This window comes from Oncorhynchus keta, chromosome 8 (assembly GCF_023373465.1).
Source record: "Oncorhynchus keta strain PuntledgeMale-10-30-2019 chromosome 8, Oket_V2, whole genome shotgun sequence".
NCBI classification, from domain to species: domain Eukaryota; kingdom Metazoa; phylum Chordata; class Actinopteri; order Salmoniformes; family Salmonidae; genus Oncorhynchus; species Oncorhynchus keta.
Window position 1 is genome coordinate 199064 of NC_068428.1, and position 72089 is coordinate 271152.

General features: G+C 43.0%; 2 protein-coding genes and 1 pseudogene across 9 annotated transcripts; 1 reads left to right on the forward strand and 2 right to left on the reverse strand.

Annotated features, from left to right (window-relative positions):
* Positions 1-5663: 5663 nt before the first annotated feature.
* On the reverse strand, positions 5664-29725 carry LOC118386636 (mitotic deacetylase-associated SANT domain protein-like). 4 transcript variants are annotated; one of them, XM_035774339.2, is made up of 13 exons: positions 29247-29725; positions 26730-28229; positions 17411-17635; positions 16751-17099; positions 15633-15702; positions 14998-15143; positions 12177-12280; positions 11865-11940; positions 11592-11680; positions 11217-11360; positions 11006-11098; positions 10619-10797; positions 5664-7884 (listed from the first exon to the last, which is right to left on the reverse strand). In XM_035774339.2, the coding sequence occupies exons 2-13, from the start codon at positions 28179-28181 to the stop codon at positions 7623-7625; spliced, it is 3189 nt and encodes a 1062-aa protein (XP_035630232.1). In that variant the 5' UTR covers positions 28182-28229; positions 29247-29725; the 3' UTR covers positions 5664-7622. The 4 variants fall into 4 exon arrangements, with proteins under 4 accessions (XP_035630232.1, XP_035630231.1, XP_035630230.1 ...); XM_035774338.2 differs by having other exon boundaries at positions 26730-28232; XM_035774337.2 differs by having other exon boundaries at positions 17411-17632; positions 26730-28533.
* A 77-nt stretch (positions 29726-29802) lies between these two features.
* On the forward strand, positions 29803-52788 carry LOC118386638 (tau-tubulin kinase 2-like). 5 transcript variants are annotated; one of them, XM_035774342.2, is made up of 16 exons: positions 29803-29907; positions 30263-30540; positions 31512-31649; positions 31961-32108; positions 32321-32394; positions 32533-32673; positions 33168-33272; positions 33588-33653; positions 33735-33827; positions 33901-34026; positions 38958-39115; positions 44028-44244; positions 47306-47505; positions 48116-48536; positions 49100-49809; positions 50191-52788. In XM_035774342.2, the coding sequence occupies exons 3-16, from the start codon at positions 31578-31580 to the stop codon at positions 50555-50557; spliced, it is 2898 nt and encodes a 965-aa protein (XP_035630235.1). In that variant the 5' UTR covers positions 29803-29907; positions 30263-30540; positions 31512-31577; the 3' UTR covers positions 50558-52788. The 5 variants fall into 5 exon arrangements, with proteins under 5 accessions (XP_035630235.1, XP_035630238.1, XP_035630237.1 ...); XM_035774344.2 differs by having other exon boundaries at positions 29858-29951; XM_035774345.2 differs by lacking the exon at positions 30263-30540.
* Positions 52789-54796: 2008 nt separating this feature from the next.
* On the reverse strand, positions 54797-59936 carry LOC127931577 (protein Churchill-like; annotated as a pseudogene).
* Positions 59937-72089: the final 12153 nt, after the last annotated feature.

The following is a 72089-nucleotide window of genomic DNA, read 5'->3' on the forward strand; positions in this document are numbered from 1 at the left end:
CTAACAAAACCAAGAAATGTGAAAAACCAAAACAGCCCTATCTGGTGCAAACACAGAGACAGGAACAATCCTAAATATGGTTCCCGATCAGAGACAATGACTAACACCTGTCTCTGATTGAGAACCATATCAGGCCAAACACAGAAACAGACAAACTAGACACACAACATAGAATGCCCACTCAGATCACACCCTGACCAAACAAAACATAGAAGCATACAAAGCAAACTATGGTCAGGGTGTGACAGGGGCAGCTCGGGACGGAAGCTCTGGCAGCTCGGGACAGAGGGGCGGAAGCTCTGGCAGCCCTGGGCTGAGGGGCTCTGGCAGCCCTGGGCTGAGGGGCTCTGGCAGCCCTGGGCTGAGGGGCTCTGGCAGCCCTGGGCTGAGGGGCTCTGGCAGCCCTGGGCTGAGGGGCTCTGGCAGCCCTGGGCTGAGGGGCTCTGGCAGCCCTGGGCTGAGGGGCTCTGGCGCCTCTGTGCTGAGGGGCTCTGGCAGCCCTGGGCTGAGGGGCTCTGGCGCCTCTGGGCTGAGGGGCTCTGGCGCCTCTGGGCTGAGGGGCTCTGGCGCCTCTGGGCTGAGGGGCTCTGGCGCCTCTGGGCTGAGGGGCTCTGGCGCCTCTGGGCTGAGGGGCTCTGGCGCCTCTGGGCTGAGGGGCTCTGGCGCCTCTGGGCTGAGGGGCTCTGGCGCCTCTGGGCTGAGGGGCTCTGGCGCCTCTGGGCTGAGGGGCTCTGGCGCCTCAGACTCCAGCAGCACCGGATAGGCGGGAGACTCCGGCAGCAACGGACAGGCGGGAGGCTCCGGCAGTGCCGGACAGGAGACTCCGGCAGCGCCGGACAGGCGGGAGAGGAGGAAGGCTCTGGCAGCGCCGGACAGGCGGGAGACTCCAGCAGCGCTGGAGAGGAGGAAGGCTCTGGCAGCACTGGACAGGTGGGAGCAGCTGTAGGGATGAAACGGAGAGACAGCCTGGTGCGGGGGGCTGCCACCGGAGGGCTGGTGCGTGGAGGTGGTACCGGATAGACCGGACCGTGCAGGCGCACTGGAGCTCTTGAACACCGAGCCTGCCCAACCTTACCTGATTGAATGCTCCTGGTCGCCCTGCCAGTGCGGCGAGGTGGAATAGCCTGCAATGGGCTGTGCAGGCGAACCGGGGACACCATGCGTAAGGCTGGTGCCATGTACGCCGGCCCAAGGAGACGCACTGGAGACCAGATGTGTAGAGCCGGCTTCATGGCACCTGGCTCGATGCCCACTCTAGCCCGGCCGATACGAGGAGCTGGTATGTACCGCACCGGGCTATGCACCCGCACTGGGGGCACCGTGCGCTCCACAGCATAACACGGTGCCTGCCCGGTCTCTCTAGCCCCCCTGGTAAGCACAGGAAGTTGGCACAGGTCTCCTACCTGGCTTCGCCATTCTCCCTGTGTGACCCCGCCAAAACATTTTTGGGGCTGACTCTCGGGCTTCCTTGCCAACCGTGTTCCCTCGTATCACCGGCTGCCTCTGCTCTCCTAGCTGCCTCCACCTGTTCCCATGGGAGGCGATCCTTTCCCGCCAGGATCTCCTCCCATGTGTAGCAACCCTTGCCGTCCAAAATGTCCTCCCATGTCCATTCCTCCTTGCACTGCTCCTGCTGCCGCTGCCTGTCACCACGCCGCTTGGTCCTGTTGTGGTGGGTGATTCTGTTATGGTTTTCTTCTGGTGAAAGAGAGGAGGACCAAAATGCAGCGTGGTTATCTTTATAAATCTTTAATGAAAGATGAAAATACGAACAATATACAAAAACAAGGAACAGCCCTATCTGTTGCAACAAACACAGAGACAGGAACAATCACCCACAAAATACTCAAAGAATATGGCTGCCTAAATATGGTTCCCAATCACAGACAACGATAAACACCTGCCTCTGATTGAGAACCACTCTAGGCAACCATAGACTTACCTAGAATACTATACTAAACACAATCCCATTAACTACAAAACCCCTAGACAAAACAAACCACATAAATCACCCATGTCACACCCTAGCCTGACCAAAATAATAAAGAAAACACAAAATACTACGGCCAGGGCGTGACAATAATTGTGCACTCTCCTCAAACAATAGCATGGTATTATTTCACTGTTATATCTACTGTAAATTGGACAGTGCAGTTACATTAACAAGAATATAAGTTTTCTGTCCATATCAGATATGTCTATGTCCTGGGAAATGTTCATGTTACTTCCAACCCCATGTTAATCGTGTTTTATTTTTTGTTCATTTATAAGTAATTTCCAAGTCTATATAATGTTCAAAAGTGGGGACTGATTGATGGGTTCTGACTTCTAAACTTGAACATTTGAAATTTCCTTACTCATGTCACTGAGGGAGAGAGGGGAACGTAGAACGTTTACAATCTGTCAGAATATGTTATTGTTAGACATCAGGGATCCTATTGGAAGGAGAAGGGCCACAGTCTGGTAAAAGACAACAGGACAGCCGTGAGTTGGGGAGGAGTGAGGAATTTGGGCCGAGTTCAGGTCAGATGAAGTGAGGAAGAACAGATATCACTAAAGTCCTGTCACGCAACAGAGGTGTACCGGCTGTTCAGATGTGTAAGGAGGATACTCCGCATCGGAGAAAGGGTTAAATACCAGTACTTGTGTGATTGTGTGCGTGCGTTGCAGACTTAACATGACCACAACATAGCTGATCACACCTTTTTGTCTCTGGGAAATGGGACATCATTGGCAAAAATAGGCATGTAAGTAATCCATACCCAACCCAACCATACCAGTCTTGACCCACCCACTTCCAAATCTCATTTTGGACAAGTCTAACTTTATGACCCAAATTATCATATTTAAACTTTGTAGTACATTTGGACAATTCTGACTCATATTGATGCCACATTTGCTGTTTATAATCAGAGAAGTTGGTTCTAGGATGCAGATCCCCTTTAACTTGTCTGGATCTTGGGGCCAATGTCCTGATATAAATCTTGGTCTTGGCTTCTGGATAATACCTTAGTCTTTGGATAACAAACCATAGTCAACCCAATTTGAAGAATACAATGCTCTCTGATCATTTGCTGATCACTCCCAGCGCATAGGAATCCCCATCTAGTTGAGTACTTTCAAATGATGGAAGCCCTCAATGGCAATGTCTATACTAAAACAAGTTACAGTTCAAGTTGGAAGTTTACATACACTTAGAGTAATTAAAACCTGTTTTTCAACCACTCCACAAATTTTTTGAGGAAGATACACAAACTAGTTTTGGCAAGTCGGTTAGGACATCCACTTTGTGCATGACACAAGTAAATTTTCCAACAATTGTTTACAGACAGATTATTTCACTTATAATTAATTGTATCACATATCCAGTGGGTCAGAAGTTTACATACACTAAGTTGACTGTGCCTTTAAACAGCTTGGAAAATTCCAGAAAATGATGTCATGGTTTTAGAAGCTTCTGATAGGCTAAGGTGTAGGTGTAGCTGTGGATGTATTTCAAGGCCTACCTTAAAATGCAGTGCCTCTTTGCTTGACATCATGGGAATATCAAAATAAAATCAGCCAAGACCTCAGAAAAAAAATTGTAGACCTCCACAAGTCTGGTTCATCCTTGGGAGAAATGTCCAAACACCTGAAGGTACCACGTTAATCTGTACAAACAATAGTACGCAAGTATAAACACCATATGACCACACATCCGTCATACTGCTCAGGAAGGAGACGCGTTCTGTCTCATAGAGATGAACATACTTTGGTGCGAAAAGTGCAAATCAATCCCAGAACAACAGCAAAGGACCTTGTGAAGATGCTGGAGGAAACATGTACAAAAGTATCTATATCCACAGTAAAATGAGTTCTGTATCAACATATCATGAAAGGCTGCTCAGCAAGGAAGAAGCTACTGCTCCAAAACCGCCATAAAAAGCCAGACTACGGTTTGCAACTGCACATGGGGACAAAGACCGTACCTTTTGGAGAAATGTCCTCTGGTCTGATGAAACAAAAATATAACTGTTTGGGCATGATGATCATCATTATGTTTGGAGGAAAAAGGGGGTGCTTGTAGGCCGAAGAACACCATCCCAACCGTGAAGCACGGGAGTGGCAGGATTATGTTGTGATGGTGCTTTGCTGCAGGAGGGCCTGGTGCACTTCACAAAATAGATGGCATCATGAGGATGGAAAATTGTGGATATATTGAAGCAACATCTCAAGACATCAGCCAGGAAGTTGGTCCCAAAACTTGGTCACAAATGGGTCTTCCAAATGGACAATGACCCCAAGCATAATTCCAAAGTTGTGGCAAAATGGCTAAAGGACAACAAAGTCAAGGTATTGGAATGGCCATCACAAAGCCCTGACCTCAATCCTATAGAAAATTTGTAGGCAGAACTGAAAAAGCATGTGCAAGCAAGGAGACCTTACAAACCTGACTCTGTTACACCTGCTCTGTCAGGAGAAATGGGCCAAAATTCACCACAAACTTATTGTGGGAAGCTTGTGGAAGGCTACCCAAAATGTTTGACCCAAGTTAAACAAATACTACCGAATACTAATTGAGTGCATGTAAACTTCTGACCCACTGGGAATGTAATGAAAGAAATGAAAGCTGAAATAAATCATTCTCTCTACTATAATTCTGACATTTCACATTCTTAAAATAAAGTGGTGATCCTAAATGACCTAAGACAGGGAATTTTTACTCTGACTAAATGTCAGGAATTGTGGAAAACGGAGTTTAAATGTATTTGGCTAAGGTGTATGTAAACTTTCAACTTCAACTGTATATCCATCTAGAGTTCTCATTTCTCTCTATGATTGACACTGACACAGAAAAACATGTTATTTTGCCAAAATAAAGACAGGTAAAGTTATATATATATATTTTTACATCTAACAACATAATTAATGAGATGCATAAGTGATTCAATCAATCAACATTTTACAGAGCACAATATAATATATTTCTCTGAATTCAATTTAAAGGTTTTGAAAATCAGGTTAAAAATCATGTTTTACTATTTTGTTAATTTGCTATGCAAATAACATTTCTAAAATGTGTCTGTAATAGAAGGTTAATCAATGTTTTTCTCCCTTCTTACAGTCATTGACAGATGTGTGTATTGGACTTATGTATACCAATAAATAGTTTCTGGGTACGGTTGAAGTAACAGGCTAAACCACATTTCTGTAAATCAAAAAAGATATGGAACTTTGTTGTATAAACATTTCTGTTATGTGTCAGGTCAAGTCACTTGACATTTACTACGATTATGCTATTTATTGATTTGTCTCATTATTTGTATAATTTTGTTTAGTATATTGTGGTATTCATAATATAATATATGTATTGAAACCCAAGGGAAAGGTCTTGAATTGTAAATTGTAGGGATTATTGCCCATTGTTGATATTGAATCACTGCTTCCCTCTACTGGTTCTGGCATTAACAGCATACAGGAGGAGTGTATTAACCAGGAACCAAATGGAAGTACACAGGCTGAAACAGGGAGTTACCTACCTGAATTTTCCAATAAGAAACTAGTTCATTGCAAACATTTTCTGTTGCAAAACATTTAACATTTTACAGTGTACTAATACTAAGTTGTATGTGAGAAAATTATATAACGCTTAGATAAGACCTCTTCAGGGAATGACAGAAACATAGTTTCTGAATAGATTTTTAATCAACTTTTTCAATTCAACGGCAGTTGACATTATTGATTAGTTAAAAGTTGGCAACATTATTTGCAATGCAGTAATTTTCAATATATAACTTTTTATAAAACATTTTTTTTTACACAAGACACATTACTACGATAGTCCAGAGACCGCATTATGAATTAATGTTCTTTCCCCTCATTATGTCGAGATTACAACTGATTTATCTCATGATCACATAACAAAAGTTGTTTTGTCGAGATCAAGAGATATTCAAAAGTACCATGGGTCATACATTGATTTGTTCAGATGCATGATAACCACTTCATCAAGGAGCCCTTTGGCTGCGTTGATCGCAATACTGGGCAATTAAGCCCTGAACTATACCTGACAGGCAGCAATGTCTCCCAGGCTACGTGCCGCCCCCAAGACCACAACCAATCACATGCAAGGAACAACGCAGCTAACTTGGCTAGTCTTGTGAGCTAGTTAGCTCGGTTGTCTGGGACTGAAATGGAATCTGATCAGTCTGTCTGGAATGGAGCTTACCCACTCTGTAAATTTAAATATCATCCAAAAAACATTAAGTGTCCCTTACAATTATACTAATATCAGTTATGAAAGAAAACATAGCTTGCTAGCTAGCTTGTTATCTAACACGACTACCTAGCTAGGTAGCACACTCACACGACTAGCCAAGTTTACTGCGTTGTTGCTTGCATGCATTGGTTGTGGTCTTGGGGGTGGCACACAGCCTGTCAGGCATTGTTCTGGGCTTAAATGCCACATGAGGGCTTAGATGCCCCGAGAGCTCTTAGCTCAATGTAAGGGACATTTAAACTTGATAATGTTCTAACTTATAAAACTGATAATAAGCTCCAAACACAAATGAAAGCATGATGTTAGCATGAAATGTGCCATCCCTTACCATAGCAATTAATAAAAACGTACTGAATCCACTGCGGGCTCTGCAGCCTTAGCCATACTGTCAAGCCACTCCTCTTTATGGAGTTTATCTCAACCGAACAACTTTCGTTATGTCATGATCATGGGAAAATGATCTTGTGATCTCGAACAAATCAACTTGTTACGTTGTGATCATGAGATAGATACATAAGTTGTGATGGACATAATGAGGGAGTGATCTTTTCATTAAAATGTCCTCTGGACTTTCGTACATTACATTTGAAAGGTCTCTTACTTTGTAGTATAAATGTGCAATTCAACCTTAGAGTTTGATGACAATTCTTAAACATTTCTCCACAATATTTACCTTAATTAAAAGCAAAGCATAATTCATAAAAGGTCATATCTACATTATCCCCAATTTTAGAAAACAGACCGATAATTATAAAAGTGAAAAGTCTCTTTGATCATGATTTAGTAAGGCAAAACAGGTATCCACTGAGTATAGCTAGTTTGCTATAAACATCCACTGCAGTATAAACGACTAAGAACAACCAAAAGTCTAAATAGTACACACAATGAAAATAGCCATATTGATATTCCAATACAGATATTCAATTACATAAGGGATATAAAAGAAGAAACATTGGCAAAAGCAATAGAATACAATGTATAAGTGCATTTACAAAAATATATTCCCTTGTGAAAATTTAAGATGAGGAGTGCGGAAAGCGATTCAAAGGAAGACTGAAGTTGTGGCACTGGGATGTGAGACAAAGTGGATGTTCCAGGTATTCTTTTTTTGCAGTCACGTTGAGCATGTCAGAATATTGTTATATCATATGATTATGTGCTTCCTAGACGTTTAACAGTTCCCCCGGGTGTTACAATATCTGATAATCTACTGATACATGAACAACCTGGAACGCCACCATACTCAATCTCATGGTCTTAGGTAAAGATTCTTTAAACTGTGTTTTTATAGGAGTGGGATCTCTTTCCTTCCCTCTTTCTCTGCCTCACGCCCAAGTCTCCCCCCCACTATTTTCGCCCTCTTTCAGTGCCAATCCTCATCCTCTTCATCTTCTGCCTCTGAAGGCACATCCTCATCACTGACCTCATCCTGTTCTCCCGCTTCATTCCCACAACCATTCCCATTCTGCATAGCCTCTGCTGCCTCCTTGGCCCGTGCCTCGGCTGCTGCCGCCGCCAGGGTCGCCCGCTCCACCTCCTCTTTGAGTTTGAGTGCGGCGTCCTTCTTCTCCCGCTCAGCGTGGCTCTTCATGTGGGCGCTGCGGCTCTTAACCTTGTAGAACACCCTGGAGGTCAAAGGTCAGATACATGAACAATATAACATATAACCCAGATCGCTTTATACACTATATACACAGAAGTATGTGGACACCTTCAAATGAGTGGATTCGGCTATTTCAGCCACACCCGTTGCTGACAGGTGTGTAAAATCGAGCACACAGCCATAGACAAACATTGTCAGTAGAATGGCCTTACTGAAGAGCTCAGTGACTTTCAACGTGACACCGTTCCAACAAGTCTGGTTGTCAAATTTCTGCACTGCTAGAGCTGCCCCGGTCAAATGTAAATGCTGTAAATGTGAAGTGGAAATCTCTAGGAGCAACAAAGGCTTAGCCGCAAAGTGGTAGGCCACACAAACTCACAGAACAGGACCCCCGAGTGCTTAAGTGCGTAAAAATCTATCGAGTTCCAAACTGTCTCTGGAAGCAAGGTTAGCACAAGAACTGTTCATTGGGAGCTTCATTAAATGGGTTTCCATGGCCGAGCAGCCGCACACAAGCCTAAGATCACCATGCGCAATGCCAAGCGTCGGCTGGAGTGGTGAAAAGCCTGCCGCCATTGGACTCTGGAGCAGTGGAAATGTGTTTTCTGGAGTGATGAATCACACTTCACCATCTGGCAGTCCAATGGACAAATCTGGGTTTGGCAGATGCCAGGAGACTACTACTAGCCCCAATGCATAGTGCCAATTGTAAAGTTTGGTGGAGGAGGAATAATAGTCTGGGGCTGTTTTTCATGGTTTCGGCTAGGCCCTTTAGTTCCAGTAAAGGGAAATGTTAATGCTACAGCAAACAATGACATTCTAGACGATTCTGTGCTTCCAACTTTGTGGCAAAAGTTTGGGAAGGCCCTTTCCTGTTTCAGCATGACAATCCCCCGGGGCACAGAGTGAGGTCCATACAGAAATGTTTTGTTAAGATCGGTGTGGAAGAACTTGAAAGGCCTGAACAGAGCCCTGACCTCAACCCCATTGAACATCTTTGGGTTTAATTGGAACGCCGACTGCGAGCCAAGCCTAATTGCCAAACATCAGTGCACGACCTCACTAATGCTCGTGGCTGAATGGAAACACGTCCCCGCAGCAATGTTCTAACATCTAGTGGAAAGCCTTCCCAGATGAGTGGATGCTGTTACAGCAGCAAAGGGGGGACCAACTTCATATTAATACCCATGATTTTGGAATGAGATGTTCGACGAGCAGGTTAGAACCTACCGTCACACAGGTGGTGTACCAGGTCATCGTGCTGTGCATCTCAGAAGACTGCTATACCATATCAATATGGTTACTGAGACTTAAAATTATTCTCCAGCTGTTGTAATAGGGATGGGCATTTGAAATTATTTCACTATTCGAATAATATCATGACATTTTGGATATCCAGAAAGTCGAAATACATGTTTAATATAAAATGTTTTACTTCAATGGAGACTTGCTAACACGACTCAACAGAAAGACAGTGAGCGGTGCCGAGAGTGCTGCAGCACCCCCTTAAAAATAAAAAATAACATTAATAATTCGGAATATAAAACATAAATAATTGAAAAAAATGTATTAGTCCTGTATTAGCGGCTATTGACAAAAGTAGTGCACTGTGCCTTTACTAGTCCTGTATTAGCGCAGTGGTTCCTAAACTCGGTCCTGGGTCCCTCCCCTGGGTGCACGTTTTGTTTTTTTGCCCTAGCACGACACAGCTGATTCAAATAATCAAAGCTTGATGATGAGTTGGTTATTTGAATCAGCTGTGTAGTTCTAAGGCAAAAAAATAAATGTGCACCAACAGGTAGACTGTTGTTTCATATGAATGGAGTTGTTGTAGACAAGTAAGGGGAGTGGCAGATATTTTTTTGATAGCGCTTCAAACGGCTATATTGGTCCACTAATACAGCATTTGTATTAGAGACAGTGCCCTGTACACCTGTACATAGCTGTTTGAAGTGCTATCAAAAAAATATCTGCCACTCCCCTTACTTGTCTACAACAACTCCATTCATATGAAACAACAGCCTACCTGTTGGTTGATCATTGTAGCCTACTCCTTCTCATTTAACCAACTTATTTCTGTAATTTGAATTACATTTTGCATTGATTTGAAATCACCCACTTCACATGGACTGTAGCTCGCCGCTTTGATTGACCGACGACAACAAGCTACACATGTGAAACGTGTGCAGGCTCCCAGAGTGTCTTTTATGGGGTGCACTCATAAAAACTGTCATAAAACAATTGTTTTATTACAATTTCGAATGTGATGGTCTGTCCTTGTAGGCTATGTAGCAATGTCACATAGATCATTGTATTTAATTTTAGACAAATCCTTTTCATTGTTAAAATGTGCCTATATTTTCTGGTATCAAAAATGTATCCTCTCCCAAGTAATCAAATACTAACGTCTCTTTGGATAGTCAAATATTCCAATAACCGTGCATATCCCTTTGTTGTAAAATCTGATTATCCGTGCAGCGCAACTGCAACAAAGACCACCAATGGATTTTGTCTCCATTGTCACCCCACCAGTCTGGGATGTTTCCAGTGAACACTGGTCTCTAAGAGAGATGCCTGGTTTATAATACTCTTGGTCAATCCCTTTCTTTCACCCTGTTTTCTTTTACTGTAAAAACTGTTAGGTGGAAACTGTTAATGGTGGTAGGATTGCATGGTGGAGTATGTGTCTATCGGTTTGCAGATACAATACACATAAAAATACTCTTACATAGACAGAAACACACAAAAACACTGACCTGCTACACTTCTTGCAGGGGAACACGCCCTCTGGGTCGCCCGGGGGCTTTGGGGGCGCTCTGCTCTTCTTCCCTGCAGACTCGGGACGAGGATTTCGGAGTGCAGAGGAAGGGGTTGGATGGTGAAGTCCCACCTTTTGTACAGTATTCTGGTCCTTGTGTCCTAGCACTGCTCCTGTCTTGTGGGCAAAACATTACATTTCATTGTGTTAGTCTGTCATACCAGTGTTGTATTGCACTGTTGGTGGATCATTGGTCAAAGAACATATGATAGCAAGTATAGACATAGGATATACCGGTATGGGATGGACATAAACATGATACAAAGTGGTTGAATAGTTTAACATACACTTTTAAATGTAATTTCAAGTGAAAATGAGCACTTACATTGTCGTGAGCCTGTAGTGTCTGGTTAACCCTCAACTGGCTGCCATCTTTACCCCATTGCCAAGACCCTTCCCACTTCCTGTTGTCTTCTCCCTGAGGTGGCATATAACACAATAAATGTTCATCTTAATGAAAGTAATGTAAAAAAAAAAAAAAACGTAATAATTAACTACTTGTTGTATTATATTTGTTTTCATTAACTAAGCCCTACTTTGACATCCAATACTGCCTCTGTGTGTTTTGCCGCTGGTGACTCTGGAGGTCCGTAGGTAAGGGTTCCATTGCGACCGATCTTCACCCGTTTCTTATACGTGTAGTAGAACTCCACACACTGTGCCACTGTCTTAGTCCGCACCTGTATACGGAGCGACAACACACACGCACGCAGACACACACACAGACAAAGGTATTCATTATACTCATCCTCTCCCCTCATTCCCGTACACACATAGAAATACAGAAACAAACACAGTTATTAAAAAGTTATTCACTTCTAATGGTACTCCCACTGTTTGCCCAGGTAGTGATAACATGCCATGTGGTGAAATTGTTATGGCCGACATGGCCTGATTGGAATTGGGCGTACCAATTTCTGCACCATGAAGAAGTCCTTCCTGTAGGCAGAGATGCCTTTGTTGAAGTAGCGCTTCTCTGAGGGAGTCCAACTGTCTGATCCTGGGAGGGAAATTATTCACCATACTGTCAATGAGGTCACACAGTGTGTGTGTGTATGTGTGTGTGTGTGTGGGGGGGGGGGGGTTGAGAGTGAATGAATTCCATCACTCCCCTGCCCCTTCTCCCCTTTAAGAAGCACACGCTTTGGAAAGAAGCACATGAGGAAACAAGACAACTTCCCCACCTGAGTAGTGATAGTCTGCCAGGTGATGGCCTTTAGAGAAAATGGGCTCCTTGAGCAGCAGGACTGCCAGGGCCTCCTGGGGAGCACAACACAATTCATCACCAGGGTGTTTCCCAAATGGCACCCTATTCCCTATATAGCACACTACATTTGACCAGGGGTCACAGAAATGTACTATCAAGTGAATATTTGGGTGCCATTTGGGACACAGCCTGGGATAAACTTGCCACAATGGATCATTCTGAAAGCGTAGGGGAGGCAGCGTCGTTGTAAACTACTCGGTTATATCAATGGATGAGTCACTGTACTCACAAGGACATTGCCCCCGCACTCATGCAGACAGTGAAGGGCCAACTCTTGATTGGTGCCTCCGCCATACAGAGCGCATGAGCAGGCCAGGCTCATCAGGTCATCCACTAGGGGTGAGAGTGAGGCAGTTTTGAGAGAGGAAGGCAGGGAGGAAGAGGTGCAGGGAGAGAGAAAGTGAGGAGGGGTGGAGAAGATAGACAGAGCCACATTTTTTTTGACAGAAAGCAAAAAGTTGTTGTTGTTCAAATGTGCATACTTTAAGTTTCATACAAAAAGCAAGCTCTATTACCGCTCACACTACAGAGCCCTAAGCAGTGCTGAGCTGGCCTGATTATGCATTCAACATAGTTTCTAGAACCATGCTGAAAAAAATGGAAATTAAAAAGCTGTAGTGCTAGCACAGTACAGTTCGGGTTGCCCCTATAGTGTGAAAACACATTTAGATGACTATAACCTTTGAAGAAGGGACAGCAAAATTTAGGCTTGGGCAGTATACCGTATTCCGGAGTATTTGGAAATAGCGTCGGCATGGTTTTTCAATACCGTTGAAACTATTTATTCGGAAAGTATTCCCCTTGAATTTTTCCACATTGTTACGTTACAGCCTTATTCTACAATGTATGAAACAAAAAAATCCTCATCGATCTACACACAATACCCCATAAAGCAAAGCGAAAAACAGTTAAAAAAAACCTGATATACCTTATTTACATAAGTATTCAGACACTTGCTATGAGACTCGAAATTGAGCTCAGGTGCATCCAGTTTCTATTGATCATCCTTGAAATGTTTCTACAACTTGAAGTCCACTTGTGGTAAATTTAAATTGATTGGACATGATTTGGAAAGGCACACACCTGTCTATATAAGATCCCACAGTTGACAGAAGGTGCCAGAGCGCAAACCAAGCCATGAGGTCAAAGGAATAGTCCGTAGAGCTCAGAAACAGGATTGTGTCAACGCACAGATCTGCAAAAAATGTCTGCAGCCCAAGAACACAGTGGCCTCCATCATTCTTAAATGGAAACAGTTTTTAACCACCAAGAATCTTCCTAGAGCTGGCCGCCTGGCCAAACTGAGCAATCGGGGGAGAAGGGCCTTGGTCAGGGAGGTGACCAAGAACCCGATGGTCACTCTGACAGAGCTCAAGAGTTCCTCTGTGGAAATGGGAAAACCTTCCAGAAGGACAACCATCTCTGCAGCACTCCACCAATCAGGCCATTATGGTAGAGTGGCTAGATGGAAACATCTCCTCAGTAAAAGGCACATGACACTCCGATTGGAGTTAGCCAAAAGGCACCTGAAGGACTCAGACCATGAGAAACAAGATTCTGTGGTCCGATGAAAACAATATTGAAAACTTTGGCCTGAATGCCAAGCGTCACATCTGGAGGAAAACTGGCACCATCCCTATAGTGAAGCATGCCGGTAGCAGCATCATGCTGTGATGTTTTTCAGTGGCAGGGACTGGGAGCCTAGTCAGGATCGAAGCAAAGGTGAACGGAGCAATGTACAGAGACATGTTTGATGAAAACCTGCTCCAGAGTGCTCAGTACCTCAGACTGGTGTGAAGGTTCACCTTCCAACAGGACAACAACCCTAAGCATACAGCCAAGACAAAGCAGGAGTGGCTTCGGCACAAGTCTCTGAATGTCCTTGAGTGGTCCAGCCAGAGCCCAGACTTGAACCCGATCGAACATCTCTGGAGAGACCTGAAAATAGCTGTGCAGCAACGCTCCCCATCCAACTTGACAGAGCTTGATAGGATCTGCAGAGAAGAATGGGGAACACTCCCCAAATACAGGTGTACCAAGCTTGGAGTGTCATACCCAAGACTCAAGGCTTTAATCGCTGCCAAAGGTGCTTCAACAAAGTACTGAGCAAAGGGTCTGAATAATTACGTAAATGTAATATTTCAGTTTAATTTATTTTATACATTTGCAGAAAAATCTAAAAACCTGTTTTTTGCTATGTCATTATGGGCTATTGTGTGTGGATTGATGAGGGAAAAAACAATTTGATCCATTTTAGAATAAGGCTGTAACGTAACAAAATGTGGAAAAAGTCAAGGGATCTGAATACACTATCTGTATGTTTGTAGAAACTTTAAGTAAATAGCTGCAGTCAACTACATTAGGAGATCAAGTAGATCACGTTCTTCATTTCACCTGTCACATTATTTTTCATTATGAAGCTTACTGGTAGTCCCCAGTAACATGGTGTTTGTTTACAATGACAAAACATTGAGAGACCCATGCCTTGTAAGTCGCTCACTGTTGTGCAGCACGTGCCAGGTGATCGAGTTACAGTATGGAATTCACAATTAAATGTTTGCCAGATATCTTTTAACTATTATGTTAACTGTCTAAAATGTGTTAAATGCTCTGCAGTTGTACATGTGGTATGCTAATTTAGTAGCTACTTATCTAAGTGGTTAGCTTCTTGCAAAATCAAGCTTATTTTGGTAACAGCAGAGAATCCCCTCCTGGATCAAGAGCCTTGCTGTCTAATATGTATTTTGTGTGCGCAGCAAACTGTGAGTAGCATTTTTAAGTTACTTGTATAACTTTATGACCTGGGATGTCTGCCCGACAAATAGTTTGTCAGAGACTGTATAAAATGTTTGCAATGCACTCGTTAGCATTTAGCATTCACTATGGGTATTTACATGTACTTGTTAGCATTGCTAACCTTCGGATTACAGAGACTCATTAGGGTTTGAAAAAAGCGCCCCTTGTGTTGGTATTACCAAATGTCCTGTGATGGCACAAGGTCGGTATGAAGGTATGTCAATCAGGATACCGCCCTAGCCTAGTATAGTTACCAGTCTCCTGCACTACGTGGCGTAGCTGGGATTCCTTCATGGGGAGCCAGACCAGGTCAGCCTTGTGCTGGTCCCAATGGGTCAGCGAGCAGTCCCGCTGCAGCTCTGGCACCTCTGCCTGGTACTGCAGACCAATGTTAATACGCCTGGAGGGAGGGGGGAGAGGGAGGAAAAAGGGAGAGGTTGGGAGAGGGTGGAGGGAGGGGGGAGAGGGAGAAAAAGGGAGAGGTTGGGAGAGGGTGGAGGGAGGGGGGGCGGAAAGAGAGAGAGAGAGAGAGAAGGGAGGGAGAGAGTGGAGGGGGGAGCGAGAGAGAAATGTTAGGAAATCAGCAGCCATTGTGGCCATACCAGTCTGAAATTCTGCTATAGGCTCTCTCCATGGGGACCATGCTGTGTGAATAGGTATTGTAGATACACAGGTAGATTTGCAGATAAAAGTGTCCCCTGAAGGCACAAATCAAGGGCTGGTGCCACCAACTGAAAAAGTTAACATTTTATAGTCTCGAGCCATGGATGGGCCATAAAACATGATATATTATACATGCTTGGGACAAGTCTTTCAATGCATTATAAGTGCATCATAATGCATAATACCTGCAGGCTTTGAGTAAAGTGTCACAGAGGTTTGTACTCACGGGTCAAAGCTGACAGGTGTGGCGTCGGTGATTAAAGGGAGGACCGGGGGTGTGATGTCTGTAGAGCTGGCTGTAGAACACACAAGGAAGGCAGGGCCTTTAGGGCACTACTATCTGGACCAAAACAGAGAGGCAGACATGGGTCTATTTCACCCCTGGAAGACTGTGGGTCTGCATCCCAAATGTCACTTTTGGCCAGGGTCCATAGGACTGGTCATAAGTAGTGCACTATACTGGGAATAGGGTATTATTTGTGACAGCCTAAACTTTATTAAGGGAGATTTCTCTATTGAAAGTGCTTTGTTAGTCTAGGACTTGGGTTAACTACTCTGTGTCCAGGAAACCAGCCCTAAGAGTAGTGGACTATTGACAAAAAAATACATTGTGTCAAGGACGCATGCAGTGCACAGGAAAAGAAAGCGACAAATACAAAAATGCAAGAACGACAGAAGTAGGGGTCATGGTCATCTAGTGAAGAAACACTAACAAAAATGACAGGGCTGGCTGCAAAGTCTAGACAGACTTTAATGTGGAGAGTAAAAAGGAAGAGAGAGCAGTGGTGGAAAAAGTACCAAACTGCCATACTTAGTAAAAGTAAAAGAAAATGACTAAAGTAAAAGTGAAAGTCACTCAGTAAAATACTACTTGAGCAAAAGGCTAAAAGTATTTGGTTTTAATAAATACTTAAGTGTCAAAAGTAAAACATTTGTCAAATTCCTTATATTAAGTAAACCAGCCTGCACGATAGCCAGGGGCACACTAGTGAGTCTGCCAGATCAGAGGCAGTAGGGATAACCAGGGATGTTCTCTTGATAAGTGCATGAATTGGACCATTTTTCTGTCCTGCTAAGCATTCAAAATGGAACGAGTACTTTTGGGTGTCAGGGAAAATGTATGGAGTAAAAAGTGCAATATTTTCTTTAGAAATGTAATGAAGTCAAAGTACAAATACCACAATAAACTACTTAAGTAGAACTTTAAAGTATTTCTACTTAAGTACTTTACATCACAGAGAGACAGGACTGCAAGACTAGGCAGACAAGTGATTGAGTGAAAAGCAGAGAGAGAGAGAGACAGGGATACAGAGACACTCCTCGAGGCTCCATGATAACACTTACTGGAATGCAGCAGGCTGCGCGAGTTTGACTTGGGTGTAATGGGCGGTGGTTGCAGGGTTTGGTTGCTGGTGGTGATGGAGGACAGGAAGGTGGAGAAGTAGAGCCCTGAGCCCCCGCGCACCGGTGACAGGATGGGAGGCGGGGTGTAGGGCGGCATTGTGAAGGGGTGGTCAGGCAAGCGGATGGGTGAGCGTAGGTGGCTCTGGTAGGGAGTGATGGCGGAGTAGACCGAGGGAACGATGAACGTGGTCGGTTTGGGCGGAGGGATGAAGAGCGGCTCGGGACGAGGACGCCGTTTGTGCTTGGCCAATTTCCCGTCATTGTCCTGCCCCGCGTTGCTCTCCTCGTCCTGTTTTGGTGAGACGATTATGAGGATGGCATTTGTTTTCTTCCAAATAATTTAGCTACAATTCATTGAGCTTGTCTGGCTGGTGGAATGTAGACAAGGGAATAGCCCCAAAAGTGCAAACCCCAGCCATCTTGTACTTCAGGCAGGTAAAATCAAACAAATACTATGTGATCGTGTTCATTAGGCACCAAAAGGAAGAATATGGACTGAAACAATGAGAACTTGTCCTACCATAAACACTCAAACGGTGCAAAGGTTTTTACTACGATGTGCCCTAATGAACACAACCCAGGTCGGCAAACAGGACCTACCTGGCTGAAGCTTTCCGACAAGGAGTTCCTCAGGGAACGGCGCCGGGCCACGATGACAGAGGGCTTGTGTTTGGGCTGGGGCAGGAGCAGGGGGTGCTGGCTCGGGGTGCGCCCATAAAGCCAGTTGCCCGGAGGGGCTGGCTGACCCTGACGCACTGGCACTGACACAGGCATAACCAAGGGCACCATGCCAGCCTGTCTGCCTGTAGGACCCTCCTGCAGCTGCTGGGGAAAGAGAGAGGGGGAGAAACAGAAGGGAATAACATGAGGTGAGAGAAAAAAAAATGGGAGTGCATTAGTAAACTTAACATTCTACATGGAGCAATTGTTTATGTCAGACCGTAAGTATGCATGTCTCATACACACACAACATTTAAGAACATTGCTTAGAGGCAAGTCTTCAGTGTTGCAAGATCCGGTACCACAGACTTGAGAATACACTGCACATGTGGTATGAACAAACAGTTACTTATAGGTAGCACATGGTTACTGTCAGCTTACAAAACTTACTGAAAATTCATTAGAAAACCCATTCAGGCCAGGACAGAAAATAAAATGTGAAGTCAAATTCAAATGCCTCCAGTAAATGTGTCAACCTCAATTCTGCACTTTTCTCCATTCAACTCCACTCCAGCCAATATATGGTCAACTCAGCAGTCTTCTGGCTGGGCTTGTGATTTAGAAATAGAAAAAAAGGATTGTGAATATTAGTAGTAGGACTGTTTTATTAAGGCAACTGGTCGGGCAGAGAGTGTGGAGGAGTGCGAGTTTGCAGGTCTGGCTGTGGCGCCAGGCTGCATCCGCGGCCCCTCCCTGGCTCAGCTGAATGGCTAGGGAGGAAGAGCCCTGAGGAATGTGGAGGTGTGTAGACATGCAGCTGCTTCAGCAGTCTGCACCCAGTACACTGCCTCTCTTTCGCCATCTCTGCAGGCTGTACACACACACACACACACACACACACACACACACACACACACACAGCTCCCTGTGGGCTGAGGTGCAGGTAGGTTTGAAACAGAATGACAACAACCAAAGCAATGTGTTTTATCACTTGGTGAGTGGATGTATCAGCATGTTTTGCCTTTAAAAAACAAGAGTTGAAAAAAAATGCAGCTGCTTCAGTGGGTGTGCCCTAGGGAAACATAAACATCAAATTCCGGACAGCAAGGCTAGGGATCACTCTCTTTTCTCACAGCAGTATAATCAGTGTCGAATTGTGACTAGGCCTTTTGAGGGACCAAAAATCTTCCAATATGACAGAAAACATAGCATCACTTAATGCGCCCGACATATCTTCTGTGAAGGAAGAGCAATGCTTTTTGATGACATTATGAATGAATGAAACAGGCCTGGCTGCGCTTCGGGCTGCCGCATACACACACACACACACACACACAGAGTCAGAACCGGCATGGACACATGTGACACACAGCATAAAATAATGCAATCAGTGAAACATAAAACACACTGTTTACACAACCTATGGCAGCCTAACACCACTATCACCAATAGTGACAACAACAGTGTCACATCAAAGGTGACAGACTCATGGTGCTGAAAGGACAGCGCTGTAAGACTTGTGCTCTCCATGGCACTGAAGGAGAGACTGTTTTGGGCACACACAGCATCAAATAACATTAAAGAAAAAGCAGACAATTCACTCCAGTAGGCCCCATGAAATCACAAGAATATAAAAGAATGGTTTAATTTTCAAAATTGAATTAACAAACCAGCTATTACTTCCCATTGTAAATATATTTTATCACGCTCATAACAATAACCGTTGATAGTTTAAATGCAACAATGTTTCACAGTCATTATTTTCAAAGAGATAGTTAACAGCAAGCGAGCTGCAACAAAAAAAGAGGGCATAAACCCACGCACTTGGAGCCAGGACCACACATTCCTGCAGTCAACATGCCAATTACACACCCATTGTGTGGCATAGTGTTGTGTGACAAAACTGCACATTTCCCGAGTGCTCCTGAGTGGCACAGCGAGGCACTGCATCTCAATGCTAGAGTCGTCACAACAGACCCTGGTCAATTCCAGGCTGTATCACAACTGGCCGGCGGGATTGGGAGTCACAGAAGGCGGCGCACAATTTGCCCAGCGTCGTCCGGGTTAGGGTTTGGCCGGGGTAGGCCGTCATTGTACATAAGAAATTGTTCTTAACGCACTTGCCTATTTAAATAAAATGTAAAACATGTATTGTCCCTAGCACCTGTGTAATGATCGTGCTGTTTAAACAGCTTCTTGATATGCCACACCTGTCAGATGGGATGGATGATCTTGGCAAAGGAGAAATGCTCACTAACATGGGATGTAAAACAAATGTATACACCAAATTTGAGAGAAATAAGCTGTTTGTGCGTACATTTCTGGGATCTTTTATTTCAGCTCATGAAACATGGGACCAACACTTTACATGTTGTGTTCATTTTTGTTCAGTATAAAAAACAAAAACACAATCATGGTACCAATAATTGCTTCTATTTCACCAGAATTTATAAACATTATTTCTTTTAGAATAACATTTAGTTTTCAACAGAGGAGATTTGTATAAACCTTGCTGTCTGTGTCTCTAACATTTGCAACATTTTGAAAATGTAAAACATTCGATCGCCAGCTGTCCCATAGCAATGAACGTGTCGGGATGAGACAGACAGACAGGCAGCTTTTCTCAGCCGAAATCATGAATCAACATAGTTCTTTGTATATATCCATAAAAATGATCAATCGTAAACAGGTAAAACGAAATGAAGTGCAGCTAGTTTGCCATCTTTCCAGCTTCAGTTTGAAGTGATTGTGTTAGCGGTGTTGTTGGCTAGCTCCTCTGAACAACAATGTCCTGACGAGAGAGCACATTTTCTATGCCAGGCGAAATCGCGCAAAATTAGCTCATTGTTATGGATGTATCCAAATAACTGTCACTAGAAAACAGCTTAAACAGATGTGCAGCTACTTTACTGTTATTCTGGCTGCACTGGTTGACATGACTGTAAATTAGTTTCATAGTTAGCAAGCAAGGGATAAGAACGTTGCCAGCCAGTACGGAAATGGGACATTTAGAAGGAACGGCTGTGTCGCGTCCATAGTTACAGAACAAAAAGTCTGAACGATTGTGTCGCATTTCTGGCAACCGAACCGGTAGAACGAACAACCGGCCGGCTTGGTTAGCAACCCTAGATTTGTGTTGGAACTATATATCTTGTGGAAAGATGAAATAGTATGAATAAATTCATCAAAATAAAGTTTAACAAAAATATGTTAAATCATATTTGAATATGTCGGTAACCCGTTGTGTAAAATTGATACTGCCCTAGAAGCCGGTGTTTGGAGGATATTGGTACAGTTTGTCTCGGGCCTAACAGCACCCGTTCCATTATATCCTACAAACACGGCTTCTGTGGCATTATCACTTAAATATACTGTTCCAGTCAAAAGTTTGGACACACCTACTCATTCAAGAGTTTCTGTATTTTTACTATATTCTAGAAAAATAGTGAAGACATCAAAACTATGAAATAACACATATGAAATCATGTTGTAAACAAAAAAAGTGTTTAACAAATCAAAATATTGCCTTGATGACAGCTTTGCACACTCTTGGCATTCTCTCAACCAGCTTCATGAGGAATGCTTTTCCAACAGTCTTGAAGGAGTTCCCACATATGCGGAGCACTTGTTGGCTGCTTTTTCTTCCAACTCATCCCAAACCATCTCAATTGGGTTGAGGTCCGGTGATTGTGGAGGCCAGGTCATCTGATGCAGCAATCCATCACTCTCCTCGGTCATAAACCCTTATGCAGCCTGGAGGTGTGTTTTGGGCCATTGTCCTGTTGAAAAACAAATGATAGTCCCACTAAGCGCAAACCAGATGGAATGGCATATGGATGCAGAATGCTGTGGTAGCAATGCTGGTTAAGTGTGACTTGAATTCTAAATAAGTCACCGACAGTGTCACCAGCAAAGCACCCCCACGCCATCACACCTCCTCCTCAATGCTTCATGGTGGGAACCACATGCGGAGATCATCCGTTCACCTACTCTTGCGTCTCACAAAGACACGGCAGTTGGAACCAAACATCTCAAATTTGGACTCATCAGACCAAAGGACAGATTTCCACCAGTCTAATGTCCATTGCTCGTGTTTCTTGGCCCAAGCAAGTCTCTTCTTCTTATTGGTGTTCTTTCGTAGTCGTTTCTTGCAGCAATTCGAACATGAAGGCCTGATTCACGCAGACTCCTCTGAACAGTTGAGGTTGAGATGCGTCTGTTACTTGAACTCTGTGAAGCATTTATTTGGGCTGCAATCTAAGGTGCAGATAACTCTAATGAACTTATCCTCTGCAGCAGAGGTAACTCTGGGTCTTCCTTTCCTGTGGCGGTCCTCATGAGACGCAGTTTCATCATAGCGCTTGATGGTTTTTGCGACTGCACTTGAAGAAACTTTCAAAGTTATTGAAATTATGCAGATTAACTGACCTTCATGTCTTAAAGTAATAATGGACTGTAATTTTTTCTTTGCTTATTTGAGCTGTTCTTGCCATATGGACTTGGTATTTTACCAAATAGGGCTATCTTCTGTATACCACCCCTAACAGATTGGCTCAAACGCATTAAGAAGGAAAGAAATCCCCCAAATTAACAAGGCACACCTGTTAATTGGAATGCATTCCAGGTGACTACCGCATGAAGCTGGTTGAGCGAATGCCAAGAGTGTGCAAAGCTGTCAAGGCAAAGGGTGGCTGTTTGAATCTCAATTATATTTTGATTTGTTTTACACTTTTCTGGTTACTTCATGATTCCGTATGTGTTATTTCATAGTGTAGATGTCTTCCCTATTATTCTACAATGTAGAAAATAGTAAATACACTGCTCAAAAAAATAAAGGGAACACTAAAATAACACATCTGAATGAATGAAATATTCTTATTAAATACTTTTTTCTTTACATAGTTGAATGTGCTGACAACAAAATCACACAACAATTATCAATGGAAATCAAATGTATCAACCCATGGAGGTCTGGATTTGAAGTCACACTCAAAAGTAAAGTGGAAAACCACACTACAGGATGATCCAACTTTGAAGTAATGTTCTTAAAACAAGTCAAAATGAGGCTCAGTAGTGTGTGTGGCCTCCACGTGCCTGTATGACCTCCCTACAACGCCTAGGCATACTCCTGATGATGTGGCGGATGGTCTCCTGAGGGATCTCCTCCCAGACCTGGACTAAAGCATCCGCCAACTCCTGGACAGTCTGTGGTGCAACTGTTGGTGGATTGAGCGAGACATGATGTCCCAGATGTGCTAAATTGGATTCAGGTCTGGGGAACGGGCCGGTCAGTCCATAGCATCAATACCTTCCTCTTGCAGGAACTGCTGACACACTCCAGGCACATGAGGTCTAGCATTGTCTTGCATTAGGAGGAACCCAGGGCCAACCGCACCAGCATATGGTCTCACAAGGGGTCTGAGGATCTCATCTCGGTACCTAATGGCAGTCAGGCTACCTCTGGCGAGCACATGGAAATGCCCCCCAAAGAAATGCCACCCCACACCATGACTGACCCACCGCCAAACCGGTCATGCTGGAGGATGTTGCAGGCAGCAGAATGTTCTCCACGGCGTCTCCAGACTCTGTCACGTCTGTCATGTGCTCAGTGTGAACCTGTTTTAATCTGTGAAGAGCACAGGGCGCCAAAGGCGAATTTGCCAATCTTGGTGTTTTCTGGCAAATGCCAAACGTCCTGCACGGTGTTGGGCTGTAAGCACAACCCCCACCTGTGGACAGCGGGCCCTCATACCACCCTCATGTAGTCTGTTTCTGACCGTTTGAGGAGACACATGCACATTTGTGGCCTGCTGGAGGTCATTTTGGGGGGGCTCTGGCAGTGCTCCTGGGTGGGTTGTTGCCCTCCTACGGCCTCCTCCACGTCTCCTGATGTACTGGCCTGTCTTCTGGTAGCGCCTCCATGCTCTGGACACTACGCTGACAGACACAGCAAACCTTCTTGCCACATTGATGTGCCATCCTGGATGAGCTGCACTACCTGAGCCACTTGTGTGGGTTGTAGACTCCGTCTCATGCTACCACTAGAGTGAAAGCACCGCCAGCAATCAAAAGTGACCAAAACATCAGCCAGGAAACATAGGAACTGAGAAGTGGTCTGTGGTCCCCACCTGCAGAACCACTCCTTTATTGGGAGTGTCTTGCTAATTGCCTATAATTTCCACCTGTTGTCTATTCCATTTGCACAACAGCATGTGAAATGTATTGTCAATCAGTGTTGCTTCCCAAGTGGACAGTTTGATTTCACAGAAGTGTGATTGACTTAGAGTTACATTGTGTTGTTTAAGTGTTGCCTTTATTTTTTTGAGCAGTGTATAAAGAAAAACCCTTGAATGACTAGGTGTTCTAACACTTTTAAATCGGTATTGTGAGTATAATATATATATATATATATATATATATATATATATATATATATATATATATATATATATACACACACACACACATTTTTGGGGTGCAATTTTTATTGTGGGTCATAAGGGCAGCAGGGGGCTACCCTGCCTAGTGGTTAGACCATTGGGCCAGTAACCAAAAGTTTGCTGGATCAAATCCCCGAGCTGACAATGTAAAAACCTGTCGTTCTGCCCCTGAACAAGGCAGTTAAACCCACTGTTCCTAGGCCTTCATTGTAAATAAGAATTTGTTCATAACTGACTTGCCTAGCTAAATAAAAGTCATACAATTATCATATTTTTTAATGACAAAAAACCCCACCAGTAAATCAGCTCCAAGTTATTTTAATTTAGAAAGAAATCCCACACAGAGAGACCCAATGTGATTGTATATGTAACGGATGTGAAATGGCTAGCTAGTTAGCAGTGGTGCGTGCTAATAGCGTTTCAATCGGTGACTTCACTTGCTCTGAGACCTTGAAGTAGTGGTTCCCTTTGCTCTGCAAGGGCCGTGGCTTTTGTGGAGCGACGGGTAACGATGCTTCGTGGGTGTCAGTTGTTGATGTGTGCAGAGGGTCCCTGGTTCGAGCCCGGGTATGGGCGAGGGGACGGACTAAAGTTATACTGTTACATATACAAATGTAAGTAACAGTATAACTTTAGTCCGTCCCCTCGCCCATACCCGGGCTTGAACCAGGGACCCTCTGGACACACAGACAACTGACACCCACGAAGGCCCTCGCACAGCAAGGGGAACCACTACTTCAGGGTCTCAGAGCAAGTGACGTCACTGATCAAAACATTATTAGCGTGCACCACCGCTAACTAGCTAGCCGTTTCACACCAGTTACATAAGCAAGGTTTGAAATAATTTAGTCAAGCATATCAGTTCGGGCTTCTTGCAGTCTACAAATTGTTTGTAATTATGTTCCTGCCCCCAGACCATACACTGCTTTAAAAATCACAGACGTAGTTAAAATGAGAATTTAGTTGCTAATTGCAGTACCTCGGTCGGCCATCCGATTGAGACACCCAATGAGGGAGAAGCACTCTGCTAGACTACAATGCCACTTCCTAGAGCAGGGATTCCCAAACTTTTTCACTCCGGCCCCCCCCATCCAGCATTCGGGAACATACTTCACCCCCCCTATTTCTATGGGCACAAACACTGTTATTGACACAAACTGTTCACATTTCTTTTGTTGGTGGAGAGAAAATGTTGCAGGTTTAAAGCTTATTTCCTGAAATTCTACACATTTTGCCATGGGGTGCAAAGAAAATGCTGCAGAAAATGTTCTTGCAATTCTATACATTTTGCCATGTCTATTATTCATGTGATGTTTGAGTGACTCGAACTTAAGTACAAAATACTGTATATGGGAAGAAAAAAACTAACTAGAAAAAAAAACATTCGCTAACATGGGCTAGTTTTTCAAAAACAGCCCTTTAAGGTATGCAATGACTGACATGACAAGAGAAAAACTGATGATGCAACTAACCAATTTCAAATTTGCACCTTGTGCATTCTACTATTACAACTTTAAGAGTAAGTTGAAAGCCGGACTTTAAAAGTTCCTTTAAAAATGTTTTATAATAATCATAATAGTAATAAATAGGGGCCCCACAGTTTGGGAACCACTGTCCGAGAGTAACTCAAACTGCCCATGCGACGTTTCCAAAAACTCCTCAATGTAGCAAGATGGTGACATGCTCATATGACACTTCTGAATTTTCAAATATGCCACTGAGCATTCTCAGAGGAAACAAGGGGTCTATGTCGACGGCTTTGTTCATATTTTTTACAGTCTATGGAATGGCAGAGGCCTTCAGCTTCTGAAGGCTTAGCCAATTGGCTGGCTGAGCTAGAATGTATCTACCCAGAGACCACCAAAGAAACTCTTGATTGGATATTTTTTTCTCTTCAGTTTTAACCCTTTTCTTTCCAACACAAACGGAAGAGATTAAATCAGAAGATCGTTAAAATTATTGAAAAGATTAAATAGAAACCAAATCCTTAGGCCTTTCAAGGCCCTCTGTTCCCCACTGAGTATAATGTGGATAGTACAGAGATGTCACAGGAGGTTGGTGGCACCTTAATTGAGGAGGATGGGCTCGTGGTAACGGCTGGAGCAGAATCATATCAAATACCGTTCCATTTGCTCCGTTCCAGCCATTATTATGTGCCATCCTCCCCTCAGAAGACTCCTGTGTGGGATGTAGGATTTCCTACGAAAGCAGAGGACTCACCAGAAATTCTCAGGAAAATACACTTTTCAGGCTGGACAAGTATCCTGTGTATGAGGAGGATGTACAGTAGATGGAGAGAGAGAGTGTGTGTGTGCGCGCTAGGCCATATAGCTGGATTGCCAGTTCTAAACAAACCAAACAGCTTGCCAACTATCAAAGTCACGATGACATACCTCCTACCATACTCTTCCTATTGAAAGAGGAACAGTGCATTGTCGTGGTCACAGTGGCAGCCAAGTACAGGAATAACACAATCAGTTCTCCCGTCACCCGGGAATTAATCTAACTTCAAATCGTCACGTCCCCTTATTTTTCCCTTCAGGAAACACATCAGGAAAATAGTAACTAAATCAATATCGATTTCCCTGACCCATTGTGCAGGCCTTTATGTACACAGCAAGAATTTTTGACAATGTCATTGTATTTTGGGGTTTATTGGATAGGAGAGCGAGAGAAGTAGATAGGAGTGTGCTACACAGTACATGCGATCCATAAGCAGTGGCTTAGACCGCTGGACAACCCCATCTCACTATGTGAATGAATTTAACTTGGAACAGGTTTTAGGCCTGGTTGAACTAAATACAACAGTGCAAACAAACCTTGGATATCTTGGCAACCTTGGCAGCGGGCATCGACTCCATCTCGGAAGCCTTCTGGGCCAGAGTCTCCAGATTGATCTCTTTCGACACCCTCCGACGGGTACTCTGTATGACCCCCCCAGAGGGACCCTGGCCTTCCCCCACCCTCCCTTCCTCTCCTCCGGCCACCACGCCGTTCTGGGGTACCTCCCTGGAGGTCTGGTTCCAGGAGGATAGTGAGGGAGGGCCACCCAGGGGGGACAGCCCGTCTCTGGAGAGGCGGCGCGAACGGTGGGGGGCAGCCGAAGGTGTGTCGGAGGAGGGTGACATAGGGTTAGGTGAGACCATTGGAGGGCAGGGGTTGCATGGTGGGCTTGACAGATCAGTGGATGGGGTCTCTACTTCCGGTGTCTGTCCCTGTCCATGAGTTTCCACAGACGGAGGCTTGTACTTCTGAGAGGGTGGGGGGCTAGCGCTAGACGGACAGTTGTCAGGGGGCTGGTGGTAGCTAAGGAAGTGTTGGTTTGGCTGCTGCTTTTGCTGAGACTGTGGCTGCAGTATTTCTTGCGGCGGTAAACTGTGTGGTTGCTGCTGTTGCTGCAACTGGTGAATTTGTTGCCGTTGCTCCTGTTGTAGTTGCTGCTTGTGAAACTGCTGTTGCATTTGCTGCTGCAGTTGGAGCTGATGCTGTTGCATTTGGTGCTGGTGCTGTTGCTGCAACTGGTGCTGCTGCAACTGGTGCTGTTGTTGATGCATTTGGTGCTGCTGTTGCATCTGAAGCTGCATCAGTTGGTGTTGTTGCTGGGCTTTGGACTGCTCGTTGTAGTTCAGGTTGGGCATGGCTTTGGTTCCCCCTTGGAACACCTGGTAGTACCCAGATGGAAGGTGTTGCTTGGTGGGTCCAAACGCCAGCTGGAAGGGCTGCAACAAGGACCCTTGTGGCATGGAGGGGTGAGAGGGGGGAGCATGGGGGTTCTGAGCCTGGAGGGCTACACCCTTATGGCCCTGCTGGAGGGCCTGGAGCTGGGCTTGGCGTGTGGCAGCCGCCGCACCATGCTGCTCCCACTCTAAGCCCCTATCCTGGGCTATGGATCCTGGAGCCGGCTTCTCTGCTGGCCCCATCTGCAAAGCAGCTCCTCCATCGTGGTTCCCCTTGGGGAAAGCCACCTGGCCCCTAAAGTTGTTCAAGCCGTCCATATACTGGCCAAAGTTCTGCCCCCATTGATTGGTTGGCATGGGCCCGGGAGCTTCCTGAGACCAGCCAGGGGCCTGGATGGGGTCCTGGTGCATCCATTTGACAGTGGCAGTCTGCTGGTAGTGAGCCCGACTTTGGGGCCCCTTCTCTGGGTTGAAAACCCCAGAGCCGTGGCCTCCAGGCTCAACGACCCCATGAGCAGACTCCAGAGCCGGGGGGCCCATACCACCATAGAAGACATCAGAAGCCACGACGTGCTGCACTGAGGGCTCCTTCATGGCAGCTCCAGCCCGATGTTTGCCCCCACTCTTATCAGGGGCCACTTTCTGCTGGGGAGGAAGACTCATACTAATAATCTAGTAAACAACAGGGGAAAAAAGGTCTGGGTTCTTTGTATATCCCCAGTCAATTAAGTCTAAAACAGGGACAAGACCAAGTGTGCCTGTCTACACTGCCTCCGTCTGGGACTATTGTGGCCTGCTTTGTTTGATAGAGAGAACAGAAGGATTCGGGAGGAAACATAAGTCCTACAGGAAAGGGTAGAGACCACACAACCCTCCTCCCCCAAATCAGATCTGAAGAAGTTTGCGGTCACGGTGGCCCTTGTGGCCCTCATTCATGTGCAGGACCCTGAAAGACAGAGGATGGGGAAAAATTACTGTTAATAAAGTATGTTTTCAACAAGCTTTTGTGCAGGCCAGGCCTGTTTGCTTGGCTCAGAGGAAGGAACTAGGCTACAGGCTATTCATAATGAAAGCAAAATAAGTTTCTGATAGCATGCACTACAAGTATCGTGCAAGCAAATCATTATCACTTCAGTACATCCAAATCACATGTCGGACAAAGGTATCCGAGTCGGCCCATTGTTTACATAATTTATAAGTTCATTTCGACAGTGATAAAAGCAGATAGCAGCAACAGAGCGAGGCGTGGACTGTACACATAATTGCCATTTAACACAGCGCGAAATACAGGAAACAAGCAGAGCCGCTTTCTATCCTCCTCGTGGAGTCCCCAGTCCTCAGCCAATTGCATCGAAATTTCAGGCAACCTTTTGTCTTACATTTAAGTATTATGTTGCAACAATGTTACCGTCGCAGATTAGATACCGTAACAATCTGTGCGGGGGGTGTGTGTGTGTGTGTACAATACATGTTGACAGGCTGGCTCTCTAAATCACATCGTGGCTCCTTGAGTAAAAAATAAAAAAAACGAAACCTACAAAAACACACATTGCACACTGCCACTGCCATGGCGCATTACAATTTAAAGTGCTCCATGTTTTGCGCTCATATTGATCCACAACAGAAACGTGATATGCCACGAATTCAATAGACACTTACCGTTTCAATATCGTTTTATGTATTTGACAGCAAGTTCTCTGGAGCCAATTTGCTCTGGTCCAAAGTCGACTGCATGGCGGGATCGTGCGCAGCAGATGACATACTTCGACTACTTCTCTTCAGACCAACGAGTAAACAACTTGCATCGAAACCATGCAAACACTGGACTTGGTATCGCAATGTTTAATCCGAAATCAGGCTATAGTGTCTAGGATGTTACGCACCGTAACAGTGAATTAATAATACACTTTCATGAAAACATGTCCAAAAACATACTCCCCGCATCGAGTGTGTAAACGTACATAAACTGATAACGTTGGGTATGCTCAAAAATGTGAAGTACACTGTATTTCGTTGCGTTTTTTCACAAATCTGTCTGTCATATACATTGGTTCCTATTTTATTCCTAGAGACAATCAGCCTGAACAGTGTTTATAAATCTGTGAACCTGCGCAAAATCGTTGAAATTCTGACGCTCGTGAATGCCCCACTTCACCCTTCAACTGACGTCCTGTTATCCAATTCCACTGTCTGACCACGCCTCTTATCCACTGTATACGGTTGTCCCAATGGTTGTCCCACTGCTTGCGTTTGGCGTAATCCAGGAAATCGCAGTGTTTCTGCCGGGAAACTCCGTCTGCAAGGGGGCGCCCAGCCTCCCGTAAGGATCGCATGTTGAAGGGTGCCTGCATGGCTAAAACCAAAGTGATTGATTTTGGACAGCACAGGGGTGTGGCAATGTAACACTATGTGGATAATATCATTAGCACAATTTGCATTTCTAAAGTATTCTATGTAGCATTTGATAGCACAATTTAGCTTTAAAATGTCAGTGGATCTGTCACTGTCGATCAGTCTCTGGTGTCAATGCACTGTCTGCATTGCTGTTCTGAGGTGCCACACTTTTGCGCATAATACTGTAACCTCACAATCTCATCACAGTTTTAGTATGTGCCAGGAAACGCTGTTGATTCTAATAATGCAATGACAGGGACATCTATATTTCGTATCCCTAGCCCGGCAGCGGAGATGGAGCATCCTCTTATCGAAGAGAGAACTCTGCAAAGATGCAGAGGGATGCAGATCGATCAATCAATCAATAGAAGGGGCGCTTGCCCGTGACGTAACCGCTTCTGGTTGTGTGAATGAGCGGAGGAGAAGCCTTCTCCCCATTCCATTATGTACACAATGAAACGTTTTAAGAGTTGAAAGCACAGCACTGGATATGGAGAAATGTCACTTAACTGCCTGGATTGAAAATAGTATATTCTTGGAAATGGTGCAATCAAATAAGGTAGGTTAGATGAAAGCCGCATGTAAATCTGCCTTACTAGCCAACATTAGCTAGCTAGGCTTGCTACATCGCATGATAGCTATTTTGCTTGCTAAATAATCGACATGTTACAGAGACAAGAAATCGTTTGCTTGTACCAGTTAGCTAGCTAGCGTTACCCATATTTAGTGTTATCCCAGCTACTAAATACCATATAGATAGATAACGTTAGATAGATAGCTGTCTAAAAAGATAGCTAGCTGCTAGCATTGGTTTGTTGTTAGCTAACTGGTCCAGTGCGTGATGGATGCAAAGGATGCTTTGTTGTCAAGCAAGGTAACGTTACGCTATCTAATTTTAACAAAGCGATCCTTTCTCCCTCTCTTTTGTAAGACCTTAACGTTACTAGACCATAACTAACGTTAGCCAGCTAGCCTACCAACTTGCCAGATATTTTATCAAATGAAATGCCTCGATTAACAGTTTTCAGAATGACAGCTGATGATGTTGGAATAGGATGGCTATGTTGGGTTGGTACATTGCTATGTCCGTTGGCTCCGTAAACAACGCACAGGGTAAGTTCAGAACAAGCAGCTCTTATGTCAATCGCCGTGTTCATGCATTATTCTTAGCTATATTAGCTATTACAACAGTAAGAAAAATGACTTGGCTAAATGGGCTTTAAAAGTAGCCTGCAATAGAGGTTGAAGATTCTGCTGATGTCCAGTGATGCGATTTTTAAAATGTCCAGTGATGCGATTATCCAAAGAAACATTATTTGCTGTGAGTAAAAACAAATGGATGTAAATGTTCCAATACGTCCTTTACATTAGTATATAGGTGAAGAAAGTAAAATGACAGTGACAACACACACATTTTGACATCTCTCTGGGGACACATGAAGATGGAGGTCATCAAGGACTCGACTTTGGCACGATTTGTCAGTTGTCCAAATTGAAATGTTTCTCTCCTTTCTCCATTTCTTTCTGCAGTAAAAAGCCAGCGACACTGATGCCAGGTGCAGGCCGTCGTTGGGAGCACTCCGAGCAGCACTTGGGATGAGTGGTGCAGTAGAGCAGGCGGCAGACATCCTGTCAGTCACAGACTTGGTCCGGGAGAGATGGAGAGTGGTGAGTTACTATAAATACTACCAGCTACAGAAAGGGCACAGCCAGCTTCGGTCAAATCTGTCTTGTTGCTGCTCCCATTCTCCTAGCGAGGTCAAAGCAGCATTCTGTAATGTGTTATGTAATGTGTCTCACATCTAAATGAGATGTGGTGTGTGTGTACCTTCTGTAGGTACGGTATGGCACTTTTCTTACAGAACACTCACAACTTCCCTCTCGTTCTCTCTCTCTCTCTCTCCACCTCCATCCCCCACCCACCCGCTCTCTCTTCTTTCTTTACTACCTGCATTCCACCTTCTCCATTCTATTTTCAGGTGAAGAAAATTGGCGGGGGTGGCTTCGGGGAGATCTACGAGGTGCTGGATCAGCTGAGCCAGGTCAACGTGGCCCTGAAGGTGGAGTCTGCCCAGCAGCCCAAACAGGTGCTGAAGATGGAGGTGGCCGTGCTGAAGAAGCTCCAGGGTGAGAGACAGGGGCCCTGTTGGAATACAGTACGACCTCAGATATAAGTCTAGAATGGAGGTCGTTCGGAAATACACTGAAATGTCCATAACTTTGAAATTCACAACCGTATGAAACCTTTGTGGAAAATATTGATTGGATGTTTACGTGTTTCTAATAATTTGGCCAGATACTGTAAATATCTAAGCAACATTTATGTTTCTCTGTTTCAGGTAAAGATCATGTGTGTCGCTTTGTAGGCTGTGGCCGCAATGACCGCTTCAACTATGTGGTGATGGAACTTCAGGTCAGGTTTTTGGCTGCGTGTGCGTGCACACTTGTGTGCGACCTTTGAAATATTTGAATCCCTTTAATTGTAATGTGATTTGTGGATTCAAATAAAGTGTGTGTGTGTGTGTGTTGCTTTACTGTCTGTGTCCTATAGGGGAGGAATCTGGCAGACCTGCGCAGAACTATGTCTCGCGGCACCTTCACCGTCTCCACCACTCTGAGGCTGGGCCGACAGATGCTGGAGGCCATCGAGAGCATCCACTCTGTTGGCTTCCTGCACCGCGACATCAAACCGGTAAGGGGTCATGGGGTCAGAAGATGAGGGAATAATAAGGGGTCATGAATCAGGGGAAAGGGAACAAGATAAGAGCATAAATAATGCACTGGTAACACTCAAGCCTTAAAGGGATAGTCTGACATTTTGGCAATTAGGCGTCAGATGAACTAATGTATACACTTTTTATGTCTCTGCGTCCAGTGTATGAATGCAGGTATAGCGCTTTAAGTGGTTATAATACATTGCACAACTTGTCATAAGCATGTATGACAACATTATAATGTCTCATAGTGATCCTGACTACTTCCCAGCCATTTTGTTATTATCAGGAAAAAAATTATGCATGGTGAGAAATGCCTTATTATAAGACCGCTTCAAGTTTCAAAGCATTGTACCAGGCATTGCTGGAAAGAGTAACAGGATTTACTTAGATTATTGCCTGCTTCATCAGATCAATGTCAAGGACAAGACTAAATATCACTGACTGATTTGCTGTGTTTGTACCACCCCAGTCAAACTTTGCCATGGGGCGCCTGGCCAGCACGTGTCGATGCTGCTACATGCTCGACTTTGGTCTGGCCCGACAGTTCACCAACTCTTGTCAGGAAGTGCGTCCTGTAAGTATTCCTGCCCGTGCATGTGTGTATGCGCATGTGGCTCAGTTGCTAAAGCATGATGCTTGTAATGCCAGGGTTGTGGATTCGATTCCCATAGGGGACCAGTACGAAAAAAGTATGAACATGTATGCACTCACTACTGTAAATCACTCTGGATAAGAGTGTCTGCTAAATGACTAAAATGTCAATGTGATGGCTACATTTCAATCGCCACTTAAAATGAAGCAATGCATTGGGCATGTATTCTAAGTAGTATGCTAGTGTGAATATTGAAGATTCAGGTTAATTTCTTATCCATCTCTCTCTCTCTGTCAGCCTCGTCCCGTTGCAGGGTTCAGAGGAACGGTGCGCTATGCCTCAGTCAACGCACACAAGAATAAGGTGAGGTCAACCTCATACTAGGCTATATGAGTACATGTTCTCACCTTGCTCACTCATGTTGTGTGTGTCTGTGGTATTCAGGAGATGGGTCGCCATGATGACCTCTGGTCTCTCTTCTACATGCTGGTGGAGTTCACGGTGGGCCAGCTACCCTGGAGGAAGGTCAAAGACAAAGTAAGTGCATGTGCATGTGTGTGTACTGTACATGTATGAGCATATGTTCATGCTCTTTTCCCTCTGCTCACAGGAACAGGTGGGGAACCTAAAAGAGACCTACGACAATCGCCTCATGCTCAAACACCTCCCCTCAGAGTTCAGCGCCTTCCTGGATCATATCCTGACCCTGGACTACTTCACTAAGCCTGACTATCAGGTAAGATTGGTCTATATGTTTCCATATGTGTGCATTAACTCAAATATCCAGAAAATACTGAGTGGACTGATCCATTGTGGAGGCTGTGGATGGCACTGTCCATCAGTCTAATACATGTTCTACTTAAATTGTGCATGGTTATATTACATAATAATATATAATAATATATTACGTAATATATTACATAATATTACATGATACATACATACATACATACATACATACATACATACATACATAATGGTGCAACACTAATATTATTTTATAACAAATGCACTTTCTCCCTCTTCAGTCCATTGTTCTGAAACATATCAGTGTGCTGTTGAATTGGCGCCTTTTCGTAGACCATGTTGCTATGTGCATAATAGCAAAGTTAACCAGCATTTTTGTGTTGAGAACAATGCTGCGTAGGCAGCAGCAGAATGACGAAACGCAAACTCAATTAGTTCTGTAATCAATAGCCTAACTGCTTTATACTTTACATTTGTATTTATTTATTTAACTAGGCAAGTCCGTTAAGAACAAATTCTTATTTACAATGACGGCCTACCCCGGCCAAACCCGAACCCGGACGACGCTGGGCCAATTGTGCGCAAGCCTATGGGATTCCCAATCACGGCTGGTTGTGATACAGCCTGGAATCGAACCAGTGTCTGTAGTGACGCCTCTAGCACTGAGATGCAGTGCCTTAGACCGCTGCGCCACTCGGGAGCCCATGAATTTATCTACAGAAATACGACAAATCCTGCTTCTGTTGCCTCTGAGTGTTTGTTTAATAGCCTACTGATTCATTGAGCACCAAGCCTCATGCAATAATGACATGTTAAGTAAACAATTTCACAAATTCGGCTGTTTTTAATCTTTGCTTTGCTATAGTTAGAACTGCCTCTCTGGAATGATTTAAAATGTGTTTATTGTTTACACTGTTCCAAATTGTCTGAATTAATTATATTTATAATAGCAATTAACGCTCCTTTTTCTTGATCTCCTTCTTATTGTTATTGTTCTTCTTATTCTTATCCTTCTCATTAGGCTTAGTATCGCAGTCTGGTATAACCACCATTGTTTTGCAGGCGTAAAAGTGCATCCTTTTTGGTCTTAATAGCGTAACTTATTTGGCCTATATTTCAATACTTATACAGGCTACTGTACCAATCAATCAATCAATCATTCCTTCGTTAATGTCATCACACAGCGTATGAGTCATTCATGATTTGAAATGCAATCAAGCATTTTAGTTTTAAAATAAAATAAAGCGAGCCTTGAATAATTACTTTAAACAATAAATAACCGTTCCATTTTGGAAATTGCATTCATGAATGAGTGGAACTGTTTTTAGTCTTTGCAGTAATAAAGGCTTAACAAAAAAAATGTTTTTGTTACAACAGATTCTCTGGTATGCTTACATTTTATTTTGTGTTGTTTACATTGTTCCGAACAGTCAGAAAATGATTTTGTCATTAGAGGTCGACCGATTAATTGGAATGGCCGATTAATTAGGGCCGATTTCAAGTTTTCATAACAATCGGAAATCTGTATTTTTGGGCGCCGATTTTAATTGTATTTGTTATACCTTTATTTCACTAGGCAAGTCAGTTAAGAACACATTCTTATTTTCAATGACGGCCTAGGAACGGTGGGTTAACTGCCTTGCTCAGGGGCAGAACGACAGATTTTTACATTGTCAGCTTGGGGAGTCAATCTTGCAACCTTACAGTTAACTAGTCCAACGCTCTAACCACCTGCCTCTCGTTGCACTCCACAAGGAGACTGCTTGTTACGTGAATGCAGTAAGCCAAGGTAAGTTGCTAGCTAGCATTAAACTTATCTTATAAAAAACAATCAATCATAATCACTAGTTAACTACACATGGTTGATGATATTACTAGATATTATCTAGCGTGTCCTGCGTTGCATATAATCTGACTAAGCATACAAGTATCTAAGTATCTGACTGAACGGTGGTAGGCAGAAGCAGGCGCGTAAACATTCATTCAAACAGCACTTTCGTGCGTTTTGCCAGCAGCACTTCGTTGTGAGTCAAGCATTGCGCTGTTTATGACTTCAAGCTTATCAACTCTCCAGCTAGTTAGCTCGCGCTAATTGTCGTTGTGTTGCTGGTTCGAGCCCAGGGAGGAGCGAGGAGAGGGAGGGAAGCTATACTGTTACACTGGCAATACTAAAGTGCCTATAAGAACATCTAATAGTCAAAGGTTAATGAAATACAAATGGTATAGAGGGAAATAGTCCTATAATTCCTATAATAACTACAACCTAAAACTATTTACCTGGGAATATTGAAGACTCATGTTAAAAGGAACCACCAGCTTTCATATGTTCTCATGTTCTGAGCAAGGAACTGAAACGTTAGCTTTCTTACATAGCACATATTGCACTTTTACTTTCTTCTCCAACACTTTGTTTTTGCATTATTTCAATCAAATTGAACATGTTTCATTATTTACTTGAGGCTAAATTGATTTTATTGATGTGTTATATTAAGTTAAAATAAGTGTTCATTCAGTATTGTTGTAATTGTCATTATTACAAATAAATGTAATAAATGTAAAATAAATGTAAAAATCATCCGATTGATCGGTATCGGATTTTTTGGTCCTCCAATAATCGGGTATTGGTATTGGTGTTGAAAAATCATAATCGGTCGACCTCTAATTTTAATCTATACAGCACCTGTTTGGTGCACACAACCTTTTCTGTAGCTTAGAGGCTAGAGATAAAATGTATGACACTGTAACGAGACAGACACTTCTTACATCATGCAGGTTTCTCAGATCAAAAAACATAAATGGCGCTCATCAAATAAATTGAAAAAAAGAGCTGTCACAAATCAATATATCCTAAAAACAGTCAAAATAAAATGGACAATATGGAATGGACAATCACAACTGTTGTCCAGGAGTTTCACCCCCATTGTCATGATCAGTGGTTTGAAGTTTGTATCCAGGCATTTTTTTACAAGCTGATCATAGCGAAAAAGAAAGTACTTCTGTATTTCCCGCTGTGTAAACACATTGCAAATAGACTCAGGATAACTCCTGATAAAGTTGTGTAGCTGAAATTCAGAGCTGAAATAGCCAAATTGACTAGTCACAGGAATCAGGACTAATAAAACCAATGCAGCGGCCTGTTTTACAAATGGTGGGGCTACCACATGGATGGGCATTCATAAAATTCCATTGCGGGCGACATAGTAGGCTTCACCCTAGTAAGCACGAGCCAATGTCTTTTTTTTGGTCCTGTCTGGATGGTTTTTTTGTGTGTTAAAAAGGGTAGGCTTACCACATACTGTAGATGGGCATTCATAAAATTACATTTCAGGCAACACTGTAGGTGACACCTCAATAAGCATGGACCGACGTCATTTGGTCTTTTTTTGGTGCAGTTCCGGACCGGTCTTGATTTCCACGTAGGGCCTTGATGTCCATGTACATTGGTATTTTGTCTGGTCCGTACCAAATATGAACCAATCATGGACGATTTGGTTCAGATTTTGTCCAGTTTGGACCAGTCTTGATTTGGTCGTCTATAAATGACTCATTTTCAACTTTCATTCAGGACCAAAAAATTGTCTGATTTCAACATCTGCCCAAAAGATTTGCAACATCCGTAAAATATTGTTTTTTCAACACCTGTAAAATGTTTTTTCAACATCTGTAAAATATGTATTTTCAACATCAGGAAAATAAGTATTTTCAACTTTCATTAAGAACCTGAAAATGAACCTGACTTCAACGTCATGAAAATACATATTTCTCAAAGTCCTGAAAATATGCTTTTTCAGCATCCTGGAAAATAAATATTTTAAACATATGGAAAATAGCATTTAATATTTCATTCAGAACCTATATTGAACTTGGATGGCATTTTTTGGTCTCACCTATGGCGGCAGAAAGGCAATGACCGGCCCTGGCTGGTGCACTGTTTAGCTTACATCCGAAGGCATTTAGGACGTAACCTACTGCAGATCGCTAAAATATCTTAAAGATTATCATCACTCTTACTCAATTCAAATATTATGGTGACGCTATAGCAAAGATGGTTTGGTATGGTTTAGAAACTTAGGAACCAAGCTTGAGTTATCCGTGTGGCCCTATCACCTGGACATGTTGAAATACTGTATCTTCATGCCTAGAATTCAAACCTCCAGGCTTCCGTCATAACTGTCAATTTATTGGATTTTTAGAAATGAATATCATCTGAATTGTCCTCTGGAATAACAGACATTCTGGAGTAATAATTACATAACCAAGTTCTCTAGTAATACTAGTCCCATACAAATACAGTGGGACAAAAAAGTATTTAGTCAGCCACCAATTGTGCAAGTTCTCCCACTTAAAAAAAAATTTAATTTAAGAAATTAAGGATTTCGGTAACAGAAATGGCAATAATTATGTTGCACCTTCATCAACAAACACTTTGATGTTCTGTGGTGGTCGCTGCAGCAGGGAGGAGAGAGACAACGGGTGCCAGTTACAGTCATTCGCTGTCTTTTTCTTTTTAACAAAGTGCAGCAAGTCTGAGCTGGCTCGGCACAATCAAATCAATTGCTGGTCGGGCACCCTCTAGTCATTTGTGTGTCTTAATTATTTAATCAAACTGTGTGCTTAAAACATCAGACAAGCTCAGTGAATATAGTTGATTTGATTTAAACACATAGGATGTGTAAATATATGGAAAGATACATGTTTAACAATTTCAACCAATCGATTGGTCAAAAGATCAAATAACTCTTGGCTAACCCCCCCAAAAAATTAGTCGAGGACAGCCCTTAACTCCCTGGTTTGACTGAATTTGAATGGAATTGACACCCACTCCTTTGTGTGTATTTGTCTGCCAACAACAAGCCAACAATAGCTCTTCCCATTGTTTCATAATGCTAAATGTCAATGATTTTGGTTCTTCTGTTCCAGCTACTAATTGCAGTGTTTGAAAATGCCATGAAGAGCCACAACGTGTTGGAAAACGACCCGTATGACTGGGAGAGGTGTGACTCAGAGGATATGCTGACCATCACCGGTTCAGCCACCACCGCTCAGCAACTGACCCGCCTCACACCAGCTTACATTGGGTAAGAACTACAATGATGGCATATTGTTTTAAAATAGTAGCGGAGAGGTAGAACTGTGTGGTATCAGAAGTAGGGTTGAAGTTTTTTTTAGGAATCCAGGCAGGAGAATTCCTGAATTTCCTACTTATTCCAGGAATCTTCCAAACTGGATATCTGAAAAACCTGGGAATTTTGGGAATGTACCCAAAATGTTGCAACTGTAATCCAAAATGTTAACCGTTCCACTCAAAGACTATGTTTAGACAGGCAGCCCAATTCTGATATTTGTTCCACTAATATTTATCAATATTGCTTTGAAACTATTCTAAAATACTACTTACGAACAGAATTTAGAATGTTTGTTTGTATAGAAAAAGTGTGTTTTATCAAACAATCCTACGAGTGTCATATGTACACCGGTAGGAGATGACCATTGATAAATACCAATTGTTCTCAGCCTTAGTGCATATACAGTGCCCTCCACTAATAATGGCACACTTGGTAAATGTTTATCCTCTTGGTCTTTCATTCAAAATATTCACAAAAATCTAACCTTTAATTAAAGTAAAATAATTTAAAGAAAAAATACATTCTTATCATAAAACCAATATTTTTCTCAAATATATGTGTGCCACAATTGTTGGCACCCCTTCATTCAATACTATATGTGCGACCTCCCTTTGCAAAGATAAGAGCTCTGAAAATTCTTCCTATAATGCGTGATGATGTTGAAGAACACATGGCAAGGGATCTGAGACCATTCCTCCATACAGAATCTGTCCAGATCCTTCAGATTCAGGAGGTCCACACTTGTGGATTCTCCTCTTCAGTTTATCCCACACGTTTTCTATGGGGTTTAGGGCAGGGGACTAGGATGGCCATGGCAAAAACTTGATTTTGTGGTCAGTGAACCATTCTTGTGTTGATTTTGAGGTGTGCTTTGGATCATTGTCCTAGTGGAAGATCAAACCACGGCCCAGTTTAAGCTTCCTAGCAGAGGTTTTGATTTAATATCTGCTGGTACTTGATATTCCATGATACCATGTATCCTGACAAGTTGTCCAGGGCCTTTGGAAGACAAACTGCCCCGCAAAATCAAAGATCAACCACCATACTTCACAGTGGGGGTGAGGTACTTTTCTGCATGGCTATCTTTCTGTCTATATTTTGGTCTCATCTGACTATAGAACCTGGTCCCATTGAAAGTTCCAGTAACGTTTGGCAAACTGCAGGTGCTTGAGTTTGTGGTTTGATGACAGCAAAGGCTTTTTTTTTTATGGCAACCCTCCCAAACAACTTGGTTATGGTTATGTAGGTGGCGTCTGATCGTAGTTCTGGAGACTTTCTGACCTCAAGACCCAAGAAACGTCTGCAATTCTCCAGGTATTATCCTTGGAGATTGTTTACCCACTCAAACCATCCTCCTCACTGTGCGTGCACTTATAGACACACGTCCTCTTCCAGGCCGATTGTTAACATCTCCAGTTGCTTTAAACTTCTTAATTATTGCCCTGATAGTGGAAATGGCTATTGTCAACCGTTGATCTTTTTTCTTATAGCCATTTCCTGATTTTGTGCAGCTCAACCTTTTGTCTCATGTCATTACTGTATTCTCAGGTCTTTCCCATAGTGATGGATGACTATGGGAACTTGGCCTGTGTGTCACCTCATATACTGTATGGTCAATCATCCCTTTTAAAGTCAACGCCTTACCATGAAATACAATGGCGCAACCCCAAAAAATTATAACAGTAACTATTTTCAGAGACTGAATATAGGTGCTAGTGTTAGAGATTGAGTTAAAAGGTTTTTATTTGGTTTGCTCCGCTGTGGCTTGAACAGTAAAAATAAAACCGTAGCTACAAAGAGAGGACCGTTGGGACAATTCATGTTGCTTTAGCAATGGCAAATATACTTGAAATGAGTAGGCAATACTTGCCAAGAAGCCATCCATCCTCAATAGCTTCCACCTGTAGGCATACAGGCCAACATTGCTGTTTTGCAGAATGAACGAGTCGTGCTTGCCACCTTTCCACCACATTCAGCAGTGTATTTTACGCATCATATAACCCATCACCTGCACATTTAAGAGTGGAAGCCTTTTCTGTTCACACAGTTGAACTTGTTTTGGGAGGATGCTTTTATGGCCATGTTGGTGCCGTCTATTGCTACGTTCGTATTTGGAAAACCCGTTGGCATCATGGCAAAGACACCCCTCTTGACTTCAACCTGTTGTGCCATGGTGTATGGGAATTGTACGTGTTTCTGTTCCTTTTGCTCATGACGCGTCTCTAATTTAAAGAGAAATGTAAAAAGAAAAAAAATGTTCAACTTCATTAATCTACCACAACACATGTGAAAATTGCGCGTTTCTAGGTTTTGTAGTAAAAAAGACAGGAAGATGAGTGTTTCTTTTTTACTACAAAACCTAGAAATGCCCAATTTTCACATACAGTGCCTTCGGAAAGCTTCAGACCCCATGACTTTTCCCAGATTTTGTTATGTTACAGCCTTATTCTATTCTAATTGATTCAGTAGTTTTTTTCCCCTCATCAATCTACACACAATAAGCTATAATGACGAAGCAAAAACAGGTTTAGACATTTTTACTAATATATAACAAATTTAAATCTGAAATATTACATTTACATAATTATTCAGAGCCTTTACTCAGTACTTTGTTGAAGCACCTCTGGCAGCCATTACAGCCTCGAGTTGTCTTGGGTATGACGCTACAAGCTTGGCACACCTGTATTTGGGGAGTTTCTGCCTTTCTGATCCTCCCAAGCTCTGCCAGGTTGGTTGGGGAGTGTTGCTGCACAGCTATTTTCAGATCTCTCCAGAACTGTTCGATCATGTTTGGGCCACTCAAGGGCCACTCAAGGACATTCAGAGACTCGTCCCAAAGCCACTCCTGCGTTGTCTTGGCTATGTGCTTAGGGTCATTGTCCTGTTGAAAGGTGAACCATCACACCAGTCTGAGGCCCTGAGTGCTCTGGAGCAGGTTTTCATCAAGGATCTCTCTGTACTTTGCTCCGTTCACCTTTATCTTGATCCTGACTAGTCTCCCAGTCCCTGCCGCTGAAAACATCCCCACAGCATGATGATGCTGCCACCACCATGCTTTACTGTAGTTATGGTGCCAGGTTTCCTTCAGACGTGATGATTGGCATTTAGGCCAAATAGAGCGTGTTTAGGTGCCATGTGCCTTTTACTGAGGAGTGGCTTCTGTCTGACCACTCTACCATAAAGCCCTCATTGGTGGAGTGCTGCAGAGATGGTTGTCCTTCTGGAACGTTCTCCCATTTCCACAGAGGAAATCTGGAGCTCTGTCAGAGTGACCATTGGGTTCTTAGTCACCTCCTTGACCAAGGCACTTCTTTCCCGATTGCTCAGTTTGGCCAGACAGCCAGCTCTAGGAAGAGTCTTGGTGGTTCCAAACATCTTCCATTTAAGAATGATAGAGGCCACTGTGTTCTTGGGGACCTTCAATGCTGCAGAAATGTGTTGGTACCCTTCCACAGATCTGTGCCTCAACTTAATCCTGTCTCAGTGCTCTACTGACAATTCCTTCAACCTCATGGCTTGGTTTTTGCACTGTTAACTGTGGGACCTCATATATAGAGAGGTGTGCCTTTCCAAATCATGTCCAATCAATTGAATTTACCAATAGTGGACTCCAATCAAGTTGTAGAAACATCTCAAGGATGATCAATGGAAACAGGATGCACCTGAGCTCGATTTCGAGTCTCATAGCAAAGGGGCTGAATACTTATGTCAATAAGGTATTTCTGTTTTACATTTTTAATACATTTGCAAAAATGTCAAAAACCTGTTTTCGCTTTGTCATTATGGGGTATTGTGTATAGATTGCTGAGAATTTGTAGTATTTATTTAATCAATTCGAGAATAACACTGTAACACAACAAAATGTGGAAAAAGTCAAGGGGTCTAAATACTTTCTGAAGTGTCTTCCGTCTGGCCACTCTACCGTAAAGGCCTGATTAGTGGTGCTGCAGAGATGGTTGTCCATCTGGAAGGATCTCCCATCTCCAGGAGATGAATATGAAGTAGAACATTTTCGAAATTTCCATTTGAACAAATAACAGTACTTGATATGGATTATTGTAACAAATGTGCTTTTGTGAAATATATAATATCTTGACAGGCTAATGGATATATATTTTGTATTTATTAGGGATCCCCATTAGCAGCAGCTGTTCTTCCTGGGGTCCAAACACATTAAGGCACTTAAATTACATTTCAAACAAAAGATAAAACAGTACATTATTACATCGCTACATATCTACAATACAACATTTTCCACACTCAGCGCTTGATAAGCTGTCCCCTTATTCCACCACTGTGCACACGCATGGTCATGGCTGTGTGTGAATTTATGCACACTCTCAAGCAAACATTCAGATTTTTGCCTATGCATGATGAATAAAAGATGCCCCAGATCTTTTCACATCAGATCTTTTTCAGAGCTGATCTGACAGGTCAGATGGAGAAATGTTATGTTAATCCATAACTCTGTTTGGCTTCGTGTTGGTTGGTGTGATGCAGAATATTTGTGTGAATGGGTGTAATTGATGCCTAATTGGTCAGCATTTGCTGATTTGACTGTAATACCTTCCTTCAAATCGACATGGTATAACTTTGGTCCCACTCACACAATTCAATCCATGGGTTGATTCTGTAAAATCTGCCAAGCTTTTTTGGGTGGAAAGGAAATCTGTATATTCGGGCAGCGATCCCTTGGAAACCACTGGCCTAATTTGTCCTCTGGAAAGTAGCAGCTGAATTATTTTCTCTCTCCTCTCTGTCCCTTTTTCTGTCCCTTTCCCGACTCCCTCTCTCTCACTCGCTCTTTTCTCTTTCTCCTTCTCCCGCGAACACCCTCCCTTCCTCCTTCTCTATATCCCGCCAGCATGGCCAATGCCTCGGTGCTCCCCGCCGAGCTGCAGAGGGAGAACACTGAGGACGTACTGCAGGGCGAGCGCCTCAGCGACGCCGACAACTGCCCCCCCATCCCGGCCCAGCACCAACGTGCTGCCCAGGGCGTTGACGTGTGGGAGGAAATGGACCGCAACCGCAACTGTAACCACGCCGCAGCCCAGCAACAACAACAACCGCTCATCAGGAAGGTCAGGATTGGAACACATGCATATTTGTGAAATAATCAAATGTTATTGACCATATAAATCAATACTGGGTTTTAGACAGGAACACACAATTATTGCATGCTATCAAATAAACACCCCCATTAGTTTCCCTTTATACTGCTGCAGTTCAGCCAACCTTGTCTACTTCAACAGGTACATTTTCTATATTGAAGACTGTATGTTCAGTACTATACTATTTAATTAAAAAAAAAATTGAATTTACCTTTATTTAACTAGGCAAGTCAGTTAAGAACAAATTCTTATTTACAATGACTGCCTACCAAAAGGCCTCCTGCGGGGATGGTGGCTGGGATAAAAAAAATAATATATACAGTGCCTTGCGAAAGTATTCGGCCCTCTTGAACTTTGCGACCTTTTGCCACATTTCAGGCTTCAAACATAAAGATATAAAACTGTATTTTTTTGTGGAGAATCAACAACAAGTGGGACACAATCATGAAGTGGAACGAAAAACTGAAAAATTGGGCGTGCAAAATTATTCAGCCCCCTTAAGTTAATACTTTGTAGCGTCATCTTTTGCTGCGATTACAGCTGTAAGTCGCTTGGGGTATGTCTCTATCAGATTTGCACATCGAGAGACTGAAATATTTTCCCATTCCTCCTTGCAAAACAGCTCGAGCTCAGTGAGCTTGGATGGAGAGCATTTGTGAACAGCAGTTTTCAGTTCTTTCCACAGATTCTCGATTGGATTCAGGTCTGGACTTTGACTTGGCCATTTTAACACCTGGATATGTTTATTTTTGAACCATTCCATTGTAGATTTTGCTTTATGTTTTGGATCATTGTCTTGTTGGAAGACAAATCTCCGTCCCAGTCTCAGGTCTTTTGCAGACTCCATCAGGTTTTCTTCCAGAATGGTCCTGTATTTGGCTCCATCCATCTTCCCATCAATTTTAACCATCTTCCCTGTCCCTGCTGAAGAAAATCAGGCCCAAACCATGATGCTGCCACCACCATGTTTGACAGTGGGGATGGTGTGTTCAGGGTGATGAGCTGTGTTGCTTTTACGCCAAACATAACGTTTTGCATTGTTGCCAAAAAGTTCAATTTTGGTTTCATCTGACCAGAGCACCTTCTTCCACATGTTTGGTGTGTCTCCCAGGTGGCTTGTGGCAAACTTTAAACAACACTTTTTATGGATATCTTTAAGAAATGGCTTTCTTATTGCCACTCTTCCATAAAGGCCAGTTTTGTGCAATATACGACTGATTGTTGTCCTATGGACAGAGTCTCCCACCTCAGCTGTAGATCTCTGCAGTTCATCCAGAGTGATCATGGGCCTCTTGGCTGCATCTTTGATCAGTCTTCTCCTTGTATGAGCTGAAAGTTTAGAGGGACGGCCAGGTCTTGGTAGATTTGCAGTGGTCTGATACTCCTTCCATTTCAATATTATCGCTTACACGGTGCTCCTTGGGATGTTTAAAGCTTGGGAAATCTTTTTGTATCCAAATCCGGCTTTAAACTTCTTCACAACAGTATCTCGGACCTGCCTGGTGTGTTCCTTGTTCTTCATGATGCTCTCTGTGCTTTTAACAGACCTCTGAGACTATCACAGTGCAGGTGCATTTATACGGAGACTTGAATTCACACAGGTGGATTGTATTTATCATCATTAGTCATTTAGGTCAACATTGGATCATTCAGAGATCCTCACTGAACTTCTGGAGAGAGTTTGCTGCACTGAAAGTAAAGGGGCTGAATAATTTTGCATGCCCAATTTTTCAGTTTTTGATTTGTTAAAAAAGTTTGAAATATCCAATAAATGTCGTTCCACTTCATGATTGTGTCCCGCTTGTTGATTCTTCACAAAAAAATACAGTTTTATATCCTTATGTTTGAAGCCTGAAATGTGGCAAAAGGTCGCTAAGTTCAAGGGGGCCGAATACTTTCGCAAGGCACTGTATATATATATATATTAGGACAAAACACGCATCACGACAAGAGAGACAACACTACATAAAGAGAGACTTAAGACAACAACATAGCAAGGCAGCAACACATGATAACACAGCATGGTAGCATGGTCGCAACACAACATGGTAGCAGCACAAAACATGGTACAAACATTATTGGGCACAGACAACAGCACAAAGGCAAGAATACTATACTGCTATACTACTATACTGATTTTCTATAAGGTAAGGTACTTACCCCACTTTCCCCTATCTTAGATTCATTCTGACTATTTTGAGGAAGTGATACTGGCTTTGTTCCCATGGCAGGGGTTCTCAAACTTTTTGGGGCCCGGGGACCCCTTTTGGGATTGCAAATTCATCAGGAAGTAATATGTAATACCTAATATCAATATAGACATTTTATTTGCCGAATGCGCCAAGTAGAGCGGGTGTAGACTTTACCGTAAAATGCTTGCATACGAACCCTTCCAAAAGATGCTGAGTTCAAATATTTAGCTGTTTTTAAAGCTTAAATTACAGTGATTATTCTCTAATCGTAAAATAAATACAGGAATGTATTCAGTTGAATAATGGATAATTGGAGTGCTGTGGATACCAGTATCCATGTAAGCCTCCCAGGCCCATGTTGCCCATGGTTAAGAAATTGTAGATGATTAATATTACACTGTATTGAATTACACCCTCTAAACATATTCCACGGAGAACAAGAGAGAGAGATGGATCTGGCTGCAGACCGCTGCAGTACCACATCCATGGACACCACTTTGAGAACCCCTGTCCTATGGTGTCTCATGGGGGGGAAAACATCAGTAACTGCCACATTGAACCACACCCGAGACAGCATTTTTTTTTTCTCGTAATGAACAACAGAGAGAAATGCGGAATCAGTGTGTTCAGTCACTCTTTTAAGACCCAGCAATATGACCTGACCATAGGCCGCAAAAGCAATCAAAGATCTTACTAAGAGAGAAGCAAGAGTCTGAAGGAGATTAGCCTCTTACCTTGTCCTCTCTTTGTGTGTCGGAAGTCACCTGGCTTTGGTAACATTTGCGCTGTACTTCCAACACTTTTTTTTGTGACAACTACATTCCTTACCCCTTCTCCAGGTGGTGAATGAGGACGAGCACAGCCAGAACCATGGTGGCAACCAGAGCCAGAGCTCCCCCAGAAGGGTGTGCTCAGAGACCATGTTCCTGGACCGGGCGGCCCCCCTGCTCCGGAGGATGAGACACAGCCAGAGCCTGGCCTTCGAGAAGAGACTGGCTCCCGAACCCAAGCCCACCATCGAACGCTTCCTTGATGCCTAGTCAGTCCCTTTTACCATTAATTTACAGTAGTTTTAATAGTTTATATTGTTCTACAGTGTACAATAGGACAGTGATTCTCAAACCCCTCCGGGGGAGGGGGGGGGCAGACATTTCACAATTTTGTTTTAGACTTGAACTACAAGACCTGATTCAGTACTCAAGGGCTTGATGATTAGTTGAATCATTGTGCTAGCTCTGGAATAGAACAAATACTGCTGGAGGTCCCGGAGGAGATGTTTGAGAACCACTGCACTAGGCACAAGGCAGAGGGACTTGTATTAATTTAGTCCTTAAACTACTGTATGCAGGGTTTTGTTTCAACCAACCTTGAATTTGTTGGACTGTTCTTTGGCTAGTCCAGGGGTGTACTTGTACGTCATGCTGTCTCATGCTACAGGAACTGAGGATAAGCTCCTGCTTCTAGCTTGCACAAGCCAAGGCTCATGCAAGGCAACTTGCTTAATTAATCTCACTTGTTGGAATGTTCATTAGCTAGTTATGCAGATTTTACCAATACATTTAAAAAAAAAAAAAATTCCATTAGTCGAATTTTAAATATTTATTAAGCAATTACTCATGTCAAATCCCAATTTTCTTTTATATTTCCAGTCTGGGGAATCAGCATCCACAGGAGCGAGAGATCACAATCCCCGAAAGCGGCGGGGGGCGGGGTGAGCAGGTTGGCACCCCCTGTGACGAGGACCAGGCGACAGAGACTCCCGACCAGGACGAGGGGGCTGGGGCCCTGAACCTCAGTTCTGTTCCCCAGGAGGGAAACTCCCAGGATTGGTTGATGCTGGAGCAGGGGGGAGGCAGCGGGGCCTCGGGGGCAGCCAAGCCTCCAGGAGACTATGCTCTGGATGGGAATAAACTAGAGGTGCATTCAGAGGCTGAGGTCCAGGACCACCAGCCTCCCTCAGCCCCGAGCAGCCCCGTCCTGTCCCACATGGCCCTGCCCTGTACCTGGTTACTGGGCGGCAGGAGGCTGCCTGGGATGCTAGGCCATATGGGCCGAGCCCAGATGGAGCAGGTGAGTGCGAGCAAGGCTTTGGCAGAATAAGAATTGCTCACACATATACATACAGTTCTATTCTGGGCATTAAAATGTCACTTTTTCAAAATGTCCTGCTGAAGTATGGCCCTGACGGTGCAATTATATGCATTATGAAGGAAATGTTTCTTACTCTACTGCAGTACAGGTTAACTTTTGAAGAACTGTACACACGCCAGATATTCACTGACATGAACAGAGATCTGTACCTCTCGCTTTTATCCAAAGCGACTTACTTAAAGTGCGCTCATCTTAAGATCGCTAGGTGAGACAACCACATATCACGTCGTAGGTCCATCTTTCCTCGATACAGAAGTTATCAGCAACGTCACTGCTAGTATGAAAAGACAAGTGCAATTTTTGTTTTTTATTGGGAGGATAGAATAAGACTGAGATGTCTTATTTAATATACTGTTTTGAAGAGGTAGGGTTTCAGGAGTTTTCAGAAGATGGGCAGGGACTCTGCTGTCCGAGCTCTACTTGCGCCTCCTCACCACCTCTAATGTCCATCTACCATTAATCTCTGGTCTGCCTCTCCACAGTCTGCCAACCCTGTACCACAGTCCCCTGTGATGGAGAAGAGTGAAGCCATACCACTAGAGTCTCTGTCAACCAAACCCAATGACCCCCAAGAGGTCAAGGTCGATGAGCTGGAGATTGTCGAATCAGCCCCCAGCCCTGTGCCAAGCCTCATCCCAGCCCACCTCGCAAATGACAAAGACCCAGAGAGCGACTCAGGCCTCCCCGACCGTTCCTCCGAACCCAACCAACACCCTCAGATGGAGAAAGCCGGAAGTGCCGCGGAGAGCACCTTCTCCTCCTCCCCTCCCCCACCCACCTTGGTCCTGCTGCGAAGAGAATCCCCCTCCTCGCCCAGATTGAGCCGCATCCCCATACGAGATCCAACCACCGTCCCGGATTCCCCCACCATGGACCGCCGCCACCGCTGGAGCAGCCCCGTGCCTGGCTCGCCCTCCCACTCGCCCTCTCCATCGCTCTCCTGCGACAACCTGCTGCCCTGTGGCGTCCGGGAGAGGTTCCTTTCCTGCTCAGACCGCGGCTCACGCTCCGACTGGCTGGGGGAAGACCGTGACTCCCTCTCGCTCTCCTCCTCGGGCAGCAGGAGTAAAATCCCTCGGCCCATCATTCCCCCTCTTCCAGGGCTCGAGCAGCAGCAGCTCTCATCCTCCGGCAGGTTCCTGCCTCGTCCGCCTCCCGGGAAACCGCCTACCCGCCCAGCTGTAGACAACAGGTATGAAGAACATGGTATTATGGCACAGCACTGGGCCACGTTTAATAGAAAACTTTATGGAGTGTCGCAGATAGAAATGTAATGAATGAAACTGATGTACTTTCTTATTCGACAGCTATTCAATCTGAGGCTTGTTTACTCTACATTATATATGTATCTGAACATTCCACAACGTTGTGCCCTGCCAAACGCAAGACTAGTAGGCTGTGATAGTAAGGATTGCATCCCACATCACTGATGATAGACAATTTTTTCTGTGTGGATTGGTTTAGGAACATATCGGTGCAAATCAGAATGTATAGGCATGAGTGTCTGACTAATACATTATAGTTGCAGAATTGTTTGTTTTTAAAATCCAACCCCTTCTGTTCTCTGCCCCAGTAGGCGCCGGCGTTTCCGGGTGCGTGCCAGCAGCACCAGCGACGCCGACTTCCTTGCCAATCTGACCCAACTGATGAAGGACCGCGGCGGTGCACTTTTCAGTCTGGCGCCACACCCCCGCAGCTCTTCCTCCTCTCTACAGCGCTCACTCAGCTCCTCCCCCTCACGTCACGAGCTCCGCGAGGGGGGAAGGGTCTTCCTGGGGCGTAGCCGCTCTCCGTCCAGCTTCTCGGGGTCCCCTCCCCCTCCGTGGTACCCCCAGGACAGGCTTAGTGGGCGGCAGGGGATCCCGTGGGGCGCAGGGCCCGGTGCCAGAGGGAGGGGCCCTAGCCACGATGGCAAAGGCAGCGGCAAAGTGAGCCGATAAGTGGACAGAATGGGTATCATTGTGTTGTTCAGAAGGGCACACTGTTGTAAGACATTTTGCAACAATAAACCCGAATCGAGCGTTTCTAATTGGACACGTTCAGCCAGGGCCTTGTCAGCTCATTAGGCGGCAGATTGACACGGGTGGAATTTTCTGGGCTAAACTGAACAAGATGCACACCCAACAACACAACCTCAAATAAATCTGCCCCAAAACATTGACAATTTCTCTCAACCAGTGGCATATGGGCTTTTTAGGTGAGCGCTGATGCCGCCCTGTGATAAGCAGTTCCCACTTTGTCAAAGGCAGGGGCACAAACATGTTGCTTGTCCATTCCCAGAGGCGCGCCGTGCACTCCTCCAACGTTCTGTTAAGAAAACTATCTAACATAAATCATGTAGCAGATATAGCCAGCGTAAAAACATGAGCCATTCACAAGAATTACAGCAAAATGTCAAGAAAACTGTATGCTTATTACACCACTTTCTAATTACCGCATGTCAGAGGCATGACAAATTAGTGAATGGACTTGAAAACGGGTGATATAGCCTACAGTCAAATGTGATGTGGTTCGACGAGAACATTGACCTTTTGCCAAGGCAGAGACGTGGCGACATGACAATAGCCAAATTTGTCATTTCACTTTTTGGTGTTTACGTTTAACAGATGTCTCTTTCCATTCCACCACGGTTTGGAGTCTGTTAATATGGTGCGAGTGGATGAACGTGTTTAACAATTAGATGAAAACATTTTGCCGGGTTGTTTTTATGCCACAGTATAAGATAATGCATTTTAAAAGTGAAATAACAGTTCTACGACTAGGCCCACTGAGATCCTATTGAATTAATAGGGACTCTATATATCATTCTATGATTAGGCCCTTTGAAAAATGCTGGCGCACGCGTTTGGTCCCGTACCGGGAAGAATTTAATTATACTTTCACCCCTGAATATAGCATATGGTAGAAAGAGTATGTGGCCTTTTCTGTAGCCTATAGGCTGGAGATAAAATGTATGACAGTGTAATGAGACGGACACTTTTTTACATCATACAGGTTCCTCAGATCAAATACCCGCGTTGACATGTTACAACATTTCCTAAAAACAGGACAGGTCAAAGTAAAATGGACAATATGAAATGGATAATCAGGCTATTCACAACTGCTGTCCAGAAGTTTCACCCCGGGGGCAAAATGTTCATGATCAGTGGTTTAAAGTTTGTATCTGTACATTTTTTGTACAAGCTGATCATCGCGAAAAAGAAAGTACTTCTTTATTTCCCGCTGTGCAAACACATTGCAAATAGGCTCAGGATAACTTCTGATGAAGTGGTGTAGCTGATATTCAGAGCTGAAATAGCCAAATTCACTAGTCACAGGAATCAGGAGTAATAAAGCCAATGCAACGCCTGTTTTACAAACGGTCTTCCACATGGTTGGGCATTCATACAATTCCTTTGCAGACCAACACAGTAGGCTTCACCCTAGTAAGCATGGGCTGACGTCTCCTGGATGTCTTTTTTGGTCCAGTCCGGACCGGCTGTCTTTTATTGCTATTTTACAAACTGTAGGCCTACTACATAGATGGTCATTCTTCAAATTCTAATTAGGCGACACTGTAGGCTACACCTCGGTAAGCACAGATCGATGCCGTCGCCTTTTGGATGCCTTTTTTTGGGGGTCCTGTCTGGATCGGCCTTGATTTCCACTTCCACGGATGTTGGTTTTTAGTCTGGTCCAGACCAAATCATAGACATCTATGTTTGGTTCAGACCGTCTTTCATTTGCCTCGCCTAGGGTGACAGAACAGTCAGGACCAGCCCTGCTTTCAGCAGGTACATCTATGTTTCGTCCCCACTGCACACGACCCAGGCGGCTATGGTTAATCAGACTGTAATAATGTATGTACAGAGAATGTACTGCATCGGATCCAATCTTCAACTTTGACAGCATGTGTACATATATATGATCTACTACTGTACTCCAGGGAATGTACTGTATGTAATGTAAAATGTATGATAGAATGTATATTTATTTGATGTGTTTCGAAAAATGTACTTGAAAAATGTAGCTTGATTCCAGCATCGGAACATCAGATTTCCGAAAAACATTGAGATGGTCTACTCTTTCTCCCTGACCCCAGTCCTGGGTTCTTAACAGTATGGATGTATGTATGGATGGATGGATGGATTGGTTGGAGTCATTAAAACTTGTTTTTCAACCACTCCACAAATGTCTTGTTAACAAACTACAGTTTTGGCAAGTCAGTTAGGACATCTACTTTGTGAATGACACAAGTCATTTTTCCAACAATTGTTTACAGACATATTATTTCACTTATAATTCACTGTATCACAATTCCAGTGGGTCAGAAGTTTACATACACTTAGTTGACTGCCTTTAAACAGCTTGGAAAATACCAGAAAATTATGTCATGGCTTTAGAAGCTTCTGAAAGGCTAATTGACATCATTTGAGTCAATTGGAGGTGTACCTGTGGATGTATTTCAAGGCCTACCTTCAAACTCAAAGCCTTTTTGCTTGACATCATGGGAAAATCAGAAGAAATAAGCCAACAGCCATCAACCTCAGAAAAAAAAAAGTTGTAGACCTCCACAAGTCTGGTTCATCCTTGGGAGTAATTTCCAAATGCCTGAAGTTACCACGTTCAAACAATAGTGCGCAAGTATAAACACCATGGGACCACACAGCCATCATACCGCTCAGGATGTAGAAGCATTGTGTCTCCTAGAGATGAACATACTTTTGTGCGAAAAGTGCAAATCAATCCCAGAACAACAGCAAAGGACCTTGTGAAGATGCTGGAGGAAACAGGTCCAAAAGTATAGATACTTTCGGACCTGTTTCCTCCAGCATCTGCACTTTTCTCCACAGTAAAACGAGTCCTATAACAACCTGAAAGGCCGCTAAGCAAATAAGAAGCCACTGCTCCAAAACCGCCATTAAAAGCCAGACTATGGTTTGCAACTGCACATGGGGACAAAGATCATACTTTCCTGACCTGGGTCTTTCAAATGGACAATGACCCCAAGCATACTTCCAAAGTTGTGGCAAAATGGCTTAAGGACAACAAAGTCAAGGTATTGGAGTGGCCATCACAAAGCCCTGATCTCACTCCCATAGAACATTTGTGGGCAGAGCTGAAAAACCGTGTGTGAGGAAGGAGGCCTACAAACCTGACTCAGTTACACCAGCTCTGTCAGGAGGAATGGGCCAAAATTCACCAAACTTATTGTGGGAAGCTTGTGGAAGGCTACCCAAAACGTTTGACCCAAGTTAAACAATTTAATGGCAATGCTACCACATACTAATTGAGTGTATGTAAACTTCTGACCCACTGGGAATGTGATGAAAGAAATAAAAGCTGAAATAAATCATTCTCTCTACTATTATTCTGACATTTCACATTTTTAAAATAAAGTGGTGATTCTAACTGACCTAAGACAGGGATTTTTACTAGGATTAAATGTCAGTCATCGTGAAAACTGTTTAAATGTGTTTGACTAAGGTGTATGTAAACTTCCGACTTCAACTGTATGTACCGTTTAAAAATATATATATAATAATTGTATAGAGAGCACTTCAGTGCTGTTCATTCAAACTAAATGTTAATCTTATTGCACCAATTTATCAGCATTCATTTGTAATAACCAGTGCATGTAGTCCCATCTAAACTCCATTTCTCCTCTCCCTAAAACTACTAGATGAAACATGTATTTCAAGCTATTTAAAAGATCTCACTCACTCTGGCGTATTCACAATGTAATTCTGTGATTTTATTGCGAGAAAATCTCTTATTTTAGATGATGTGTAGGTGTCACAATGTTGGAATGTAAAAATAACGTTTGAAAAAAGCACTCATACTGAATTAATGTAACAAGTGCATGGATATCATTGCAAATATATGTGTGTTAAAAATAAAATAAAAACATCTGTAGGGTCTGCTAAAACAAATCTGTATTTTTTTAATAAACTGGTCCCGATTTTAAATACATTTATCATGCAGACCAGCAAAATTGGAGTCTATTTGTATCTGCCCTCCTGAAAAACTGATATAATGATTGCAGAAAATCAAATAAAGTATACTTTTGGCTTATAGTGGACTATATGAAATTAATGTTCAATGTAGTAGGCTACCTACCCTTTTGTCTTTATTATGTTACGATTCAACCAACAAATGTGTACAAGGTGTCAAGTTCCACCCCCCCACCAAAACAAACATTTGCTTCACTTAATATTCATATAAAAAACTATGCTGTCAAAGCTATTTAATTAAACAGGTGTGATCTGTAACAGTTGTTTCTCCTGAGCAGCAGTCTGTTCTGAACCAATAAGGGTTCTAAGCCCTAAAACGTGTATTTGTCTGGAAACCTAACCAAACGACCCCTAGCCCCCAAAACCTCAAAGTTGATGTATATCTGCCTTCTGATTGGCCAAGATTAATCTCTTATGGGGGGTAGGGGCTTTGGGTTGTTACAAAGTGAACTGAGCTGTACAGTCCAATTCTAGTAGACTATTATGTCTGTGGTCAATAAGGAGTAACATGTTCTATGTTATGTAGACTTTGCTGACACATACTGCTGATGATAAGTCTATGGTAAAGAATGAGCTCTGTGCTCTATAAGTGAAATGTTACGTCTGTGCAGAGTCAATAAATAGAGATGCTTGGTTTTGGGTTTGATACAGTGTGTGTTCTAAAATAATAGTGCATCTCTCTGCCAGTTCTTGATTGTTTACGCCTGTTCGTCTGTCTATGATTGTCGTCTAAGTTCTAGAAGAGGGGCTGTTTTCCTGGGATCACCTGGCAGCACACTGATGGAGTCCTCCGCCTTTCCACACAGCCATCGTGTACTCCTGGAGTGGACCGAGGACCATGACGTTACCGTCAGAGAAGTCACAGGGAATAGCCAATGCAGCTATGAGGTATTTACTATAGTAACCCCCACCATGGACCAATGTTATTATTTATAGTTGGGTCATTCCACCAATTTCGTGCCTTTGAGAAGTTTAACTTGGTTAACAAAAAAAAGGGACATTCACTTAATTTTAACATTCTTTCATAAAGACCACATGTTCAACTGCATAAAAAACACGTTATCCCATCTCAATGTAATATTTTAAAAACTTACTACAAAACTTACTTCCACTTGAATTCAATCACTTTTTGAAAGCACCCCTTTTCATTTGAACGAAACCTTCGATACATATTTGCCCTTTGTAGAAGTGCTCAGAAAGTGACTTTTGGACCTGATCGCCTACACATTCAAGAGATAAAGGTGCTCAAAGTTGACCCGTTTTGCATATCCCACCACATTTTTTTTTATTTTTCATTAAATTGACTTTTATTTTATTTTTACCTCAAACATCATTCTAAAAACATTTTTTCATATTTGCATATGTTGTAGGTTAGACCCTATTTTACGTCATCTGAGGTTTTGTGTTGTGCCTGCCATCGGTTGAGACACAACATGCTCTTGAATACAGAGTGGGTGTCGTGGTTTTGGCTGAAAGATGTAGTCAAATTCAAATAAAATAGAAATGGCAACTTTTAAATGTTACTGCAAAGACTGTTGGAGGTCCACGCCATAGAGAATGACAAAGGCCCCTAGTGGCCAAAAGGCTGTATTAGCATGGACAGCCCCATAGAGGGCTTCCACCATTTTAATGTAGTCAACTGAGTGGGATTTACAACTTCATTGGCTGATCCCTCCTGGTGACACTGTTGGAGTCATGTCCAATCAGGTCATCAGGAGGGCTCAGCCAATCATGAGGAAGAAAATTGACTACTTAAATGGAGATGGCGCTGCCAATGCGGTCACAGATGCTATGATGGCACAGATACAAAGATGAGTCTATCTCCATGGTCTACACATCAGAAAATGTTTTGAATGTGAATATCTGTTTTAAATTATACTGTCAATCCTCCATAGGAAACCTATTGAAATCATATAAATAAACATAATAGAATAGATAGACATTTAAGTTGACATTTGACAGCAGACATTTTTACGGTAGTAACTAGAAGTAAAAATGTCAATGGTGTATCGGATAAATTGAAGTGGTCTGAAGGGATAGGGCCATTGTATAAATGAGATATTTCTGCATTCAAGAGCATGTTGTGACTCAAACAATGGTTGGCACAACACAAAAACCTCAGATGATGTAAAGTAAGGTCTAAGCGTTTGTCAATTGTACTAAATCATTTTTTTCAAGAAATTATATCATAGTTTGACAACCCTGTTTTGTAAGCATTTTAAATTATATCGAACTCAACAGTTTATCCTTCCCAGTGATAAAGGCATGGATGTCTCATGGTATGGTGGGGTTTGCAAAATGGATCACCTCTGAGCAGCTTTATTTCCTGAATGTTTCTGACCACTTTTTCCATGTGAAAACATGTATGGAAAGTGTTGTTTAAATCAAAGGGATGCTGTCAAAAGTGATAGAATTCATATGGATTTACCCTATATTACCCTAAGTGCCAACTAAAGTAGAAGTAACAGGTTTGATCGTAACAGGGTTGACGATTTAGTTTTAAATCAACCATAAATCCCCTCGTGACAGGGGAATGGAAGCTTGTTTTGTTCAACCTTGAGTGGCAATTGAATACAAGATTCACAAAGCCTGAGCGGTGTTTCTTTCCGGTCCTGACGAGAACATTTTTACTTTTGGGTTCTCTTCTGCACTGTTGAACCAATCCAGTAAATGTGGAGGATGAGTTAAGATGGAGTGTCGCCTTGTTAAAGTCCAAAAGCGGAAGTTGCGTCACAGGCTCTCTTTCCTTTGCTGACCCCGCAGAGGGTGTTCTATGGGTAAGAGGGTTGATGTTTAACGCTCAACCTGCTCTGTTTTCCACCACAAAACACTAGAAAATGTCCCGAAAAGAGTAGAACCAGCTCACCTGCTTTTACACCATGTTCAATGTTTCTTTGGCTTTTTTTTCTCTTTTTTTTTACAAAAATAAATAGTTTCACCATATTACAAGAGTTCAGTTCACACAACAGGGTTGACCTTAAAATGAGGGAGTAAATTAATCACTAATCACATTAAATAAAAATCATCTTCAGCAATGACTCTGCCAAAGCAACAAAATAACGAGGCTTTACAATGATGGTGAAACTTGGAGAAATGTTTGGATTAAGTGGGCTAAAATCCTAGAAGTGTCAGGGAAGGACATGTCAAAATGCTGAATGTTGGCACTTTAGCAAGCCTTTATTCATATTAAGAATCAGATTTATTGAATTCTCCATGTGGTCTATATAAAAGGGTACTGAATTTAATATATAACAGGCTTTTAAAATTCAATATTGGTGCACAATGTCTAGTTAAAATATTGTGGAACGAATGGTATGGAAGTCTTATACACTTTTCCCACCATTGTGCCGACCCGAACCTTACTGTGCTGGCAAGGATATGTTCTCTATTCTTACACTGTTCTTTCCAGCACCGTTAGTACTAGCAACTATGGTGGGTGAGTAACCAGGTCAGCGCAGTAGACCTACAGCTCAGCTTGGCTTGGCTCAGCTTTGCTCAGTGGTGTAAAGATGATATTATTGTACTGTTATCTAGTGAGGATTTACCAACAAAAGACAAGATCCTCACCTTATAATTGTCCACCACAGAGAAGGTATACTCATGCCTGACTATGACATGGTCACGGTTTTTACACACATCTTCTAGGTAGTAAAGAAAGACCATTAGTAAGATGAAAAACGGACTCCATCACAGACACACCTTTTTCAGGGCCATGTTCATTTGACACAAAACAGAAGAATGTGGGGAAATACTCTCTGAAATTGTCTAATAAGAAATGCTTGTTTTTGTTTGCAGTTGGGTAACATTTTGGTACAGTGTGCCCTATTGAACACAATTTAAATCATCAATGGCGAAACATTGACTCACGATCATAGGTGACTATCTCCTCCTCATCCTCTGTGACCTTGCTGCTGATCAACACAATGTCCTTCTGGTGACAGTTGGCACAGCCCAGGTAGTTCATTAGATAGGAGCCATTCTCCAAAAACAGTTGTTGCCCTGTCAAACAGATGTATTCATTATGTGAATACATCAAATGTACCTCAATGCAGGGATGGGATATGTCACTGTCCTACAAACTGCACCTTTATCCACACTGATACATCAAATAATTACATTATTTTTAGTTTTCCCTGTATTAAGGTAAGCTTTCCGACCTGGGGTAGAGGCAGAGGCCAAGGAGGGCCTAACAGAGGACCGAGCGCGGAGAGGTGGACACACTTCCACACTCCAGCCAGTTCACCAGCCTCCCCTCCCTGCATTCCCCACAGGTTATCACTACAAGCTCTGTAGCTTAAAACGTTACCTCTGCCTGGTAACTGAGCTTGGCAGGATCGCAGAGGAAGGTGAACTGGAGGGTTATGTACCAGGAGGCCAACTGGAAGAAGCAGGAGAAGGTCAAAGGCATGCCCAGGTGAGGGAGTTTCACTGTCGCTGAGAGAACCTTAGGACCTGTTTCCTATACTTATGTTGAAGGGCAATTCCGTGTCTGCAACAAACCAGTGTCTGCATGTGAAAACAGTGCATTTTTAAGATCTGTGGTTAAAAAGATAAGAAGAAAGGTCCTAAAAAATGTGACATCACAGGGTAGGATTAAAAGTAAAAAATTAAAAATAAAATGATTTTCAAAACCGGCAACGAGTTTCTAGCCAGAGGGAGGGTATTTTCTTTCTTCCCACAAATCTCATAGTGTTTGAAAATCACTTTATGTTTTATGTTTAGACTTTTGATGATGTCATTGGGTAGAACTTTTGAACTTTATATTTTTGTAGAACTGTTCCGTTTTCTGATATGTAGACACTGGTATTGTGCTAGAGATGATGAAAAGAAGGTTTAAAAGTGGTGGAATTTCTTGGCTGGCCTGGTGGAGCGAGCATGATCACTGCATTCACCATTCTGTTTTATTTTACGTACGTGATCAGGCTGATTACACCAGATTAAGCCTAGACCCTGACTAAAACACACTTTCAATGGAAATTCTTTATTGAGAATAATTTTTATTCCATGACGAGGGTTAATCTAGGTTCAGGAAACCAGCCCATATAGTCCTTCACATGCAATAATCAGATGATTATTCTGGACCATTCTGTAACTATGCAGTTTGACAATAAAGATAACATCTGAAAGAATGCATCCTGTTTTACCGCTATGCTGTTATTGGAAGGTGATGGTTGAAGTTCTGCTATTGTTTTTCATGTTGCAGGTTTGGCATTGAGCTGGAAACTCCCTATCCAACCCCGAGGGCCTGGTCCTGGACGAAGATGAGGACCTCCCCCTAACAGAGGGCTTCCTATGGGAGTCTACCTTCCCAGAGTCCTGCAGCCATATCCACACTTGATGTCGTCAGATAGCGACCGCCAGATGCTTGGACACATGGCTCGGGAGAAGCCTAGCATTGTATCGTGGGATAGCAGGTCCTCCCAGGCCCCTGTGTCTGTAATATGTGAAGACTGAATCAGAGCACGAGCAGTACGGAAGTGCAGGAGTGAACAGTGAACAGAGCGAGTAGAACACATAGAGGAAATAGAATAAGCTAAAAGCAGTAGGGGTATAGTAGTAGTAGAGTTATTGGACAATCAGGCTCCTGCTCCTCTGACTTTATATTAAAGTAGGAGCTGAAGACGAACACCCTAAAGTCTCTTTATTATTAACTGTGCCGGCTAGTGTTAATGTCACTGCACTCTTTTTCTCTTTTGATTTTCCTCTGTCAGGATAGTGAATTGCTTGATGCACTTAGTATTAGAGGTCGGCCGATTATGATTTTTCAACGCTGATACCGATTATTTGAGGACCAAAAATACTGATGCTCATTTTTTTATTACATTTTTTATTTGTAATAATGACAATTACAACAATACTGAAAGAACACTTATTTTTACTTACTATAATACATCAATAAAAATCTATTTAGCCTCAAATAAATAATGAAACATGTTCAATTTGGTTTAAATAATGCAAAAACTAAGTTTTGGAGAAGTAAGTAAAAGTGCAATATGTGCCATGTAAAAAAGCTAACGTTTGAGTTCCTTGCTCAGAGAAGGAGTACATATGAAAGTTGGTGGTTCCTTTTAACGTGAGACTTCAATATTCCAAGGTAAGAGGTTTTAGGTTGTAGCGTTACCCATTGCTCCACAAAAGCCACAGCCCTTGCAGAGCAAGGGGAATAACTACTCCAAGTCTCAGAGTGAGTGACGTTTGAAACGCTATTAGCACGCACCCCGCTAACTAGCTAGACATTTCACATCGGTTACACGAGCCTAATCTCGAGAGTTGATAGGCTTGAAGTCACAAACAGCGATGTGCTTGCGAAGAGCTGCTGGCAAAACGCACTAAAGTGCTGTTTGAATGGATGCTTACGAGCCTGCGGCTGCATACCATCGCTCAGTCAGACTGCTCTATCAAATCATAGACTTAATTATAACATAACACACAGAAATACGAGCCTTTGGTCATTAATATGGTAGAATCTGGAAACTATCATTTCGAAAACAAAACGTTTATTATTTCAGTGAAATACGGAACCGTTCGGTATTTTATCTAATGGATGGCATCCCTAAGTCTAAATATTCTTGTTACATTGCACAACCTTCAATCTTATGTCATACTTACATAAAATTCTGGCAAATTAGTTCAGGCTGCCCAGACTGTTGCATATACCCTGACTCTGCGTGCAATGAATGCAAGAGAAGTGACACAATTTCACCTGGTTAATATTGCCTGCTAACCTGGATTTATTTTAGCTAAATATGCAGGTTTAAAAAATATATGCTTCTGTGTATTGATTATAAGAAAGGCATTGGTGTTTATGGTTAGGTACAGTCGTCCAACGATTGTGCTTTTTTTGTAAATGAGCTTTTGTTAAATCATCCCCCAGCATTGCATTGATTATATGCAACGCAGGACACGCTAGATAAACTAGTAACATCATCAACCATGTGTAGTTATAACTAGTGATTATGATTGATTGATTGTTTTTTATAAGATAAGTTTAATGCTAGCTAGCAACTTACCTTGTGGAACGAGAGGCAGGTGGTTATAGCGTTGGACTAGTTAACTGCAAGATTGGTTCCCCCGAGCTGACAAGGTGAAAATCTGTCGTTCTGCCCCTGAACAAGGCAGTTAACCCACTGTTCCTAGGCCGTCATTGAAGATAAGAATGTGTTCTTAACTGACTTGCCTAGTTAAATAAAGGTATATGAAAAAATATATATAAAAAAATATAAAAAATCGGCTCCCAAAAATACAGATTTACGATTGTTATGAAAACTTCTGTAGCTCAGTTGGTAGAGCATGGCGCTTGTAACGCCAGGGTAGTGGGTTCGATTCCCGGGACCACCCATATGTAGAATGTATGCACACATGACTGTAAGTCGCTTTGGATAAAAGCGTCTGCTAAATGGCATATATTTTTATTTATTATTAACTTGAAATCGGCCCTAATTAATCGACCATTCCGATTAATCGGTCGACCTCTACTTAGTATGGATCAGAGTAGGAAAAAGTCAAAGGTCAAGTCAAACAAGTTGCCTCATCTAGTGGTGCCCTTCTTCCTGAAGACTGCCCAGATTGTTACTTCCCTGCTATAACCCGCTGAACTAGCCATTTCTCTGATGGAGGAGGAGCTGAGCGGCTCCCTACAGGCCCTGGACACCTCCCTCATTCCTTCCCCTCCCCCCCCGTACCCACGTCTGCAACGCCCTCTCTCTCCTTTCCTAACTGACCCTGGCTTACCCCTCCACTTCCTCAGTCATGTCCATCCTAAACCCCACCCCCTCAGTGAACCTGCCAATCAAAGAAGAGCCTCTCTCAACAGCCAGTCTTGCCCTGCCCCCTCCCGCAGTCCTGTCATTCCCTACCCTTTTGTGAACCCTCCATCCACTGTCCCTGTCCTCCTTCCCACACCTCTATCCATCCCCCTTTCACCAAAGTGAGCCTACCTGCACCTACCTCCCCTACACCAACAGCATTGCTACCAAATGCTACTGCGTGTGAAATATATGTGGCTTGTTTTCCTAGCAAAAGCAAGTTACCCCCTGTTACTGTGAAAGAGCAGAATAGTCCTCCAAGTGAGTCACCTGCTTGATTTTTTTTTCACTTCCACCTCTTTTTCGCTGAAATGGAAGATTGGCAGTTATGCATAAACATGAATTTTCATGCCATGCCACATGATTGTTTTGTATGTCTGTTTGTTCTTCGACACGGTGTACAGATTTCTGTCTTTTAGATAACCAGTGTTTGTGATATGTCTCCGCTTCCTGGTTTGACCCTCCATCTCTCCCCCCTCAGTCTGCTGACGTGGCTGAGGAGCAGGAGACGTCTCTAGGGAACTCTGAGGGCCTCACTGGCCCCGTCCATGACCTCCAGATCCACGGGGGAGTCCTGTATACATATTCAGGGCACAACACGGCCTGACTATCACAGAAAAAGAAAGAGGAGCACTCAGATCTCTGCAGTAATCTTTCAGGTTTATGAGGGACAAACAGACAGGCTAACGTTTTCCTGGTGTGTTTTCAGAGCAAAGAGTGCCAGGCGGTGTTCGAAGGCCACACCAACAAGATCAACTGCCTGCTGGTGTTGTTTCTGTCTGGCCTGCCGGCACGCCGGCTGCAGTGACCTCACCATCCTCTGCTACATCATCAAGGTACCACCCCCCCTCCATCACATATATGCCATGTACATTGTGCTCATCTTTCTCCTCTCCCTTCTCAGTCAAATAAGTGCCTTGAGCAGATCTTTGTCGGGCCAGGTGCCGTGTCTGCACATTCACTGGAGCATTCTGTACATAGGTTTGGCAAATGGATCCTTGATCAGCTTTTAGCTCAAGTTATGAGTCAAGGTGGCAGCGTAGCCTAGTGGTTAGAGCGTTGGACTAGTAACCGGAAGGTTGCAAGTTCAAACCCCTGAGCTGACAAGGTACAAATCTGTCGTTCTGCCCCTGAACAGGCAGTTAAACCCACTGTTCCTAGGCCGTCGTTGAAAATAAGAATTTGTTCTTAACTGATCTTGCCTAGTTAAATAAAGGTAAAATTAAAAAAAAAAAAATTAAAAGGTATTCATAAAGTGTCACACCCCAAATATATTGAACATGACAAAAATGATCTACCAAGACGCACTTTGAAGTTGGTAGAACAGTCCTCTTTTCCTCTGCAAACAAAACAAGCGATGAATATAAAATTCTGACAACCCCATAGATAGTTTATCTACTTACCTAGGTGGCTTGTTGTTGTGTGTTCTTTGCGAGTAGAGTGCAGATCAGGTCCTCCCTATCCATATAATGGTATTCATTACGATCGAAAAGGCACAACCAATCCTAGATCAGCACTCCTTTTCTGAGACACTTTGATGGGTCCAGGTCCTAACCTCTATTCAACATAGTAGTTCCTAGTTATAGCTTGGGTCAGAATTTGATACAAACATTTTTATTCTCTTACCCCCACCCTCCCCATCTCCCCTGCAGTCTTGGATGCAGCTCAACGTGTTACAACCCGTGGGGGGTTCCCAGGAGGGCGCTCACGGACACAGCCTGGGATTGAACCCGGGACGCTTTCCTCATCAATCTACACACAATACCCCATAATGACAAAGCGAAAACTGTTTTTTTCAAAATTTTTGCAAACGTATTGAAAATAGAAATACCTTATTTACATAAGTATTCAGACCCTTCGCTATGAGACTTGAAATTGAGCTCAGGTGCATCTTCTTTCCAATGATCATCCTTAAGATGTTTCTACAACTTGGTTGGAGTCCACCTGTGGTAAATTCAATTGATTGGACATGATTTGGAAAGGTACACACCTGTCTATATAAGGTCCAACAGTTGATAGTTCATGTCAGAGCAAAAACAAAACCATGAGGTCCAAGGAATTGTCCGTCGAGCTCCGAGACAGGATTGTGTTAAGGCACAGATCTGGGTAATGGTACCAAAACATTTCTGCCGTATTGAAGGTCCCCAAGAACACAATGACATCCATCATTCTTAAATGGAAGAAGTTTGGAACCACTCTTCCTCGAGCTTGCCGCCTGGCCAAACTGAGTAATCGTATTAACTCTAAACTGTAAGTCGCTCTGGATAAGAGCGTCGGCTAAATGACTAAAATGTAATCGAGGGAGAAGGGCCTTGGTCAGGGAGGTGACCATGAACCCGATGGTCACTCAGAGAGCTCCAGAGTTCCTCAGTGGAGATGGGAGAACCTTCGAGAAGGACAACCATCTCTGGAGCACTCCACCAATCAGGCCTTTATCGTGTATTGGCCAGACGGAAGCCACTCCTCAGTAAAAGGCACATGACAGCCCGCTTGGAGTTTGCCAAAAGTCACCTGAAGGACTCTCAGACCATAAGAAACAAGATTCTCTGGTCTGATGAAACCAAGATTGAACTCTTTGGCCTGAATGCCAAGTGTCACGTCTGGAGGAAACCTGGCACCATCACTACGATGAAGCATGATGGTGACAGCATCATGCTGTGGGATGTCTTTCAGTGGCAGGGACTGGGAGACTAGTCAGATCGAGGGAAAGATGAATGTAGCAATGTACAGAGAGCTCCTTGATGAAAACCTTCTCCAGAGCGCTCAGAACCTCAGACTGGGGCGAAGGCTCACCTTCCAACAGGACAACGACCCTAAGCACACATCCAAGACAATGCAGGAGTGGCTTCGTGACACTCTGAATGTCCTTGAGTGGCCCAGAAAATAGCTATTAAGCGAAGCTCCCCATTCAACCTGACAGAGCTTGAGAGGATCTGCAGAGAAGAATGGGAGAAACTACCCAAATACAGGTGTGCCAAGCTTGTAGCATCATACCCAAGTAGACTCAAGGCTGTAATCACTGACAAAGGTGCTTCAACAAAGTACTGAGAAAAGAGTCTGATTACTTGATATGTGATATTTCCCCAAAAAATATATACATTTGCAAACAATTCTAAAAAACAGTTTTTGCTTTGTTATTATGTGGTAATGTGTGTAGATTGAGGGTAAAAAAAAAACGATTTAATCCATTTTAGAATAAGGCTGTAATGTTACATAATGTGGAAAAAGTAAATGGGTCTAAATTAGAGGTAGACCGATTAATCGGCATTGCCGATTAATTGGGGCAGATTTCAAGTTTTCATAACAATCGAAATCGACATTTTTGGACATCGATTATTGCCGATTACATTGCACTCCACGAAGAGACTGCGTGACAGGCTGATCACCTGTTACGCGAGTGCAGCAAGGAGCCAAGGTACGTTGCTAGCTAGCATTAAACTTTTCTCATAAAAAACTATCTATCTTAACATAATCACTAGTTAACTACACATGGTTGATGATTTTTGTAGTTTAACTAGCTTGTCCTGCGTTGCAAATAATCAATTCGGTGCCTATCATCATCGAATCACAGCCTACTACGCCAAACAGGTGATGATTTAACAAGCTCATTCGCGAAAAAGCACTGTCGTTGCACCAATGTACCTAACCATAAACATCAATGCCTTTCTTAAAATCAATTCACAAGTATATTTTTTTAAACCTGCATATTTAGTTAAAACCTGTTCTGCTAAAGCTTAACTTCTTGTTAATCCAGCCACCTTGTCAGATTTCAAAAATACTTTACGGTGAAAGAAAACCATGCAATTATCTGAGGACAGCACCCCATCATACAAACACATGAAAATCATATTTCAACCAAGCAGGTGCGAAACGAAAGTCAGAAATAACGATATAATTCATGCCTTACCTTTGAAAATCTTCTTCTGTTGGCACTCCAATATGTCCCAGAAACATCACGAATGATCCTTTTGTTCGATAAACTCCTTCTTTATATCCCCAAAATGTCAATTTATTTGGCGCGTTTGATTCAGAAATACACCGGTTCCAACTCGCCCAACATGACTACAAATTATCTAATAAGTTACCTGTAAACTTGGTCCAAACATTTCAAACAACTTTCCTAATCCAACTTTAGGTATCCTAAAACGTAAATAAGCAATAACATTTAAGACGGAATCTACTGTGTTCAATAGCGGATCAAATCAAAGTGGAGCGCGTTCCAGGTCGCGCGCACCAAACAAAAGAGTCCACCTGCCTTGACACTCAGACTGAACAAGCCTACTTCTTAATTTCTCAAAGGAAAAACATCAACCAATTTCTAAAGATTGTTGACATCTAGTGGAAGCCATGGGAACTACAAACAGGTGCTTCATAAATCTTGTTTCCCAAAGAAAATACGGTGAACTCAAAAAAATCCTGGATAGTTTGTCCTGTTAGCAGGCAGTTTACTTTGGGCACGCTTTTCATCCGGACGTGAAAATACTGCCCCCTATCCCAAACAGGTTAAAATAAATTCATGTTAGCAGGCAATATTAACTAGGGAAATTGTGTCACTTCTGTTGCGTTCTATGCAAGCAGAGTCAGCGTATATGCAGCAGTTTGGGCCGCCTGGCTCGTTGTGAACTGTGTGAAGACCATTTCTTCCAAACAAAGACCATAATTCATTTGCCAGAATTTTACATAACTATGACATAACATTGAAGGTTGTGCAATGTAACAGCAAAATTTAGACTTATGGATGCCATAACGGTTCCGTTCCGTATTTCACTGAAAGAATAAAAGTTTTGTTTACGAAATGATAGTTTCCGGATTTGACCATATTAATGACCTAAGGCTCGTATTTCTGTGTGTTTATTATATTATAATTAAGTCTATGATTTGATATTTGATAGAGCAGTCCGACTGAGTGGTGGTAGGCAGCAGCAGGCTCGTAAGCATTCATTCAAACAGCACCTTCCTGCGTTTGCCAGCATTTCTTCGCAATGCTTGAAGCACAGCGCTGTTTATGACTTCAAACCTATCAACTCACGAGATTAGGCTGGCAATACTATAGTGCCTATAAGAACATCCAATAGTCAAAGGTATATGAAATACAAATGGTATGGAGAGAAATAGTCCTATAATAACTACAACCTAAAACTTCTTAACTGGGAATATTGAAGACTCATGTTAAAAGGAACCACCAGCTTTCATATGTTCTCATGTTCTGAGCAAGGAACTTAAACGTGAGCTTTTTTACATGGCACATATTGCACTTTTACTTTCTTCTCCAACACTGTGTTTTCGCATTATTTAAACCAAATTGAACATGTTTCACTATTTATTTGAGACTAAATATATTTTTATTTATGTATTATATTAAGTTCAAATAAAAGTGTTCTTTCAGTATTGACGTATAATTGTCATTATTACAAATATATATACAGTTGAAGTTGGAAGTTTAAATACACCTTACCTAAATACATTTAAACAAAAAAAAAATCTGACATTTAGTTCTAGTAAAAATTCCCTGTTTTAGGTCAGTTCAGATGACCACTTGATTTTAAGAATGTGAAATGTCAGAATAATACTTGAGAGAATGATTTATTTCAGCTTTTATTTCTTTCACCACATTCCCAGTGGGTCAGAAGTTTACATACACTCAATTATTATTTGGTAGCATTGCCTTTAAATTGTTTAACTTGGATCAGATGTTTTGAGTAGCCTTCCACAAGCTTCCCACAATAAATTGGGTGAATTTTGTCCCATTCCTTCTGACAGAGCTGGTGTAACTGAGTCAGGTTTGTAGGCCTCCTTCCTCACCCACAGATTTTCTATATGATTGAGGTCAGGTCTTTGTGATGGCCACTCCAATATCTTGACTTTGTTGTCCTTAAACCATTTTACCTCAACTTTGGAAGTATGCTTGAGGTCATTGTCCATTTGGAAGACCCATTTGTGACCAAGCTGTAACTTCCTGACAGATGTCTTGAGATGTTGCTTCAATTTATCCACGTAATTTTCTGTCCTCATGATGCCATTTATTTTGTGAAGTGCACCAGTCCCTCCTGCAGCAAAGCAACCCCACAACATGATGCTGCCACCCCCGTGCTTCACAGTTGGGATGGTGTTCTTCTGCTTGCAAGCCTCCCTCTTTTTCCTCCGAACATAACGATGGTCATTATGGCCAAACAGTTCTATTTTTGTTTCATCAGACCAGAGGATAGTTCTCCAAAAAGTATGATCTTTGACCCTATGTGCAGTTGCAAACCGTAGTCTGTCTTTTTTGATGGCGGTTTTGGAGCAGTGACTTCTTCCTTGCTGTGTGGCCTTTCAGGTTATGTCGATATAGGACTTGTTTTTACTGTGGATATAGATACTTTGTACCTGTTTCCTCCAGCATCTTCACAAGGTCTTTTGCTGTTGTTCTGGGATTGATTTGCACTTTTCACACCAAAGTACGTTCATCTCTAGGTGACAGAACGTGTCTCCTTCCTGAGCGGTATGACAGCTGCGTGGTCCCATGTTGTTTATACTTGCGCACAATTGTTTGAATGAATCAGACTTGTGGAGGCTTACACTTTAAGAATTTGGCTGATGTCTTTTGATTTTCCCATGATGTCAAGCAAAGAGGCACTAAGTTTGAAGGTAGGCCTTGAAATACATCCACAGGTACACCTCCAATTGACTCAAATGATGTCAATTAGCCTATCAGAAGTTTCTAATGCCATGACATCCTTTTCTGTAATTTTCCAAGCTGTTTAACGGCACAGTCAACTTAGTGTTTGTAAACTTCTGACCCACTGGAATTGTGATACAGTGAATTATAAGTTAAATAATCTGTCTGTAAACAATTGTTGGAAAAATGACTTGTGTCATGCACAAAGTAGATGTCCTAACCGACTTCCCAAAACTATAGTTTTTTAACAAGAAATGTGTGGAGTGGTTGAAAAATGTGTTTTAATGATTCCAACCTAAGTGTATGTAAACGTCAGACTTCAACTGTATATATAAAAATCGGCCGATTTAATCGGTATCGGCTTTATTTGGTCCTACTATAATCGCAATCGGTGTTAAAAAATCATAATCGGTCGACCTCTAGTCTAAATACTTTCCGAATCATGTATATCAGCACTATGTCCTTAGGTCCAGGGTTGGGGTCAATTCCATTCAGGAAGTCCACTGGAATTGGAATTTTGTTTCAATTCCTGAATTGACCCCGATCCCATTGTCTTCCGTTAGATGGTGTCTTTCTAACGCAGACGGCCGTCGTGCTATCTGACGTAAGACAATGCCCCGACCCTTTAAGCAAGAACACATTTCTCTTTTGACACTTTGGATTTCAGGGGTTTGTTCCCCTGAAGCTGTCTGAATGTGATGCAACCCCAAAGGGTTTTCTTTCTTCTTTGTGGCAATGGAGTTAACACTTGGCATGTTAATGGAACGTAATGTTAATTTTTGGGGATCTTGAACGGACACTCCTGACTATGCCTGTCCCAGGTATGACCGTTCTTTCTTACCTCATTGTCTGTCGTCAGGTGGTGAATGACCTACTCTTTAGCGGCTCCAGTGACACGTCTATCCACGCCCACACCAGCCACGTGAGTGTAACACTCAAACCCTCCCTTCCTTTCCTTTTCCACAGCATCATCATAACACATTCATTTCTGCATTAAGGAACGGTCACTTAAGCTGTGAATGTAGTTGATATGTTTCCTGTCTGTCCCTTCCTCTCATTTTGTCTGTGTGCATGTATGCATAGACGGGTGAGCTGGTCTGTATCTAGAAGGTTCACAGCAACGCAGTCACGACATTGGCCATCTTGGATAAGGTCATGGTGACAGCCTGCCTGGACAAGCTGGTGCACATCTATGAGTCACGGGTGGGTCTGCCTCGCCCTACACTCCTTCAATGGTGTCATGACTGACCACGAGAATCCAAAGAGATCAGGTTTGCAATGAATAACTTCAATCAGACCACCTCTCACCCGTAGAGGGGGAAGAAAATAACTAGCAGGGATTAACAACTCACGTCCTGTTGTAAATCAAGGGAGAAAATCCAGGCCTGTGGTCTTCAAATTCACCAAAGGAATGCACTTTGTCTTGATGGGTTCAGATTTTGAAACTTTAAATATTGTTAATCATCAGTTATAGTAGAGACATGAGGGCTGCCATAGTCTAGGGTCTACACCAGAAGTTAATGGTTATCTGTAGGAGGAATGTATATGGTGGATACAATTAAGCTTGGAATGTGCTGAGTGAAGGAAAGATAATCACATGGCAGGCACTGATAAGGATGGAGAGCTCTGGGTTAGTGAGGAAGAGGATCGAGGTCAGGTCACGTTAAGGGAGAAGGAACAGTTGATTGCCCGCATCACTTAATTTCCTGCCTAGCAATAGAGATGTAATGTTTAGAGAATAAGGACGTCACCCAAATTGGAGTATATATACTACCACTGGTGGAAATATGTCTTTGTCTGACCAGCTGTTTGATTCTTTGGGTGAATAATAATAATAATAATAATACATTTGGTTGGAGCTTTCATAGTGTCCGTCAATTTCTTACTATTACAGACCTATCCATCCTGCCCTGCCTATCTAAAGTCTTCGAAAGCCAAGTTAATAAACAGATCACTGACCATTTAGAATCCCACCGTACCTTCTCCGCTGTGCAATCTGGTTTCCGAGCCGGTCACGGGTGCACCTCAGCCACGCTCAGGGTACTAATCGATATCATAACCGCCATCGATAAAAGACTGTACTGTGCAGCCATCTTCATCGACCTGGCCAAGGCTTTCGACTCTGTCAATCACTGTATTCTTATCGGCAGACTCAATAGCCTTGGTTTCTCTAATGACTGCCTCGCCAGGTTCACCAACTACTTTGCAGACAGAGTTCAGTGTGTCAAATCGGAGGGCATGTTGTCCGAACCTCTGGCAGTCTCTATGGGGGTGCCACAGCGTTCAATTCTCGGGCTGACTATTTTCTCTGTATATATCAATGATGTCGCTCTTGCTGCGGGCAATTCCCTGATCCACCTCTACTCAGACGACACCATTCTGTATACTTCTGGCCCTTCCTTGGACACTCTGCTAACTAACCTCCAAACGAGCTTCAATGCCATACAACACTCCTTCCGTGGCCTCCAACTGTTCTTAAATGCTAGTAAAACCAAATGCATGCTTTTCAACCGTTCGCTGCCCGCACCCGCCCGCACGACTAGCATCACCACCCTAGACGGTTCCGACCTAGAATATGTTGACAATTATAAATACCTAGGTGTCTGGCTAGACTGTAAACTCTCCTTCCAGACTCATATTAAACATCTCCAATCCAAAAATCAAATCTAGAATTGGATTTCTATTTCGCAATAAAGCGTCCTTTAGTACTGACACGCCGCCTAATGTCATCTAGTCTCAGCAAACTGGATGCAGTCCAGCAGGTATATCTCACTGATCATCCCTAAAGCCCAGACACCTCCAGGTCATCTATAAGTCTATGCTAGGTAAAGCTCCGCCTTATCTCATTCACTCCAGTTCTATATCTGATCATCCCTAAAGCCAGTGATTCTTCTCTGGCCAACTGAATTGCAAAAATCGCTGAAGTTGGAGACTTTTACTTCCCTCACCAACTTTAAACATCAGCTGTCTGAGCAGCTAACCGATCGCTGCAGCTGTACATAGTCCATCTGTAAAA

What these genes read in the sequence shown, in the direction of transcription:
- LOC118386636 (XM_035774336.2), bottom strand. Translation starts at nt 28,250, where the DNA reads ATGAGTCTTCCTCCCCAGCAGAAAGTGGCCCCTGATAAGAGTGGGGGC. An exon ending in GGCAGACTATCACTACTCAG is followed by an intron (nt 11,681 to 11,864) that starts GTGGGGAAGTTG and finishes TTTCCCTCCCAG; the next exon opens with GATCAGACAGTTGGACTCCC. An exon ending in TCTTCATGGTGCAGAAATTG is followed by an intron (nt 11,361 to 11,591) that starts GTACGCCCAATT and finishes CTCCGTATACAG; the next exon opens with GTGCGGACTAAGACAGTGGC.
- LOC118386638 (XM_035774342.2), top strand. Translation starts at nt 31,578, where the DNA reads ATGAGTGGTGCAGTAGAGCAGGCGGCAGACATCCTGTCAGTCACAGAC. An exon ending in ATGTGGTGATGGAACTTCAG is followed by an intron (nt 32,395 to 32,532) that starts GTCAGGTTTTTG and finishes TGTGTCCTATAG; the next exon opens with GGGAGGAATCTGGCAGACCT. An exon ending in GGAGGAAGGTCAAAGACAAA is followed by an intron (nt 33,828 to 33,900) that starts GTAAGTGCATGT and finishes CTCTGCTCACAG; the next exon opens with GAACAGGTGGGGAACCTAAA.